The sequence below is a fragment of the Rattus rattus genome, chromosome 5 (genome assembly GCF_011064425.1).
Source record: "Rattus rattus isolate New Zealand chromosome 5, Rrattus_CSIRO_v1, whole genome shotgun sequence".
NCBI classification, from domain to species: domain Eukaryota; kingdom Metazoa; phylum Chordata; class Mammalia; order Rodentia; family Muridae; genus Rattus; species Rattus rattus.
Window position 1 is genome coordinate 9,116,349 of NC_046158.1, and position 53,566 is coordinate 9,169,914.

At 47.9% G+C, this 53,566-nt stretch overlaps 1 protein-coding gene and 1 non-coding gene across 2 annotated transcripts; one reads left to right on the plus strand and one right to left on the minus strand.

The window, feature by feature from the left end:
• Positions 1-10,797: 10,797 nt before the first annotated feature.
• LOC116902632 lies at positions 10,798-10,923 on the plus strand. Its single transcript, XR_004388209.1, has one exon. It is a non-coding gene; the product is annotated as a U6atac minor spliceosomal RNA (small nuclear RNA).
• A 3,125-nt stretch (positions 10,924-14,048) lies between these two features.
• Wdr5 (WD repeat domain 5) lies at positions 14,049-29,524 on the minus strand. The gene is made up of 13 exons (XM_032902982.1): positions 29,350-29,524; positions 28,458-28,566; positions 28,099-28,172; positions 27,488-27,577; positions 27,240-27,329; positions 26,986-27,069; positions 24,469-24,524; positions 21,553-21,599; positions 18,207-18,282; positions 17,504-17,537; positions 17,118-17,192; positions 16,714-16,801; positions 14,049-15,822 (listed from the first exon to the last, which is right to left on the minus strand). Exons 1-13 carry the CDS (start codon positions 29,428-29,430, stop codon positions 15,722-15,724), a joined length of 1,005 nt encoding a protein of 334 aa, XP_032758873.1. The 5' UTR covers positions 29,431-29,524; the 3' UTR covers positions 14,049-15,721.
• Between the last annotated feature and the right edge of the window lie 24,042 nt (positions 29,525-53,566).

A 53,566-nucleotide genomic window follows, 5' to 3' on the forward strand; every position in this document is an offset into this window, starting at 1 on the left:
TAGATCAGGAGTTCTTCTCAACCTGCGGGTTAGGACCCCTCTGAGGGTCAAACGACCATTTTACGGGATCTTAGAGTCACCCGAGATCATCAGAAAACACAGATATTTACATAATGATTTACAACAGTAGCAATATTACAGTTACAAAGTAGCAATGGACATAATTTTATGGTTGGGGTCCCCACAACATGAAGAACTGTTGTAAAGGGTCACAGCATTAAAAGGTTGAGAACCACTGCTCTAGATGGATGATAGAAATTTGGTCCCTGCCCTGGCTTTCAGTCGTCCACCTCTCCAGCACAGCTAGGCTTCCAGAGCCAGGAGAAAATTGTCTCCATGTCTATCCCAGCCAATAGCCACTGATTCCACAAAAACGACTGAATGAGAGAAACAGAGCAAGCGCCCTCATCCAGGCTGCCTCTGGGTTCTGCAAACAGCACAGCACCAGGGTAGTCCAAGAAGGTTCTGTAACAACCTGGAAAGCAGATGACTTTATCTGAGTCATGCCTGGTCTCAAGGGCCTGGGGCCCTGTCCCTCCCTCCTTTGGGCCCTTAGGACTCTCCCAGGGAGCTGGTAGTGGGTTATTTATATATTGGAGGAAGAGCAGCCCCAGCTTGGACCATGCAGAACTTCCGGTCCTTCAGCCAAGGGGCCAGAGCAGGATGGGAGCACTCCAGAGGCGGCTGGGTCAGGCACGAAAGGTCTTTGGACCAACGCCGACCCTGGGAATACTGTGTCCCCTCATTTGCCTGCACGTCCGGGGGTCAGTTGTTGTTTTATTAATAGAGGGCCCCAAGGAGAAGGCTCACCCCACTGGATAGTCATTCACCTCCCCACAAAAGCAGGAAACCATCCAAGGCCTGCTAAACTAGAAGCACAAGGGCATCCCCCAGAGGGAGTCAGCCTTGGTCACTTGTGGGGGCATCTCCCAGAGAGAGCTTGGCCTCAGTCATTCTCTGCCGTGAGAAATAAGGAGCTAATTGCCAGAACTCGGGCTCCAGCAGACGGCAGCTACTTTAAAACGGACACCAGTCTCATCGAGACACAGAAAAATCAACCCAGAGTCTGAGCAGTAGCCTGTCTGCGAAGTGCTGGTACAGCCAGAGGTGTCCACAGACACGGTCCTGTTAAGCCACCTGAGCCAGTCGTACACACCACAAACCTCTAGCCCAGCCCTTTGTCCCCTGTGGGGACTCGGCTGAGCCTTCAAAGCCACTGACCGGTTGGTTGTATCTTTCCCAGGCCATTCACAAAAACAGATGATCAGGTCTACAGAACTACAAACTATGTCCCTCAGAGAATCTGGTGACTGGCTTGGGCTCTTCACTCACGCTTCCATTTGTCTCCTGGGTGGTAGGAAAAAACCTACGGAGCATTTGTTATTTCCCTTGTTGCTATTTAACAAAACACCTGACAAAAGGAACTCAAAGAAGGGAGGGGGAGAGGGGGTTCACATCACCAGGGTGGGGAAGATGTGGCTGCAGGGGCCTGAGGAAACTAGTCATGTGGCATCCATGCTGAGGAAGCAGAGACAGATGAATGCTGGTACTCAGCCCACTTTCTTCTTATTCAGAATAGAACCCCAGCCCATGAAATGGTACTGGCCAGTTTCGGGGGTAGGGGTTTTCCTACCTGGAGAAGCACAATCTAGAAAATTCCTTGAGGACATGTCTAGAGGTTTGTCTCATAAGTGACACTGGATCCTGTCAACCTGACGGTCAACATTAATCATCACACATGGGAATTGCATGTATGCACAGTACATATGCAATGGGCAGTAACTGGCCCACCACAGCACTTACTGGAGACCCAAAACATAACTACACACCAAGCCACAAGCCCAGGGTATTCCCTAGCATCCCAAAGTCCTTTGGGGCTGTAGACCCCAGTTCCGTTTGTGCTTGTCAGCCAAGGTGCTAGAACAAGATCAGAACACCCCAAGAGTGGCCGGTGTCATCACCCCAGCACCCTGTGAGCATTCCAAGTTTTAGTTTCTCCATCTGGAAATAGGGCAGTCATAGCTGGGCCTCCCGAGCCTGCCCCAGAACCAAGTCCACATTATATACTTCTCTGATCAGTCCCTTTGGGAAGAGAGAAACAAACCCCAGTCTGAGTGGGCAACTTGTCCAAGCCAAAGAGAAGTGGAAGTTAACAAAAGCAGCCCTGCCCGAGGTCTGAGGCTTTTTTGGCTTTTCCAGAGCCCCTGCACCCTGAGTGGTGCAAGCCCGCCTCCTCGTGGACAATGGAGGAACTTCCTCCAGATCAAGAGCAGAAACTGCATCTGAGACCTGGGAAATCCAGACTCCCAAAAGTGCGTGCTGGAAGAGGCTGAAAGAGCTTCCTCACCTGAATGGCCTTGCCTCCAGTGCACCATTAAACATGTGGCATAACTGCAGAGGAATCAAACTGGATAGGCTGGATTTGTTGGCTGATAATGCTAAGCAGATTTTGGTAGAGCAGGGAGAGAAGCTCGGTTCAGCTGGTTGGCAAAGACATGGCCCACAGGGTGAGCGGCACAAAGTTGAAGCCTCGAACTGTGTGGGGTCACAGAGGAAAGTGTGGCCCCTCAAAGAGACTGGAATGTTACATAAATTTGTTCCAGCATTGTCTCGCATCTGTGCGGCATGGTCCGGAAGACACTGCTCTTAGCATGACTGTGGGAAATCATTCTTCCAGGGGTTCCCCAACATCAGTGAATGTCTCCCCACATATGTCAAGAGTTACAATGAGGGTAATCGGATGGGCATAAGGTCAATAACGATATAACATGGGACCGATCAGCAGAGGAATCTCCGTGTTCCAGGCCAGCCTGGTCCAGATGACCAGGGCTATACAAAGAAGCCCCATCTCAGAAAACAAAAGCGAAGAAACAAACAAACAAACACCACATACAGGGGTTTGGTGACCATAAGGACGCCAGACTCAAAGAGACGTTAAATGAGCTGACTCTGGGAGAATTTAGGGTGCTGACTAGCTGACAGGTGTCCTCAGAGACAGATGGGCAGTCTACATTGTTAATTGATTTTATGAATGAAAGCTTTGAACTTAATGAACAGAGTCTAACTTTAACTGTTAAAGCAGTTTCCCTTTCCAACTAGTTGAACCAATCTCTAAACCCATAGGTCTGGCCTTATCTAATGTCTTAAATACTATTTTTTTGTTTCTTTGAGACAGGGTTTCTCTGTGTAGCCCTGGTTGTCCTGAAACTCACGCTGTAGTCCAGGCTGGCCTTGAACTCAGAGATCTGCCTGCCTCTGCCTCCCAAGTGATGGGATTAAAGGTGTGCACCACCACTCACACCTTTTTTTTTTTTTTTAAATCTCCTTTTAAAATGTTTTTCACAAGCTGGAGAGACCGAGCACTGGTTGCTCTTCCAGGGGGGCTGTGTTCAATTCCTAGCAACCACATAGTAACTCATAACCATTTGTATGGAATCTGATTCCCTCTTCTAGTGTGCATGAAAGCAAAACATTCACATACATAAAATAAATTTTAAAATATTTAAAGACAAAAAAACATTTTTTTACAGCAGGCAATTGCGACACACACCTTTGATCCCAGCACTTGGGAGACAGAAGCAGGTAGAGCCTTGAGATCTCTGTAGACCAGCCTGGTCTGCAGAGCAAGTTCCAGGACAGCCAGAACTACCCAGAGAAACCCTGTCTCTAAGTAATAAATAAATATTACATTTATTTGTAGGGGGTGGGGCATACACTGTGACGTGCATTCATGTGGAAATCAGATGACAACCTATGAGAGTCAGTTCTCTCGTCACAAGATGCTGGGCCCGGGGATCCAGCTCAGGCCATTGAGTTCAGAGGTGACAATCTTTACCCACTGAGCCATCTTGTTGGATGTGATGGTTTGAATGAAATGACCCCCGTTGGCTCAAAGGTGAATGCAAAAGAAATAAAAAAGGAGAGGACACGACTGCTCCTAGGTACGGAGGAAGAGAAGGTTTGCCTTAGGCAAAAGGGAAGCAGGAACATCTGAGAGTCCAGAGTGGACTTTGACTGTACTGTCAATCCTGAGGTTGTGCTATTTACTGGGGGGACAGGGGGACTATTTCTAGTTGTGGTGTGGCTCAGCCCTAGCATACATCTCTAATTCCTCTAGCTAGAACACAGACATGCCCTTAGTACTCACCTTTAATCCTAAACTATGAAGGTATGGTTAGTTTGTAGAAGGAAGCAGCCATGTTTGAAAGTGATGTCTAATTGAGTGACAGACAAAGTGACAAACCAAAGAAAGATTTGACCGAATAGGATCCTGGCAGCTCTCATGAGAAGAGAGGAAAAAAAGGAAGCTACTTAAGGGGCAGTGAGAGAGGAGGGGGCAGTTTTACTGGGAGAGTTTTACAGACACAGGTGAAGAGAGAACAAGCCCGAGAATGAAGGGCCAGAGATTAGAACAGATTGCCAGAGTCAGTTTGAGGCCAAGCAGAGCAAAAAGTTGGAGGCTAAGAGTAAGAAGCCAGATTGATCCAGTCAGCTTGAAGAGGAGTTTGAGTCAGAACAGCTGAGTTGAACCAGCCAGCCAGAGTTCAGAGGAAACAAGAAAGGGTTAGGCTATTCTGCAGCAAGTCTCAGAGGCTAAAAACATTCTAGACTTCCATCAGATTATAAAGAAGCTAGAAGCTTCCAAGACCAGGCCAAGGTTAGCAGTAAGCCTCAGAGACAATTAAGTACAGGAAAACAAAAGATACTTTTACAGAATGTGACTAGTCTGAGCTGGGCCAAGGGGGCAGAGGAGGGGGGAGAAGGGAGAGCAGGGGAACCAGGCACAACCTCCAAGAGTGCAAAAGTACAAAAAGGGCAGGTAACCAAAATGGCTGGGTTATATAGGGAAAAACAGTCCAGTCCTTTGGGCTGGAGAGTTTGGAGTAGGGGGGTGGGGTATACCAGAAAGGAGGACCCTGCAACAGGTAGGGAGGGATACTGGAAAAACCTGATAGCCAGGTTAACTCTGATAGGTTAGAAAAGCATCTCGGCCATTTGTTCCAGGGTTTGAGACTTAACAATAGGAAGTGGCACGATTTGAAAAGATTAGAAGGTGTGGCTTCGTTGGAGGAACTGTGTCACTGGTTGTGGGAACTTTTAAGTTTCAAAAGCCCAAGCCAGACCCAGTAGCTTTCTGCTGTCTCCATATCCGGACACACAACTCTCAACTTCAGCACTGTGTCTGCCTGCTTCCATGCTCCCCACCATGGTAATAGTGGACTACACTTCTGAAACTGTAAGCCAGCCCCAGTTAAGAGCTTCTCTTTATAAGAGTTCTGCTGTAGCCAGTCGGGAGAGGCGCACACCTTTAATCCTAGCACCTGGGAGGCCGAGGCTGATAGATCTGCTAGTTCAAGGCCAACCTGGTCTACAGAGTGGGTTCCAGGACAGCCAGGGATACACAGTGGAAAAAAAAAAAAAAACTGTTGTGATCATGGCGTCTCTTTACAGCAATAGAACAGTGACTAAGATAGAAATTGGTACCATGGAATATTACTGTGACAGGCCTGACCATGCCTCCTGTTGGCAGAATGTGAATTTTAATAGACTATGGATTATGGAAGCAATTGAATGCTTTAAGTGGGGCTGGATGGGTCACATTACATATGATGATGGCCTGGCTTGAGAGAAGATTATTTAATGGCCTAGAGACAGTTCTTGGGATATTTTGACAAAGAGTGTGGCTGCTTTTTGCCCTTGTCCTAAAACTCTGGCTGAAGCTAAATTGAAGAGTTCTGGATCAATGTTGACAGGGGCGATTTCAAGGTATTGACCAGGTGGTGTGACTATCAGTAATCACCTATACAGATGTGTAATGGAAAGGAGCAAACTGAACAAAGAGAAATACAAATTGTCCCATGTCAGGAGAACAGGAACACAGGAAGGCATAATGGAGACAAGTCCAGTGTTCAAGGAGATAAAAAGTCTGATGCTAACTGGAATAAAGGGAGCGGTGACCTCAGGGCAAGACCCACACAGCTAAGCTTCCAATTTGCGGAAAGGAATTTAAGGACTGCTTAAGCAAAGGGGGAAACCCTTGAAAACAGAAAGTTGATACAGGTGTAACTGAACCAGGGGCCATATTGCAGCCCCAGGAAGCAGCAGAACTTGGCAGCTTCAGCCTCATGGTTCTGGCTTTAGAGTCAATAATACAAGAAAGGAGTTGTGGAATCTCCCTCCATTGCTAAGAAAAGCTGCTGAGGCAAGGTATGTGTAAGGGCTGTCCCTGCATGGAGGCCCAGAGAGGCCATTGCATGAAACTGTGAAGGTGAAGCCTGGATTTTGGTGGAGATCCTAAGATGTTGGAGATAACAAGACTTATGAGATGTCTGCCAAGGAGACTACAGACTGTGCCTGGAACCAAGTCAAGAGGAAGACGTGTATTGCAGTCAACGTAATGAAAGGAGTTGGAGATCTGAAGAAAACTTCAGCTTAACAGAAACCTTACTATATTTATTTTAAATAAATAATGTCATGTGTGGTGCATGTATGTTTGCCTGTGCATGTATGTGTGGAAGCCAGTGGCTGATGTTGGAGGCTTCCCTCAATCACTCTACACTTTTATCTCTTGAGACAGGATCTCTCAGTGGATCACAGGTATCTAGCCAATGAGCCACAGGGTCCAGCCTGTGTCCACTACCAGCCTGCCCCCACTGTCTCCAGCACGGGGTTACAGACACTGGCTACAAGGGCTATTCATTGTATATGAGTACACTGTAGCTATCTTCGGACACACCAGAAGAGGGAATCAGATCCCGTTGCAGATGGTTGTGAGCCACCGTGTGGTTGCTGGGAATTGAACTCAGGACCCTGGGAAAGCAGTCAGTCAGTGCTCCTAACCACTGAGCCATCTCTCCAGTCCTCATTTGCTCTCAATTGCTTTAACAGCTCAACTTGTACACTGACTACAGGCACTGAGGTCCACAAGAGCCTCTTCTACCTGGTAAAGACCATGGTCGTCAGGGCTCAGCGACAACCAAGGTTCCTGCTGAGTTCATTTCCTTTACACCATAGCACATACACCCACTTTCCTTACTGTTTCTGCCATCATGCTCTTTCCAAGAGCTCCAACTCAGGGTCCCAGGAGGGGCTCTTTAGCACAGATGTAATTTGCATTCTCTTTCCTTCATGCCCCTGCACAAGTGGAACTTAGGTGGTGTCCTAATTTCATGTCTGTTGCTGTGATAAAATGCCCTGACCAGAAGCAACTTAGGGAGGAAAAGTTTATTTCAGCTGGTAGTTACAGGGTACCGTCCATTGTCAAGGGCACGTCATGTCACATCTACATACAAATTCAACCGAATGAACACACCCATGCTAGTGTTCTTCATTCTATATTATATAAAGATATATAATGTGTGTGGATGTGTGTGGATGTGAGTGTGAATATGTGTGTGTGAATGTGTGTGTGTGTGTGTGGTGTGTATGTGTGTGTGTGGTTATGTGTGTGTGATGTGTGTGTGAATGTGTGTGTGAATGTGTGTGTGTGTGAATGTGTGTGTGTGAATATGTGTGTGTGAATGTGTATGAGTGTGTGCGTGTGTGTGTGTGTGAATTGTGTGAATGTGTGAGTGTATTGTGTGAATGTGTGTGTGAATGTGTGTGTGAATATATGTGTGTGTGGAGATGTGTGTGTGGATGTGGATGTGTGTGTGAATGTGTATGTGTGAATGTATGTGTGTGTGGATGTGTGTGTGGATGTGGATGTGTGTGTGTGTGAATGTGTGTGTGTGAATTGTGTGAATGTGTGAGTGAATTGTGTGAATGTGTGAGTGTGTGTGTATGTGAATGTGTGTGTATGTGAATGTGTATGTGTGTGTGAATGTGTGTGTATGTGTGTGTGAATTGTGTGAATGTGTGAGTGAATTGTGTGAATGTGTATGTGTGTGTGAATGTGTATGTGTGTGTGTGAATGTGTGTATGTGTGAATGTGTGTGTGTATATGTGTGTGTGGATGTGTGTGCGAATGTATTTGTGAATTGTGTGAATGTGTGTGAGTGTGTGTGTGTGAATGTATGTGTGTGTATGTGTGTGTGAATTGTGTGAATGTATGTGTGAATTGTGAATGTGTGTGAGGGTGTGTGTGTGTGAATGTGTGTGTGAATGTATGTGTGTGTGTATAGCTTAGCAATTAAGAAGACTTGCTGTTCAGAAAAGACCGGTTCAATAACCAGCATCCACACAGCAGCTCACAAGCACTGTAACTCCAGTTCCAAGGGCTCAGATACCCTCCTTCGTGTACATCACACACATACACACAAGCAGGCAAGTTCTCATTAACATCATTTTTAAAAAATAATAACATTAAAAAATAAAGGATATTCCATTAAATGTGACTCCCGGGTAAACAAGTTAGTTTTAGTGAAATATGTCTTGTGAAATGTTTGGGACACGCACTTAAAAAAAACATTGTTTTATCTGACATTCCAGTTTAGCTGCTTGTGTTCTATCTAGTAACCGATTTGGTGAAGTGACCTGAACATATTTGGCTTCTAGAACTTTCTCTGTATGCAGTTCATGATGTCCTTAGGAGCATTTAAGGACAGCCACCAGTCCAGAAGTGATTGTTCTATTTGTTTATCTTCGTGCTCCAGACTCTAGGCACACGGGAGAAAGCCGCTCTACCTGTAGCCCAGACGAGCCTGCTGGTCTCAGCAAGTTCTCACTGTTTCTTAATCCCTGGGGTATCAGTGAAGATTTGGCCTGGTACAGTTCATAGCAAGGACCTCAGTGAGGGAAGCCCTATGCTGACCAGACATATATTCAATGAGCACCTTGGGCCTTCCTGTGAGCAGGTGCTAGTGTGGAAGACAACAGAGGAGAAGGTGTTTATCACAGCTCAGGGCCCAGAGGCACCAGCAGAGCATCCTCTATTGGTGAACACGACAAAGAGCCCCCCTGTTTCCCACAGGCTCTGCAGGTTGTCCAAGAAAGAACTGTGGCCTAGCAGGCCCTTCCAGCAAGCTCCTGACCCTAAGATGCCCCTCTAGCTGCCTTTCCTTAGCGTGAGTCATTCCAGCTTGGTCTGTAAATGTGGTGATGATCTCCACCTGCACCAAATGCAAAGCCAGGCCTTGATGGTAGGAACCACAGAGGACTGGTGCGAAGACGCCATGGATAAAGGCATCCAGTGGCTGATGGAACAGCCTGAATTTGAGCCCAGGGACCCACATGATAGAAGTGACTCTGAAAAGTCGTCAGGGGACAACATGCCTTTGTTTTGTTTTTAAAGCTTAAGAGACCCGCTCTGGGGTTCCTATGGAACCGGCTGCCCGCTTCCTCCTACTATCTGCAGTGAACCTGTGAGCCCACAAGGAGGATGTAGCTGTGCTGGTGCCAAGTAAAAGCTACCAATTCATTCTCCCAGCTCCAGGCAACACAATGCCCTGCAGATTACCCAAGATCATCCAAAATGCTACTCCCAGCCTCAGGTCCAGCTCATACTTCCAAGGAGAAGACGCAGACCCTGGCCCATGCTCTCTCATATAGACAATCTGTTGGGTAACCTGCTGTCTTTCCATCTGTCAACAGTTTTCCACCTGCAGCCACCAAGCTTGTCCTAAAACTTCGCAGTACAAAAACCTGACTCAACGCTAGCCTCTGGGCCATGGTGCTGCAGACCTTTAACCCAGCACTGGGAAGGCAGAGGCAGCTATGTATCTGAGTTCAAGTTGCTATGGTCAGAACAATCGGGGTTATGCACAGTTCTACAGACCTTCTCTAAAATCATGCCAGCTTTCCAGATGTGATATGCACACCCACCTGGTCCACAATACCTCGCTGAACAACCCTGGCACCACTTCGATTCCTTCAGTGCCTGGCCATGAATCTGCCTTAACAAATTAAGTCCCGTTTGTTTTTAAGACACATCTCCTTCACCTAGACTAGGCTGACTTAGAACTCAATTTTCCTGCCTGCCTGCACTTACCAGGTGGCGAGAGTACAGGTATGTACCACACGCCCAGGAAACTATTGACTGCTGTAAAACACAAGCAGCCCGAAAATTACAAAGTAGACACAACCGATATATACAGCTCCTTCACTGTTTGTATGTATATGTGCACACGTGTGCACTTGGCCACGCGTTTGTAAAAATGTGCATGACACTTGTGCAAGTCTAAGTATGTCTGTCCTTGTTTAGACATGTGTGCACTCTTAACAGACCGTGGTTTTACGAAGGGGGCTGGTTCTGGCTCGATGGTTTCTTCAATAAAATGAACTTAACCGAAGATCACCGGACGTAGATACAGAAGCAGAAATAGCCATTGCCTTCCTCGAATCCAGAGCGCCGGCGGACGTGTAGCAGCCGTCGCTGCGCATGCGCGAATCATAGTGGCGCGAGCCGAGGAGCATGCGCAGACTCTGTACACAGTTTCCACCCCAACTTTAGCGCTTACAACCGTCGCCCGGAAATTCATGAAGGATTAACAGACGCTCATCCTCTGATTCGTCCCCGCCCACACCCACTTCCCGCCGTCCGCAAGCGTGTCCCGGTTGGATGTGCGCCCACCCTGTTTTGTTTCCGGGGAATCTGTTTTGCTCAAGAACGTTCACAACTTCCGGTGTTCCCTTCGGCCTGTGATTGGCTGGTTCTATGAATAAATTAAAGTTTGGTCGGGTTAAAAATGAATAAACCGTTTTTATTCTTAGATAACCACGGTTAAATTATTAAGCAACCGAAGAAATATATAATGCTTTTCAGTAACATGTTTTTGTAGCTAATAAATAAAATTCACCATTACCAAAAGAGGCTACAGTTTGAGGGCTTTAAATAGACTGCGGGAAGAAGACAGTGTCGTGTTGTATGAAAGGAGAGAAGGTTAGCACTCCCCTTGACAAGGATGGAAGAGGCCCTTGGGCCTAACAACACACATACGGTTAAGGCATTGCCACCTACTTCGTGGCATCTAACCACTGTTTTTTGAGTGTGCAAGTTTTGGAAGCTCAAAAAACGCAATCTTGTACAGATTCCTAGCTCGACATTTCTATTCTGATCACCATGCCCAGCTCTCTTAACCAGTGTATTTGGGACAGATGTAGACTACTTCAAATGGGCAATTTCGTTCTGAAGCTTGGAGGGCTGTCATGAACAGTAGCTCAACTTCCCACCCAGTAAGAGCTATTTGCTCATCGACTTCAGCTATTAGGGTGTTCCTGACAGAAATCTGGCACTTCATACTCAAACAGCAAATAGACCCTGAGCACTACTCCAGACGAACAGGTAGCTGTGTCTGGGAGCTCATATGGGCTCTCCTAGAGCAGGTTGTGCTGCCAGGAGGTGGTATCCACACGTTTCCTTAAATTGACAGTGGCACTTAATCTGTATCTTTAGTAACAGAAACCTATGCAGTGGGTATTGTGTGTGCTGTGATACGTGTTGAGGTGTATATCCACTTGTGTGCATGTGCGTGTACACAGACATGCTGTATATGGTTGGTGCTCATATAACAAAAATGCACATATAGTATGGGCACACAGCACAAAATCCTAAAGAGTATTAAGACAAAGAAAGACTAAGATCACATAATCTTCAAAACAGACTTGAGAAAGACCTGTGACATATTTGAAGCAGGTAACGGGGGTGGGGGTGGGGCATGCTGTGAAACACACTGCTCTCTCCACTCATGACAGTTGAAAGCTTCTAGAATAGTCATGTCCTATTTCTGCTAGGCAGGGAGGGTCACATCTAGTCCAGGCTGATCTTGAACTCCCCATCCTCCTGCCTTCTACTCCCAAATTCTGGGATTATGGGCGTGACACCACCATTGCTTTAGTTGGGAGTGGTGGGTTGGGGAAGGTGAAAACCAGTACTTATCAAGATAAACACTGCCACTGAACTACCGGCAGTCCTGTCTTTAAAGTCTTACTGGAGCTGGAGAGATGGCTCAGCCGTCTACTCTTCCAGAAAGTTCAATTCCCAGCAACCACATGGTGGCTTACAACCATCTGTAATGTGACTTGATGACCTCTTCTGGTGTGTCTGAAGATACTGGTGTACTCATATACATTTAAATTTAAAGAGAGAGACAGAGAGAAGAGGGGCTATTTTTCAGACAGGGTCTCAGTTGGTCTTCAACTCTCAACACCTATCATGTATCAAATAAGCCTTTGAAAAACCCTGCCTCAGTAACTGAAGCAGCTTAGAGCCCTGTACACACTGTGCCTTGTTTGTGTCTAACCACTAGACTTAAAAGCAAAACGCTAGCTGTGGAATGTCATTTCTGCATGCCTTACTTTGAAATTAACATAAATATGCAAACTCCCCCCAAACACTGATACACCTTGGGTATGAACTGGTCCACTCACAAACGTTACCAGGGCAGCAGCCCTCCTCACAGAGCAGCCCATAGTACCTGCTCAGAGTAGAACTGGCAGGCAAACAAGTAGAAAAGTCACTCAGGCCCACATGGCTGTAACCAAGGTCTTCACCATTGGACCATAGAGCAACACCACCTCTCTTGGAGGGAGGATAGCTCATGAACTCCAAAGGGAAACTTAGTCCCAATAATCAGAAAGCTAAGGGGTTCACAAAGTTCCACCCCAAAATTGCACAAGCAGCATGCAATTGTTAGGGAGAGGCTGGGAGAGAGGGCTCAAGGTTCAAGAGCACTAGTCGCTCTTCCAGAACCCATAAGGCCACTCACAACCATCCATAATTCCTGTGGCAAAGGATCAGACGCGTCTTCTGGCCTCCACAGCCACCAGACACACACATGGGACACAGACACAAAGCACTCGTATACAGAAAGCAAATACTCTTTGACTTGTCTAGCATTGGCTATCCTGGAACTAGCTCTGTAGACCCGGCTGGCCCTTAACTGACAGAGATCCATGGATCCCATACCTGGGATTAAATGTGTGCCCCCACTGTGGCATGTTTTTAGAATGCTAAGTAGACTCCCACTTGTGCCTCCCACTGCCTCCAGATTGCTTGGGGAGCTCTGGGGCTGTCACTCAGGCTGGTTTATGATACTCACTGATAAGTTGGACTTGATCAGAATTATTACTTTGATTGGACTTTAGTTCTCTACTCTTTAGGAAGCAGACTTTGGTTCATGTCTGCCCAGGAAAGGTACACCAAGAACACAGGGCACTGGGCAGAAACCCACATAAAGCCATTCAATTAGGGCAACAGCTGTTTGTGCCCAGTTCCAAAGCCACTTACTCCAAGGCCACTGACAGGATCCATGGCACTGCACTTCAGAGATTTACACTGAACCCTTCAAGTAAATTCAGCAGATTCGGGAGCACAGCAGGGAAGACAGCTGAGTAGATAATGCAGACATGAAAATCAATGTGGACCCCAAGCACTGGTGTAAATGCAGGGCAAACACAGCAGTCTGCCTGCCCTCCCAGCACTTAGAGACTAGCAAGGGTCCCAAAGTATGTTGCCTGGCTAGACTAGCCAAATTGAAAAGCTCTGGTTTCAAGAGAGCTGAGGTGGAGAGCTATCAAGGAAGATTTGGCATCAATCTAAAACACTCGTGAACCCCCACATATATGCACATTACCAAAAAAAAAGCCAATTTTTAGGGCTTCGGGGGCTGGACACATGGCTCTTGCAGAGGTCCTGAGTTCAATTCCCAGCAAGCAATGGGATCCAATACCCTCTTCTAACAGCTATAGTGTACTCATATACATCTGGGGGGGAAGGGCGGGGGGGACTGTTTTTCAGACTGGGTCTCATTACATAGCCCAGGCTGGTCTTGAACTCTCAAATATCCAGTGTTGAGATTATTGGCATGCATCACCTAAGAAAACTTAAAAAATGTCCTCCTTTGGTTATTTGAGACATAGTTTGTGTGATCCTGGCACTAGCTCCATGGACAGGGCTGGCCTTGAACTTAGACCCTGCATGCCTCTTGAGTACTGTAACTAACGGTGTGCTCTGCTAAATAAATTCTTAAGTGCCAGCCAAATGACCTAACTCTGGTGAACTGGGTCCTATTCCGGGACCCACATGGTAAAAGGGAATGACAGGTTGTCCTGACCTTCACACACACCTAATGTATGCACACAAAATTAATTCCTTTAAAAATGGAACAAAGTTACAAGACATGAAAATCTTTATTTTTAAAAAGAGAATGTATTTTTACATAAATCTACAACAGAGTTCAACTGTAGAAAAAATAAACTATACTTGGGGATACTGCGCTCAACATGGCAAGCAAGCTCCCTCCCTCAGGAGGGGCCGCACACCGGGCCACAGCTGGAAAGACCTCACCACCCCTCCAGAAACCCCAGCAACATGCCCACAACACTGACCAGAAACCAGGCACAACTACCCATAGATGCCAGGGGCCACAGAACCCACGTCAGTGTGACAAGCCACCCTTTAACAATGGCTTCTTCAATGTGACAGTCCATGTGCACATCACCTCCCTCAAGGAAGAGACAATGTACTGGTATGTATGTGTGTGGGGGTCCTTTTCCAACACCTTTGGATTCTTAATTGTGCCATGATGGAGCAGAGGAAGGGCCAAGAGGACCACAGCTGGGGACAGGTCTCAGCAAAGGCAGAGTAGAGCAGCTACTGACCAGGGCGACCTGGCTTCAATACGTATCAGTATTGACCTCGCAAGCTGCCACAACCAGAGCAAACCCAGAATCTCCTTTCCGCCTGTGCCTGTGCCCAGCAGCCTCACCCACCCACCTGGACTCAGACCCTCTGCAGTCTGCTTCGTGTCAGGCCACCTGGGTTTGGCCAGAAGCAGTTGTGAAAATGCTGTGCAGTTCTAGCTTGGCCATTATCTCTTTCTAGCCTGGTCACCTGAGGATCCATTTGGAGCAAGGGCTAAGAGAGGTTTGGTGGATTCAGAGGCCAAGGCAGGAGGCTGTATCTGCTGAGGCAAGCACCAAATTGAACTTCTCCCTCCTGCACAGGTGACCCTGAACCTCATACAGAGATAAAGAGGGTCCAGAACCTCACTACATGGTGCCTTTCCAAGACTTCCTTCCTTCCACTCTCTCAACTGAGGTTCTTCCTCTCGAAACACTTAGTGCCCACACAGTCACGGGGAAGAGGAGGCCCAGCAGGACCCACCTCCCAGAGACTTTTCCAATCCTGCCGGGAGGGGGTATGTTCTAAAGCCCAGATGTGAAGAGCTCTGTCAGAACTCAGGGCCACACCCAGTCCATACCCACCTTTTATTACAGTGTGTGGCTTTACTGAGTGATACCAGTGAGACAAGGGGACACTGCAACCACTGAGAGGTCAGTGTTGACCTATGAACTCCAAAAAAACAAAGGGACTTGACACGGATACAACTTACAACCTTTCTGTGTTTCCAGAAACTCATGGAAGCACATTGGGTACTATTACAGGTAGGGAACTTGAACAAGCAGGCCAGGGCTGGAGGCAGGGAATGGGAGTAGGGCTGTAGGTCCTGTTCCAGTGTGTGCACTGGGCAATACAATACCAAAAACAACAATTACAGAGAAAAACAACCCATGAGGAGTTGAACTCACTCTTGTAATAAAAAATTAAAAAATTTGTTGCCTCTGAGCACAGAACAGACCAGGAACTTCCCCAGGCAGAGACAGAATTGGCAAGAAATATCACAGTGGCTATCAAGACTCGGTGGTATGCACGCCCTTGGCCCGACATCTTCAGAGAGGAGGTGCACCAAGCCTGTCAGCCCAACCTGGCCCCACGCCTCTGCCCCACATGTGTTTCTTGCCAATCTGGGTGGCTTCCTGAAGTCTCCCTTGGAGCCAGGGCTTAGCAGTCACTCTTCCACAGTTTGATTGTTTTGTCATTCTCTAACGCTGCCGAGGCAATGATGTTCTCTGTTGGGTGACAGGCCGTGGAGATCACGACATCTGAAAGCAGAGCTAGTCAGTCACTCCAGGAGAAGCAGTAGCAGCACACGCCTCACCACCCACAGGAGCACAGGGAGCACCGCACGGCTTAGGGGATGCTCAGAACGCCAGGAATAGCACCAAGAACCTCAGCCTTGCTCTGCTTGGTAAGGATCCAAGGGTCCTCACTTCTGTCTACCTGGCCTCCTCACTGGTCTCAGGGCTGACTACGCCCACTTGCCCACTATTTATGAGGTTGTTCTACCTGAGCAAGAGGTGACCACACACCTGAGCAGGGAGACAGACATTAAAGGATGGCACGTGAGGTCCACTAACTCTGCCTATTCCCTCAGGTTCCACAGCAAATGTGGCCAATCCCAGCCAAAGACAACTGCTCTTTCAGAAAAAGAGCCCTCCACTCCTTAGCACTACAAAGGAGCATCTGATATCCCTGCCCTCTTTCAGAAAGTGGGCAGGCAAGAACTAAAATAAGCTCCATAGCTGTACTCACTCAAGGCTGAGCATTTGCCCAGCAGATGGAAAACCAACATCCCTGAAAGAGCCGGGAGCCTCCAGGAAACGTGGGTTAGACACTCTCCATATTCGCTGAGTCCTAGTACCAGCAGCTGCAGACCCCAGGTACCTATGCCTTGTTCCTCCAATGAGGAAAACAAGCTGTACTCCCAGGAGGCTTGAGTCCGACTTAAGACCCAAAGCCAACCAGGCCCAGGACTCTAGGTAAGAGCCCTTAATGCTGCTTTCAAGGCCTCTCAGGTCTGCAGGGCTGGGATGGCAGGGAGAACAGAGTAGCAACACTTGCTTGTGTGTCTCTAAACCCCAGAGACAACCAAGCACCTTGGGGAGCTGAGGGGCTCCCCCTACCCATGCGGCCCATCTGCAATGACTGCCCACCTGTATGACCCTGCAACTTCTGTACGATCTCCTTGGTCTGCAGATTCCAGATATATACCAGGTTATCTTCAGAGCCAGACACGATCCACTGCAGCAGCAAGCAGGCAGCCAACAAGGACAGGCAATAAAGACATCAGGTTATATGCTGGGTAGACAGCACAGGTAAGCTGGCTGGTGTCACTCTAAATGCCTCCCATGCCACCCTCAGTCAGTGGAGCTATCCAGTCACCACCTCATCTTAGATCTTCAAGCATATCCAAGTGTAAGACATCACAGCTCCATCCAAAAACAGCAAGTCTGGGTTTGTTCCATAGGCTGAGGGACGCTTCATAAAGACATGAAGCAACCTGGGGTGGGTGGCCTCTGAGAGCTGGCAGGGTAGGAGCAGCTCAGTGGGAACTCACCTTCCCACCTGTCACGGAGAAGTTGGCAAATATGCAGTACTTCTCATTCTTGTGGCCGGTGTATGTCTTCAGGCACTGAAAAGGTGAGCGTGCGCTGTTAGCACTTACGGTTAGCTTTCATTCCAGAGGATTCCAAATTCTGGGTATACACATCAACCACAGCATGAACATATTCTAAAAACATTCTAGACATACACAAGGCCCAGACTTGGACCTGCAGATTAGTCATTCAGAAAACATGTCTTTAAAGGGAGCTGTGCCATTCTCTCTCATCAAATAAGATGGCTGAGCCGCTCCTGCTACAACTCATGGGTCAGCTACACCACCCTCACCCTGGTACCTGGGGCTGGCATGCAGGCCATACAAGCCACATGCCCGAAGCTCACCTTCCCTTTGCTGTAGTCCCAGAGCTTCAGTGTGCTGAAAGACAAGAGAGTAAAAGTGAAGGACAGGTCATCTTTGGCATGCCCTGCTCCCCTAATGCCACCATATCTCAACAACCATGAGTATCAGGACAAAGGGTCCTTTAGTTCACCAAGTTCAGCCACTCTACGATACACAAGAGCAAACAAAAGGACCCTAATACTTGTAGCTCAGAGACAGACTGAAGAAACAGATCGCTGGCTGTCTTCCCAAAACTAGAAGCAGAATGTGGAAAACCATGTTGGCTCCAGAAACGCCAGTTTCTCTCCACAGGAAAAGGCTCATGTCGACCTTGGGGAAGGAGTGGGAGGCTAACCAGGATAATGCCAATCAGGCAACTCTCAAGAGCCAACTAGGCATGGTTCTTTGGAGACCTTGTACAGTGTACACCAGAGGGGGTCATCATGTATGGCAGTGAGATTCTGCTACGTGAACATGCTTGGAGGCTGGGAATCGGCAGAACAGCCTAGGCCTCAAACCCTTCTCATACTAAAACTAGAGTGGACAGTCCTTTCTTCAACCCCTCAGCCCACAACCCAGGAACAGGCTCTAATGCACAGATATAAAACAGCTCAACTGGACAACTTGGAGAAGAAACAACACAAGAGGAGAGGAACCCCACCAACAAAAGCTGTGAGATCGCTCTCAGGGAACCAAAGCACTCACTTGTCCAAAGTTGCAGCCAGGATGTACTTGCCATTTGGAGAGAACTTCACGAAGGACACCGGAGGATTGTCGTCATCTACACAGAAGACAGACAGGCTGACCCTTGGCAGAACTGAGATGCAGTCAGCTCCCAGTTACCCATGTCGACTGTGATGCCCCTGCCACCATCACTCTTGAAGGACACCAAAGAGCTCTGACATCCATCACCTTCCCTGGCTGTTCACATTCTTAAGTCTTCACCCAGTGCCCTGCCAATACAGGCCTCCACCACACATGAAAGGAGGCCCAAAGCTCTCCAGCAATGCTCAACTGATCCCCTGAAGAAAGCTGCCTGACCTAGGGTGGTCTTACAGATAGCCTCTCATTCTTCAGTCAAGCATGCTCTCCTCCTTTCTTGATGGCCGTGCCTCTGCCTCCTGAAGACCAGGCTGCTGACTTTAGCCTCAGCATTTGGCAAGTGGAGTTGCACTGCTGAGGAGCCAGGCCTCCAACAAAGTGCCCACATAAAAGCTTCTTCCCAGGGCACAGCGCTCGCTGCCATGTCCTTCTGCACAGTGGGCCTGGGGTCTGCCCCTCAACTGGGTAAGGAGTGTGTGTCCTGAGGTGGGCCTGCCTAGCCCAGGAAGCCAACCAGGCCTTAAAATGTGCATACAAAGACTGGTGTATCCTGACACATATTACCACAGGGGGGTTCAGAGGGGGGCTCCGCTTCTTGTGACTGGTCACAAACACTGAAAGGGACATGAGAGAGTAAGGCCAGCTAGGCCACGTAAGGCTATTAATTGAGCTGACATGGAGCAATACCTGTGTGCCTTCCCAGGCCACCTCTGAAACAGACACCTGCAGGAATCTCTGACGTGTGCCACACCTCTAATCCCACCCAGCATTCCGGGACCAGAAGAGAGGCGAATCTCAGAGTTTGAGGCCAGCATGGACTACAGAGTGAGTACCAAGACAGACAGGAATACAGAGAAAAACTGTCTGAACAACCCCTCACCCCCTGCAAAAGAATGTCTAAACCTCAATATATGAAAGAAGAGAAACAGACCTTGGGCCAAATAGGCCTACCTACCTCAAGCTAGGCCTTACTGCCCACTGTCTGCACAAATCTAATCCTGGCTATGTACCTGGTTGTCCATCACAGACCAGGGTTTAGCCAACAGCAGGTATAGAACAGGGCACCTACAAGTTTCAACGGCTGCTGAGATGGCTCTCGTGTTTGCTGCACAGACCCAAAAGATCCATAGTAGAAGAGTCTAACTCTTTAAAAGCTTTCTCTGACTTCCCCAAGGGTGCTGTGACACATGTACATGTATATATTGGGACATGGATGGACCAGACGGATGGACGGACACACACACACACACACACACACACACACACACACACACACACACACACACACACACACACAATTTAAAAAAAAAAAAAAAAAAAAAAAAAGATAGACTTTGCAGGGCACGGTATCACAATCTTTAATCCCAGAACTCCAGAAGCAGAGAAGCAGGTAGATCTCTGTTGAGTTCAAGACAAGCCTGGCCTACAACATGAGCTCCAGCCCAGCCAGGGCTTCACAGAGAAACCCTGTATGTTTAGAGGGGAAGGAGAAGGGGAGGAAGTGGAGGACACCAAAAGCCCGAAGAAACTGAATTTTACTGTTCCCTAGGACAGTTTTTTTTTTCTTTTCTTTTCTTTTTTTCGGAGCTGGGGACCAGGGCCTTGCGCTTGACTGAGCTAAATCCCCAACCCCCCTAGGACAGTTGTTTAACTGAAGCAAGTGTAACCAACTCTAGCATTCCCCACCCTGTGGTGACCAACCTGTTGGAGCGCCTGTGATGGCTGCGTCTAAACTGGATATGTACCTACACATCATTCCAACAGCAACCACTACCTCCTGGCCTCTGCTACAACTGTATACCCAGTGTTTTAAACCACAGTACAAAGTACACATGTCATGTGCAAACACTGCATCATCTCACAGAAGGGAGCCGAGCATCTGGGGACTTTGGGAGCAATGGAAAGTCTTACAATGCTCTCCCAGATACTGGGGGGTGACTAGACTTACTACACGGCTTTCTGAGTAGTGACCTTTGTAGCTAAGACACAGCCCTACGAATGGAGGATGACAAAAGGTAGCAGATGTTTACAAGTGTTGATAACACGAGTACTAGGTGTGGGTTGGAATAGCTGCTACCAGAGAGCACCAGAGGTCCCTGGAAGACAAGATTGAGGAGGGGGATGGTTAGGACAGGACATTACTACCTGACTGCTCTGAAAAACCAGTTAAGCCAAAGAGTAGACACACAACAAGAACTTAAAACTCAATATTCCAGGGTGAATAAGTTTGTGTCCCCAAACTTATTAAGTGAAGACTATTCACAGCTGCAGTAAGTGGCTGTTTTGGAGAGAACATCACACAAGTGATGGCTGAGGGGCCTAGGGGTGTTAAATGAGAGCATGTCACTAAGAGTTGGGCACAGGGGGCTGGAAAGATAGCTCAGTGGTTCTAGAGGTCCCGAGTTCAATTCCCAACACCCACATGGTGGCTCATAACCGTCCCTAATAGTATCCAATGCCTTCTTCTGGTGTGTCTGAAGACAGCAATGGTATACTCACATAAATAAAATAAATAAATCTAAGAAATAAAAAAAAAAAAAGGAGTTGGGCACAGGGAAACACAAGGTGTACACGCCATCTGCAGGCCAGAGTAATGTCAGAAGTTACCACACCCACACCACATTGCCTGGCCTAAATGAGCTCCTATCTTCTCTGCTAACTCAGACATTCTATCCTAGAACCTGGTAGGCCAGAATAGCTACACTAGTTTCCCTAGTAGTCTAGGGAGGTAGCCACTACCACAATGGCCAATCTACCCCCCAAAGCCAGAGTGGTAAAGAAGCAGGGCCTGCCAACCCTTTACCTGGCTCACCTCAGTTCTGAGCTCCAGACTAGCCAAGGAACACCCTTCCCAGCCCACTCACCTGTGAGCCCAGACCTGTCCTGCCAACACCCTGCCCACCTTGCAGTACATCCTAGTACTGAACATGTAATGTGTCCCCAACTCCAGGAGAGAAGGAACACAGGTAGAGGAGGCTGCAGGGCCCCAAAGAGCTACAGTCACGATCCAACGATGTAAACCATGCCAAGGACTAACCCCGCATGAGTATGAGAGGCAGTGGGGCAAGCTCCATGGGTGGCTTTAGTAGTCAGGAAGAGTAGGACCACAAGTCCTGCAGAGTAAGGACCCAGGACAGAAGGAAAAGATGACTTCCTGAAAACAAATACTCTAGGACCACCAGGACATGGCAGCCACCCATCTCCACAACCCACCAGAGAGAGCACTCACCAATGAGCGTCTTCAGACATTGGCCAGAGGCAGTGTCCCAGATTCGGCTGTCAAGCAAGAAGATAACGTATGAGAATTGCTGGTGAGCGCCGTCACCGATCGGTCCCACGCTCTCTGGAGGGCATTTCCCCCAATTCCCATAGTGCTGCACTTCGCCCTTCACCCACAGACTTAACAATCACTCTGTCTCTGGAGACTGAGCGAGAATAGAATGTGCACGCATAGGACTCAGGACTTCACCTGATGACACCTGTACTCTAGCTAGGATTATACAGACCCTGTCTCTAAAGAGAAAAGATAGGGCTAGAGAGATGGCTCAGCAGTTAAGAGCACTGACTGCTCTTCCAGAGGTCCTGAGTTCAATTCCCAGCAACCACATGGTGGCTCACAATCATCTGTAAAAGAATCTGATTCCCCCTTCTGGTGTGTCTGAAGACAACAGTGTACTCACACACATAAAGTAAATAAAACGAGAGAGAGAGAGAAAGAGAGAGAGCGAGCGAGAGAGCGCACGCTATATGGTAATGGTGCACCCCTTTAATCCCAGCACTTAGGAGACAGAAACAAATTCAAGGCCAGACTGGTCTACAGAGGAAGTTTGGGGGCAGCAAGGGGACAGCGACTCCCTGTGTGTGTGTTTGGTGATGGATGGGGGCAGCACAGCAAACAGCAACTGTACTTCTTCCCAAGCTGACCTCCCATGCCGTAACTCATCCTCAGCCTTCCCCAGGCTAGGCCCTATACCATTCCTCAGAGAGGTAATCAGGCTCTCCTCTCAACACTCAGCAGGACCCCAACAGCAGCCTCTCCACATCTCCCCCTTCCCCAGGGACTTCCACTCTTGGGACCAGCTGGTCTGCTCCCTCCTCGCTTCCCGCCCAGTCCCTCAGCACAGGCCCACTGACTCACCTCTGCAGGCTGTTTTACTTTTGAGCCTCACGCCTCAGCCTTAAAGAGGGCATAAGCTGCTATGACTGGAATCCTATAGGTGCTTTTTAAACTCACTTTTGTTCAATAAGCAAAATACTAAGGAACTGAAATCCAAGTGCATTCTCCACACAGGCGCATGCTGACATAACTCCATCCTGACCTCTGCAGGCTGTGTGCTCAGTCAGTCTTGCTCTCCACGGCTCCTCGCCTCTCCTATCATAGCCCTAGCTAGCACTTCCCCATCATCTACCTGGTTCATTCCAAGTGAAAAGAGCAGCCACCAGGAATCCTGGCAAATGTCTGACCCTTCCTGCTGGACAGCAGCAGGTCCTGAGGTTCCAGAGAGGCTGGGCTGTGCAGACTCGGAATCGATTCTGGCCTGTCACTTACTGCCTGTACTATGTTCACCTTTACTTTCCAAGTGACAAGTGAGGATGGCAAGAATTCAATGTGGCAAGGGAAAAAGGACCACATAGTTGACTTTTTAGTTTGTTTTTATGTGCCAGTGCCTGCATTTGAATTTCAGAACCACAAAATGTGACTATCACTGATTAATTATAAGATCCCAGGACCCCAAAAGTACTCTAGACTATTCATCACTTCCTGTCTTTCTCCAGGGTCCACTTAGGAAGAAGGGCCAAATGCAGTGGGCTGCTGGAGTCTTCCAGTCCTCTGTGAACTCAGGGTACCCTTCTCTCTATTGCTCATCTTTAGTCTTAACTTTTAGTTCTACCTTATCAAAACACGCATTACATATCTGTTTCCTGTTTCCACTCCATTTTTCTGTCTTCCTTTCCAGTGTACTTCTACCTGGGGTCTCTTGGGCTACTCTGCCTATGACAATGAAAGCACACTAACACACATTGGGCTAGCCCAACTGAAACAAGCTTTAATGGACTTATCTTTTCAAAGAACTGTCCCTTTGCTCAAGTTTGTGCCACCCCCAAACAGAGGAAATGTTTAGTTTGCATCACTCAACGCTCTATGTGGCCAGTAAACAAGTAAAGTTGCCAACCGGCTTAGCCAAGTCCCAGCCCAGCCCTGTGCAGTCAAAGGCAGAGCTCCAGCTGAGCAATGGCAGCAAGGCTCAGCTCCACCTGCTGCAGCAGCACAGGGCTGTGAGGCCCGACACCTCTCCCTGTTGTTCTAGGCTTTGCTTTCTGCCTTTTGGTGGCAGTGCTAGCTAGGGCACCCAACTTTCTAGTTCCTTTGGTTCACTCTAGGCCCCTCTTCCCTATCCTGCCCTTCAAATCAATTATGAGGATTTTGCTGCACAGATGTCACCCTGCTCGAACACTTCATTTTAGGTGTATTTTTATAGCATCCAAGCAAAGTCTTTGCAACCTCAAGCCAAGGCCCTGAGTGAAGATATTCAGCCAGCCCATCATCCCCGCCACACATAAAGCAGTGTGCCTCACTCACCTACCACACTACTTACCTTGCTCTCTTCTGTGGAACATCGACACATACTGTTATGAGGTCTCCAAGCTCAAAGTGCAAGTAGCACACTGTATTCCCAAGCCTGCCTGTGACCTGCACTCTCCCGTCTTCTGAAGAACCCTAGGCACTTCTATCTACAGTCATATCTACAATGCTGTCCACCACTAAAGCTCTGCACAGACCACATCTCTCCCACACAATGGGGTCTGCTGGTTCACCTGACCAGAGCTCATGGGATCTATGCACAGCACCACTGCACAAGAGCTCAGCCCGTTGACTCACTTTCTACAGCTTTGAAAGGGCACACTCAAGGGCATGCAAGGAGCTCACAGCTCCTACTCTGCTCTGGGTTGCCTCACCAATCATCCACATTTCCACCAGCTCCTTCATAGCGTCTCACCCCCTGAACTCTGTACCAGATCTGTCAATGACCTGCAACCAGTGGGGCCCAGGCTTCTGGAAGATAAGGCATGTTTCCTCTTTTTGCTGCAGCACAGAGCTGGAACAGCACACAGCAGGCCACTCACTCCATGAAGAGTCACTCACCAGAGGCCATCATAGCTACTGGAAACGATCAAGGATCCATCACGATTGAAATGAACCTGTAAGTCAGAGAGGAAGAGAAGCTGATTTCTAATTAGTATGTGTCTCTGGATCCAAAGGTATCCCGCCCACAGAGCTCAGTCACTGTGATTCCCTTTGAGCACCTGACAAACTGACAAGGCCAATACAACGTGTGTGTGTGTGTGTGTGTGTGTGTGTGTGTGTGTGTGTGTGTGTGAGAGAGAGAGAGAGAGAGAGAGAGAGAGAGAGAGAGAGAGTGAGAGTGAGAGAGAGTGTTTGTGTTAAGTGTAGAGACCTCCTTTCTCACCAGCAGGGAGCAAACGCTCAGTCAGGAACGGTCCATAGGTGCTCTGCGCTCCCTCATGCCACTCCAGATGCTGTGTCTACAGTCCCAGCAATGAGACCCAGGCCACCATAAACTGTGGCTCGTCCAGGCCAATATCCAAATTTCACTGTGAGCCCTGGTGCCCTTCGGGTAGCTCCAGGCCCTTATTACTTACTGTTTTCAGTGTTTGTCATCTTCTCTTTTTGAGACAGAATCATGTAGCTATGGCTGATTGAATCCACTATGCAGCTATGGCGTCTAACTCCTAATCCTCCTGCCTCTGCCAAAGTGCTAGGGTTACAAACGTGTAACCATGTTTATGCAACACTGGAGATGGAACCCAAGGACTGGTGCATGCTGGGCAAGCACTCTACCCAGGCACCAGATATTGGGTCACATTCCAGTCCTGCTTACATCTTAGTGCCAAGAACGGAGTCTATCTCCCAAATTTCTTTAACTTTCGCTTAGTCTTTGATAGGCGTAGCCCAAGGTAAACCTTTCTACAAATGAACTCTCAGTGCATGCATGGTGACTTGAGAAATGTCCAGCTTCAGCTCCTTGGGCTCACAGGCATGTAAAAACCTTACAGCAGCCGTCAGGTTCCAGGGCCTCTGCCGTCACACACCTGATGGGCCAGCACTGGAGCCCGAGGTCACTCTCTCCTGTTGACCAGTCACTCAACCACAACTCTAAGTCACATAGTGCTCCTTTCCTTAAGTTAAGGCAATGATCTATCCACACTTATCTCTATTTTCAATACACAAGCAAATTCTTACTAAGACATAATAGGGTAAGGGGTCAACGTGGGCACCTGACTTTTCCATGAAGCCGATGTGCAGGTAGCACCTTGGAGTAACAAGCAAGCAAGCCCACAGGGCACTCAGACCATCCTGGACCAGTTACTAGGACTCTCTGCTGGGGATGAGGCACAATGAACAGTTAAGGGGACACGGATACAATGACAACTCACAGGCCGAGGCTATAGCTTGCTGAGGCACAGCAAGCCCTGTGCCACTCTCTTCCTGCTGCCTGCTGATCTGGATGTAGAACTCTCAGCTAGTCCTCCAGCACCAGTCTGCCAGCATGCCACCATGTTTCCATCATGATGGTGATGGACTAAACCTCTGGACTGTCTGTCAGCCAGCCCCAATGAAATGTTGTCCTTTACATGTGTTCCTGTGGTCCTGGTGTCTGTTCATAGCATAAAACCTTAAGGCACAAAGGCAGCTAGATCCATCTCTGAGTTCAAGGCCAGACTGCTGTACATACTGAGTTCTACAATAGCCAGGGCTATCCTAGAGCAGGCTTTAAAAAAAAAGAATTTTTTTCTTCTTGTACTGGCTAGTTTTATGTCACCTTGACACAAGCTAGAGAAGAGGAAGGCTCAACTGAGAAAATGCCTTCCTGAGGCTGGGCTATAGGCAAGCCTTTCCTAATTAGTGACTGATGGGAGAGGGCCCAGCAGAATGAGCTGGTGGTCCTGGGTTCTATATGAAGCAGGCTGAGGGAGCCATGAAAAGCAAGCCAGTAAGCAGCACCCCTCCTTTTCCAAGACAAGGCTTCTCTGTGTAGACAGCCCAGGCCATCCTAGAACTCACTCACTCTGTAGTAAATTCTGCCCCTGCCTGAGGGCCAGCACCGCCCTGCTAGCAGCACTCACTCCTCCACAGCCTATCAGTCTTGCTTCCAGGCTTCAGCCCTGCTTGAGTTCCTGTCCTGACTTCTTTCAGTGATGAATTACGACATGGAAATACAAAGAAAATAAACTCTTCCCTAACCTGTTTTTTGATCATAGTGTTTCATCACAGCAATGATAACACAACTTAGAGCACTTCAGTCTGCTTTCGGTCACTGTTTTATCGGAAAAATAGAAACCCTAGAATCCTACCACACTCATTAAAGCTAATCTACTCAAAATTCTCATGGTTCCCTTATTCGCCAGTCACCCTCACTCTGAAAAAGTCCATTGAAGGACATCGCCCTTTAAAATCCCTGTCATCTACCTACCTCCCAGTCCACACAGTGCCCCATGGCTCCCCATTATCCCCATGTACCACAGCACACAGGGCCAAGAGGTATCTGGGCCTCTGGTCATTTGGATGCTGCTACATGTAAGCAAATCAAGTTAACCCATTCAGAGGGAATTCTGCTGAGAACATGTTAGGAGGACTCACGGCTGAGACTGGATCCGAATGGGCAGGCAAAGTCTTGAGGCACTTCCCTGTCTTCACATCCCATATCCTCACACTTTCATCAAACTAAAGGTGAGACAGGACATTAAAGTGACTCTACAGAAACAGAGCAGCAACAGTGTGATCCCTGAGACCCAGAACCTGCCCCCACCTAGAAGCCAAACTGCCTACCCCAACCAAGCACCAGAATATGACACTGTACACATCACCCTTGGAGGAGAAACCCACGCACTTACAGACCCTGAGACGATGAGGTTGGACTGGGGGTTGAAGTTGCAGCAGAAGACATAGTTACTGTGGCCCTTTAGGGTCTTCAGACACTTTCCCTAGAACACATAGCATACATATCAAGGCCTGTGACTTCCAGGGGCTATACACCCAGAGACAAACTTGTAGCACATCTGAAGGCCTACCCGAGACCAGCCATCCACACAGCCAACTCATCTCAACTATAGGCACTCCCTGGAAGATCAGTGTCACTTACGGAACTCACGTCCCAAATCTTCAAAGTTTTATCATCAGAGGCAGACACAAGGAGGTTAGAATCTGATGACCAGGCTACATCAGATATTCCCTTGGGAAGGAAAAAAAAAAAAAAAACATATGATTACCACCTTGTGGAACAAAATCCAAATGACCAGTAAAAGATCAGCTGGAACTAATTTATGCACCATGCTGTCAGGAAATCCAGCCAGTGTTAGCACAATACACCTGGCCCAGAGCCAGAGGCCACTACTCTCAGCTCTGCCAACTTCTTAGACTCACTCACCTGTGGAGGCTCAAAGTGCTTGTGCTTACACTAAAAATATAAGGAGGCCAGGTGTGCTAGTACAAGCCTGATTCTTAAGACAGGACTGCAGTTCCAGACCAACCTGGGACTACTCAGTAAGACCCAGAACCCACTAGACTTAACAGTCCCGATAAGCCAAGTGATGGTGCACACCTTTAAACGCCTGCACTAGAGAGTTAGAAGCAAAGGCAGCAAGCTATCCAAGTTTGGATCTCCAAGTTGAAGGCCAGCCTGAGAAAGTCACAGGACAGCCAGGGCACCCAGCCACCCTGCTCAACACCTAGTACACCTCGTAGGAAACCTACCAGTTTGTGACCAGATATAGTTTTCTCAAACTTTCCGTCATATGCTCCCCAAATTTTAATGAGTTTATCAGCAGCTGAAAGGAATGGAAGGGAGTTGGGTCAGAGAAGGTTGTGGCTATTAAGTCCCCTAAAGTAAGGCCTGGGCCACTCAATGAATTAAATGTGGGCACGGAGGTACCTCCCTTACTGCAAAGTGGCAGTAGCCTATGAACAGGCAATTACTTCAGTTCCATACAAACATGCTGAATGCGGAGAACCCAGAGACCAGGGACAAGTAACACAGTCCGGTCTCCTCATCCTCCCTCCTCCCACAAAGCTCAGACAGCCTCTCCACCAGCAAAGGACTGAAGGATACTCACAGGAACTTGCCAGCCACTCCCCGTTGGGGCTGAACTTCACAGAGGACACAGCTTTTGTGTGGCCAGCCAGGGTGAACTTCAGGGCATAGTTTGGCTTAACAGGTGTAGGCTGTGGGAAACAGTTTGGATTAGCCAGAGGCAACTAACACCAATCAACTCTCTCGATGCCCAAAGTGTAATCAAGCACGGCTGGTTCCAATCTCATACACAAGAACTTACTACAGGGGCTGGAGACGGCTCAGCGGTTAGGAGCACTGACTGCTCTTCCAGAGGTCCTGAGTTCAATTCCCAGCACCCACATGGTGGCTCACAACCACCTGTAATGGGATCTGATGTCCTTTTCTGGTGTGTCTGAATTTACAGTGTACTCATATACATAAAATAAATAAATGTATCTTTAAAAAATTTATAAAAAAAACCTTACTACAACCTTCTCTGATGTCACCCTTCAAACTGTCAGCGTGAACCTATCACTTCTCCTCAAAGCTCCCACTTTCCCTGGCATCCCTACCTTTAGCACACCAAGAATCTGTAATTTTTTTTGGCCAGATACGGTGGTGCATGTCTTTAATCCCAGTACATGGAAGGGAGAGGGAGGCAGAGGCAAGCAAATCTATGTAAGTTCCATACTAGTTTGGTCTACATGATGAGTTGCTCACCCGCCAGGACTATAGGGAGACTCCGCCTCAAAACAAACTGCACTTTTTGATAAAATCCCCCATCATCTTAGGTTTGGGACTCCCTGGTGTACACCTAGCTGCTCTATGTGACCACTGCTGTGTGCTCAGAAACTGACAGCATACCTCACTGGGCAGAGAAGTCTAGACTAATGAAATAAGGTCCCTGAGACTCTCTCCATCCTGTCTACCACAGTGGTCCCGGTGGGACATACCTTGCTCTGTGTGGCTGATGAGGAAGGAGTGGGCTGTGCTCTTGCAGCCTCTGTCTCTGGTTTCTTCTCCTCCGTGGCCATGGCTCTGAAGCCCACAGGGCAGGACACCGTGAAGAGGGAGTCACAATGGAAGAGGCCGTCAGCTAACCCGTACTCTATAGTATGGGACCTATAAACAAATCCTCTCTTTAATAAAGGTTGTTGGAGAAATGGCTCAGTTGTTAGGCTACCAAATGCTGTTCCAGAAGACCAAGTCTGATTCCCACTTGTGGGCTTACAACTATCTGTGCGTCCAGCTCAGAGAATCTGACACCCTCTTCTGGCCTCTGTAGACAGCATGCACAAGGTACACGGATTTACATAAAGAGGGGAAAACCAAAGTAAAATAAAATTTGCCCTGGTGTGGTGGTACACACCTTTAATTCCAGTACTCGGGAGGCAGAGGAAGGTGTATCTGTAAGTTTGAAGCCAGCCTGGTCTAAAGAGTGAACTCCAGAACAGTCAGGGCTACACCGAAGAAATCCTGTCTCAAAACAACAAAAAGGTTCTTGGGACTGAGCTGTTCATAGAAGAGTGTTCACCTAACATGCATAAGACCACCTCACCCCCCACAAAAAACAGTGACTCTAGGGCTGGAGGGATGGCTCAGTAGTTAAGAGCACTGACTGCTCTTCCAAAGGTCCTGAGTACAAGGCCCAGCAACCACATCTGTAATGAGATCTGATGCCCTCTTCTGTGTGTCTGAAGACAGCTACACTGTACTCAAACAAAATAAAAATAAAAATATTCCCAAGAAAACGGGTAAAAAAAAGAACATGACCGCTGCACTGAACCCTACAACAAATAAACTGCTCCAAGCTGGGGATAACTGTCCCGAGGCTGCAGCTTCAGGTGCTCTGTGTGATGGATGGTCTACTCTTGAACCTTCTGTGAGCCTAAGACTTAAGCTTCAAGAAGGCTTCCCACTGCAGTATACAGATGTGTACCGGAATGTGAGCTCTGCTTCAAAGATTCCTTGATACAGGTTTTTAAAAGGCTTTCTAACAGAAACAACAGGTCAAGTGACAAGAGTAAACCTTCTGTGCAGAAGTTTGGGAACTCAGGCAAATTCTAAAATATACCCAAAGAATTTGAGGAAACACAGGAGTCTTGTCTGTACCTGGTGGCCTCCACCTCGGCTCTTTGACCTCACAGGCTGCAAACTGCCTTCTACAATGCTAAGAGCATACAGAGCTCAAGGACTCTTGCACAGAGTACTATAAAAAAGAGCTACAAGAAAGAGTACAGCAAAGTAGACACCGCCCCCATATGAAACCTCCCAGGAGTAGCAGGAAGAACATCAGAGAAACTGCACCAGAAGAAGCTGCAGAGCTGAGGGAAAGCAGTTACTCCCTTCAGCAGTGCAACTGCAACAACTTCCTACAGTTTACAGGCCATCCCGTGACTGGGAAGTGAGTTAGTGCTCCTCCAATGGAGCGCTCCTAAGACATGCAAACATCACTGGCCATCATAATCCCTCAGCCATCAGTGTAAGGAGAAATCACGATGCACAGCCTGGCTTTGAGACTAAACCTGACACCTCACACAGACCCCACGGGAGACTAAGAGGAGACAACACCAAAAGAGACCAAAGCCTCAGTCTTCAATCCTAGGAAGGAACAGTAACACCCACCACACAGGGCACAGGTGTAGCCTGCTCCACCAAAGTCAAATTCTGCTGTAGCTCAAGCCCAGGTGCAAGGATCCAACTAGGGGTAGGTCCCCTGCCTGGGTCCCTCCACAAAGCAAAGCTCTTGTGCCCAGGAAATACCAGCTGCTTGGTGTTTTTAGCTTTTTGGAGACAGGGTCTTGCTATGCACCAGTATTCAAAATCCTGCCTCAATAGCCGCAGTATGGTTGGTGTAATAGGCATAAATTAACCACCAGGCCTGACCTGAAGCTGCTTAACGCAACTATAAGGCCATGAGTTCCCAGAGCCAACACGTTTGTGGACCATACAGGTAGCAAGAGGACCTGAGAAGATGTTAAGTAATGAGATAGAAAGTCCAACCACATCTCCCTGCTCCAGGGAAATGAAAGGGCAAGGGAGCAGGGCAGATCTCTTGGGTAGGAAGTCTCTAGGAACTAAGCAGTGTCTTTTAGCACATAAAGAGATTCACCTAGCCTCGCGTGAATGGCCTTGCAAAACAAGCACAAAGATACCCAACCCTGCCCAAACAATCCCACCCTTTATAAACTGATTCTTTCAGGAAGCCAAATATTAACATATGAAGGAAGACACTGGGTGTGCACCACACTTTAATCCCAGCTCTAATAAGTTCACAGCCCCAAACAAACAACCAAAAAAAGGAAAAAGAAAAGAAAGAACATTAGCATTAGCCAATCTACCTCACAGCATTCAGGAGGTTCGGGAATTCAAAGTAGTTAAATGTGAAGCCAGCACCAACCTGAAACCGTCTCAAAGGAAACCAATTTCCAATTCCACTGGGTAGAGTCCAAGACAGAGAGCACTCAGGTCTTCTGTTTTAAGGTCACCGGAAAGCAGGACTTGGAGAGGACAGCTCTGGGAGGGCGGTGTGTTAAGCAGGATCCTCAGCAGGTGGTTTGGAGCTTGCCTCCACGGCCCACAAAGGAGGCAGTTAACTGGCAACCGCAGCTTTACACTGCAGTGAACGTGATCATGGAAGGGCAGCAGCCATCAGTCTCCCTCCAATCAAATGCAGATTCCTGGTTTCCGCCTTAGACACTGAGTACACACAAGTATGGGAAGACAGAATGGTCCAGTCACTCAGGTGAGTGCAGTAGGTAACCCAACAAAGAGCTCCAACCCATCCTCTCTGGACTACTGGATACCCCTAGGTCCTAGTACCATTGGCTTCACACCACTGTACTCTCAACTGCCTGGCTGACCCAGACAGTGCTCAAAACCCACTTGACCACAGTCAGCCCTAGTCAGGTAGAGAAACTTGCACTAGGACACAGGTGAAGGTTGTGGTGGCAGCACGAAAGCGCCAAGTGGCCAAGGAAACCTGAGAGATGCTAGCTGGGTGTCCCCACTCCCAGGGATGCCAGCCTGAGGTGTGAGCCACGAGGAGCTCGCAGGGCTACGGGTCTAGGGGCGCAGCAGGGGCCGCAGTGGAAGTAGCGAGCCGTGGCGGCCACAAGGGGCGGCGGGGTCGGGGCGCGGCCACAAATGCGGCGCCGGGCCCGGCCCGAGGCCCACGGAACACGTGCGGCGCTGTGGATCCCGAAGCCCGTGGGCCCTCGTGGTCGCCGCCCCCCTCGCGCCCGCAGGACCGGGTCACTCCCTTACCTGCCGGGGCCGCGGCGGCGGGGCCGGGCGCTCTGGCGTCGCGTCGGCTGGCCCTGCGCGCGAGAGCAGACGATCTGGTGGACTAGTCGGCCGCGGCGCGGGAGGCGGGAGGGATTGCGCGTGCGCGAGGGGGCGGGGCAACGGGCGGCGACGAGGGTCAGAAAAATTAGAGGAGGCGGAGCGCCTTAAAGGGCCCACCTATGATTCTTGCTTCCTATTTGACCGCCACTAGTTTTCAGTGCCTGCAGACCGGAACTCTCTGCAGTTAAAGATGGGTAAAAATGTGCTTATGTGCCTTTCCTGTTAAATTCCAGGCTATGTCGCCAAGCTAATAGCAGCCTGCCTGTCCTGGCCTGTGCCTGCCCTGGACTCTCGGAAACCCTCTTAGTGCCACTGGTGGACGTCCACGAGGTCCGGAAGTCCGGAGCGCCTGCGGTCTCCCCTGCCTACCGCAGGGCGGGGGCTTCCTGCCACTGCAAGCCACAGCTCAAATTGAACATACTTGCCTCTCTTCTAAGCTGGGCCACAAAGAGACTCTGCTGTGCACCCCCACACTCAGAAAAAGGTCTTAGGAACTATCGCTGCAGGAAAAGCTCCCCTGCGTGTCCAGGGAAGGCAGGAAAGAAGGGAGCATGCATGCTAAAAAGAGAGGAGCTACCTGACTTAGAAGACAAACAAAACTGTGGACAGGAAAGGCAAGTGTCCCTAACACAGGGGCTCCGAGTCCTCCCCAGCTATGCATGCATCTGGAACCAGGCAGTTTGTTCTTTAGTGTAGGTGTCCATCGCTCACATTCCAGGCAGCCGCAGCATCCACTACAATTGAGCTCCCATATGGCTCTGAAGCTCCATTCCATTTTAAAGGCTCTATCTCATTTTCACAAGATAGCCCCTGGCAGGTTTTCTGGCCTGCAGTTAGCAAAGTATTCACAGCCCTCGCTCCTGTGGACCACCTCTACTCCTGTCACTAATGGGGGAAACACCCAGAGAGGAAGACACAGACACATAAGGAGAACCTGGAGCCAGGTCTGCTGCACTAACTCACATGGTCTCAGACTCTCTTGGAGGTGGCCACTGCCTGTGCAGCCTCATCTTCCAGTCTAGGAACATCAAATATAACGTGGGGAGCCTGTGCAAAGGGACTGAGCATTGGAGGCTTGAGAGTGTATAGTGTGTGGTTGCCATAGCTACAAGAGTGCGAGAAGCCTGGCAATTGGCCTGGAATCTCCTTCTAAAGAAACAAAAACAGCTCGCATGGGTCTGTGTGCCTAACAGGCCTATGCCAGGAGCCCTGGATGGAGCAGAGATTGGGATGGATGAGATGGTAAGAATAACATCTCCCTGTCTTCCCAGCTAATGGGACTGGAAACCAAATCTAATTCTGAACTGCCACCTCTCAGATGACATTCAAACCCATCCACCTCCATCCTCATCCTGGCTCTTCCTAAGGGCCAATTTTAGCAATTCCAACCAAAGGAATTGCTAAAAATCCAAGTAGAGTGTGTGCATAGAATGCCAAGAAGTCCTGGGTTCAGTCCCCAACACTCATTAACCAAGTACAGCAGCACAAGCATTAGGGAGTTAGAGACAGAAGTATCACAAGTCCAAGGGTCATCCTGAATTTAACACCAGCCTGGAGGGCTGGAGAGAGGGCTCAGAGGTTAAGAGCACTGACTGCTCTTCCAGAGGACCTGAGTTCAATTCCCAGCAACCACATGGTGGCTCACAACCATCTGTAATGAGATCTGATGCCCTCTTCTGGTGTGTCTGATACAGTGTACTTAAAGATAATAAATAAATCTTTTAAAAAAAGAGAAAGATCAGCCCTGGAAGGCTCAAAGGATGAGGGGTCCTGCCCCAGAGTCCCAAGATTTCCAACTTTTACTCATATTGAATCTGTAGTGAGAATTTAGATTTCTTTAAAAACCCAGTTATGTAAGTGAACATGTTTTTGTTTAATCTGGGTGTGGGGTATGGGGCTGCTTCAGTCTGCCCACAGCCTCTAACTATGTTTGTCTCGGCTTCAGAAATTTGATTCGGGAGACTCTGGAGAGGGTATAAATGCCAGAACCCCAAGAGGGTCGAGAGGCACTCAAGAAAAAGAAGGGAGGAGGGAGGGAGGGAGGGAGGGAAAAAGAAGCAGAAGATGGCGACATAGAAGGTGTGGCAGTTTGCTAAGAGTCCGTGAGCAAGGAGACTGAGAAGTTGGAGATAACCTGATGACAAAGATTGGCCCCAAGAAACTCAGCATCCCTCATGAGCAGGAAGTACTCTGAAGAGCCCTACAAATCCTTTCCCTTCTAACCCTTTTTTTCTCCTACCTACTGTTGGGACGTTGGAAACTATTAGGGTGAAACAAAGGTTAGAAGTGCGAGATACATAAAAACCCGATAAAATATCTAAACAAGCATGACACCGTGGTTCTGAGCCTCTTCTCACAGGCAACCCAGGAGGACAGAACCATTTAACAAAGCCATTCCTCTAGCCAGGCATCTCAGCACTGGGGAGCCAGAGGCAGGCAGGACTCTGTGAGTTTGAGGTCTGCCTAGTCTACATGGAGAATTTCATAGAGAGACCTTGTCTCAAAAAAAAAATCATTAAAAAATGAAAGAAAGTACCCATTGATAAGCTGGGGAGAGAACCCAGCTAGCAGAATGCTAGCCTAGCATCCACAAAACCCTGTGTTCTCAAGTCCCAGCATCACATAAAGTGGGAGTAGCATGCATACCTGTCTCCCAGCCCTTAGGGAGATGCAGACAGACAGGTTAAAAAGTTCAAGGTCATCCTTGACTACACAGAGAGTTCTGGACTGGGTGGTTTGAATAAAAATGACCCCTACAAGTCCACAGGGTACGGCACTGTTAGGTTTGGCTTTGTTGGAGAAAGTCACTTAGGAAGTGGGCCCTGAGCTTTCAAATGCTCCAGCCAGGCTCAGTAGCTCAGTCACAGGAAGACCGGTTGCCTAAGGAGCAAGATGCAGAACTCTTAGCTCCTTTGCCAGCATTAAGTCAGCCTGCATGCTGCCATGCTTCTGCCATGACGATAACGGACTAAACCTCTGAACCTAAGCCAGTCCCAGTTAAATATTTTCCTTTATAAAAGTTGCTGTGGTCATGGTGTCTCTTCATAGCAATAAAACCCAAACTAAGAATGAGGATCAATCTGGGCTACAAGAGATGGAGGATGCCTCCATCATCCTCACCACCATCATTATCATCTCTGCTTTGCTGAGTGAGAGTGGAAACCACAGAAGAGGGGAAACGTTAGAGAGTGGTGATTCACAACAACTAGGTTTTGACCAGGTTAATGAACTTGACCAGGTAATGAAATGGTTAACTGCTTCCAAGAGCAATTTTTTTCCAAGATTTATTTATTTACTATTTCTATGTGCCTGTGTATGTACCTCCAAGGGTTTATGTGCACCACATGTCTGCACGAGCCATGGGATCTGAAGAAGACGATGGATCCCCTGGAACTGGGGGTTGTACGCTATTTCCAACCTGAAATGTGGGTGCTGGGAATTGAACCAGTTCTCCTATAACAGCAGCATGTGTTCCTAACCGCTGATCCATCTCCTTCGCCCCCAAGCAATTCTAGAAAGTCCCTCTCCACTCCCTCAAAGTTCTCCTGTCAGCCAAGCATCTTCCTCATTTTCCTAGTTCCGTCCACCAGGCTGTTATCCTTTGAAAAACTTGCAACAGCCAACACCCACTTGGGTTTGCCATCTGGATCCCCAGACACAGGAGAGTTGCAGCTGTGGCTCCCAGCTGCCAGCTCCTGCTGCCCAGTAGGATCAACTTTTATTACAGTTACCAGTCAGTGTTTCCTGGGCATGCCGAAGTAGGTCAGGATCCTTGCACAGTGGCCTTGGCAGCAGGCAAGAAGAAACTGGATGGGTGACTTCTATTAAATACTGAGTAGAATTGAATTTATCAGTAGTTAATCCTTTCTAAGAATATTAATGTTCATTTATTTTGTTAGGAAAGGAGGACTCAAATGCCATGTGTGTTCGGGAGTCCGAGGACCTACCATGTGGGCCCCAGGAATGGAACTTGGGTCTTTAGGTTTGGCAGCAAGCTCCTTTAGCCACTGAGCCATCTATTTTTTTTTTTTTTTCCGGAGCTGGGGACCGAACCCAGGGCCTTCCGCTTCCTTGGCAAGCGCCCTACCTCTGTCCCCAATCCCCAACCCCTGAGCCATCTTTTTATGTTGTCTTGCTTTCCAAGTTTCTCTGTGTAGACCAGGCTGGCCTTGAATTCACTGAGATTCGCCAGCCTCTACCTCCAGAGTGCTGGGATTAAAGGCCTGTGCTGCCACCATGCCTGATATGACTGTTTATCTTGAGTGTTATATTGATTGCTATGCCTCCCAATGGGCCCAGAAACAAGACAGGTGACAAATCTCTCCCCCGTCTATTGTTTCAGGTCTTCATGGCAACCAGAAGTTCTGACTAGCACGGTCTGCTACATTATCTCTTTCATGTTCATAACAAGCCACAGGAGAAATGAGTGTCTTTATTAGTCCCTTTCTCGATGAGGAGAACAGGACTCCAAGAGAGTGAAACTCTCCTTCAAGCCCAACAGCTAGTGGGTGTAACCACTGAAGTCAGGGCTGGCTGAAGACAGCATGCACTCCTAACATCCTGAGCACATGGTAGCACCCAGCAGTGCTTGTCAGATGGACAGGTAGCAAGGAGATGAATGGGTATCTAGACAGAGAGATGGTGAGCACCCAGATAATATGTGGATTGGGTCATTGTCTAGATGAACAGGTGAGTGGATGGGTGGGTGGATGGATGGATGGATATTCCAGACAGATGATTGTGTGAATGGGTGTGTAGAAGGTGGCTGGATAGATGGGCGGATACAAGTCTAGATGAAAAGATAGGTGGATGAATGGGAACCCAGATGGGTAGATGGATAAGTCGTTATCTGGACAGAGGAATATATGGGTGTATATGTGGACGTAGGTGAGTGGATGGGTGCAGAGGGCACAAGGTCCTTGTACTCACAAAGAAGCAATAGGGAGACCAAGGGTGTTGAACATGCAGGGGTGCTTTATTGTGTACCTGGAATTGGAATGATCATTCCTGGAAACTTCTTTCCAGATTGTACTGTGTTTCAGTGTGCTTACAATAAACTGCCTGGCATCAGACTTCTGAAGTTTGATCCAGACAAAGTTGATCCGAACCAAGTTCATTCTCCCCTCAAGTTTATTTCCCTGCATGCCATCACACTTTCAAGGACCCCTGCCGGTGAGAGGGAAGGAAGCAGGTGGGTGGGGAGATGAATAAGTGACAAGAAACTGTTTGGTCCTTGCCACTGTCAGCAGGTGGGAGAGCAGGAAAGCTGGCCCTGCCCCTCACTCTGCAACACCCAGAAGAGCAGGCCCTGCCACTTGTCAGCTGTGTGGTAGTGCAAACAAAGGAGAGGGAGAGATGACTTCCTCCCCTTCCTCGACCCTCAACACCTCTGACAGGTGGGAGAGCTGGCCATGTTCCTCACCAGCTGCAAGACTCAGGAGAGCAGGCCCTGCAGCTCACCTGCAGCAGGTGGAGCTCCCAGGTCAGGGGTTACTGGTGAGCCAGCCTCAAGAGTATTAGAGTGGGAGAGCTGACCAGCTCAGAGACCCCTCAGGCCCAAATCCAGGACTCTGAGTTGCACCCCACCCCCAACATCTACCCCATCAGTGAACTGCTGGAGCACAGGAAGAGGCTGGTCCTACATGAGACAGGGCAGCACAGGATATCAAGAGGAGTTCCAGTGAGGATTCAGCATTGACACAGTAGCAGAAGCCAGAGGCCTCTTACCAGAGCAACGAGTCTCTGCGATGAGTATTTGGAAGCAAAGGAGTGTGGACGAAAGGGTGTACTGTGAAGCTTGGACAAGGAGGTTTTTTTCTCTGTTGGGGGTGGGTTTCAAGAGTGGGGAATAGGTAGGAGCAGGGGAGGGGGTGGTGAGTGGGATTGGGATGCACAATGTGAATGAAATTCACACAGAACCAATTAAAAGTAAAAAAAGAAAGTGTTTGCTCTTCGAGGACGAGAACATCCCAAGTGAACAGGCACAGAGCTAGGGAGTCTGGTTGTGGCACAGCTGAAATTAAAACCATCACCTGCTCCAAGACTTAAAACCTTCTTCTGTTGCCTAGTGAAGACTATTTCCTTAGCAACGGTAAACCATCCGACTCCAAGAGGATGTACTGTGCAGGGCTGAGTCGGAGCAGCTCTGGGGAGGGAGTGCTGTGGCCTGAAACAGTGGCAGAGGAACCTCTGGCCCTTTAACTGAGCCCAGAGCTTTGAGGCAGGGTACATTCCGAAGGATGGCAGTTAAAGAGGGCGGGTCTGGAAACTAAGGGACCCTAGGGCCCAGGGGTTCCAGGAGCTGCCCCTGCCCCCAGATTCCCTAACTGGACAGCAGGCTCCACTCATTCCAGGTGCTCCAGTCCTTGACAGAAGAACCTGATGCTGCATGCCAGCCCAGGTAGGCAAAGAGTGGGGGTTTTAATGTGTGTAAAGTCCTTTCCCGGGCAACTCTCTGAGGACGGCTATCATGTTTATAGGATTTGTCCCTCCGACCTCTTTCCTGTCCTTAGCACCTTCCTGCCGTCATCATGTCTTTGTGGTACCTGCATACTGTGTACCAGAGCCAGCAGCTCTGCCCTGCCTCAGGTTGGTTGAGGACTCAGGTGTCCAGAAAACAACGGTGACAGGGACAGAGAGAGAGACACAGCTCCATGCTGTCACTTACAGTTACCTGAGGATTTCCCTTAAGCGTTAAGAGGACCTCGATTAGAGATAAAGCTAGATTCTTAGCTTCAACATCGAAAATGATTTCAGAACGAGCCAGTGAGAAGTGGAGTCGGGATTCACTGGAGATATTTTAAAATGACATTTTAGGGGCCGGAGAGATGGCCCAGCGGTTAAGGGGTCTTCCAGAGGTCCTGAGTCCAATTCCCAGCAACCACATGGTGGCTCACAACCATCTGTAATGGGATCTGATGCTCTCTTCTGGTGTGTCTGAAGACAGCAACAGTGTGTACTCCCATACATAAATACATAAATCTTAAAAAATAAAAAGACGTTTTAAGCAGAAGGATTAAGAGAAAGACAGGGTCTTAGAAAGTAAGAAGGACACCTCAGAGCTTGTGTGGGCTTCCGTTAAAGTCAGACTTTATTGTCTTTGCAATGCTCATTTATAAAGAATTTAGAGGGGGTTGGGGTTTTAGCTCAGTGGTAGAGCGCTTGCCCAGGAAGCGCAAGGCCCTGGGTTCGAACCCCAGCTCCGGAAAAAAAAAAAAAAAAAAAAAAAAAGGAAGAATTTAGATAAGGGTCCAGGAAATTAATTACCTTCCAAGAGCAGCTGAGAACTAACTGATACTCCAGGGGGGTTCCTGGAGGGCACCTAACAGAATTCCAGTTGATAAATTAAAAAACAAACAAACAAAATTCCAGACCAGGGGCTAGAGAGATGGCTCAGTGGTTAAGAGCATTGACTGCTCTTCCAGAGGTACTGAGTTCAAATCCCAGCAACCACATGGTGGCTCACAGCCATCTGTAGTAAGATCTGATGCCCTCTTCTGGTGTATCTGAAGACAGCTACAGTGTACTCACATACATAAAATAAATAAATCTTTAAAAAAAAAAAAAAAAATTCCAGACCAGGAGCTAAGAGATGGCTGAGAAGTCAAAAGCGTTTACCATTTTTGTAGAGAACACATCCATGTCAGTAGTCTCATAACTGTACGTAAGTCCAGCTTCAGGGTATCCAGAGCTGCTAGCCTCAGCAAATACCTTCACTCAGAGACACACACATACACACAGAGACACTCATACACATGATTAAAATAATAATGCTCTATCTTTAGCCAGGGACAGCCATACACACTTTAATCCCAGCACTCTGGAATCATAAGAAAATGGATACCCATGCGTTTGAGACCATCTTGGTATACATAGTGAGACCTTGGCCAGCCAAAGCTATACAGTGAGCCCCGTCTCAAAAAAGAAAAGAAAAGAAAAAAGAAAAAAAGAAAAAGAAAAAATGGCCAAGTGTGTACTTAGGAGACAGAGGAAGGCAGATTGGATCTCTGAGTTTGAGGCCAGCCTGATTTACAGCATAAGTTCCAGAATAGCCAGAGCTACACAGAGAAACCCCATGTCAACACCCCCCACCAAAACAATAATTTAAAAATATATTTCTTGGAGCTGGAGAGATGGCTCAGCGGTTAAGAGCCCCCGACTGCGGGGTTAGGGATTTAGCTCAGTGGTAGAGCGCTTGCCTAGGAAGCGCAAGGCCCTGGGTTCGGTCCCCAGCTCAGGAAAAAAAAAAAAAAAAAAAAAAAAGAGCCCCGACTGCTCTTCCAGAGGTCCTGAGTTCAATTCCCAGCAACCACATGGTGGCTCGCAACCATCTGTAATGAGATCTGATGCCCTCTTCTGGTGTGTCTGAAGACAGCTACAGTGTACTTATATATAAAGATGAAAAAATCTTAAAAAAATATATATATAATATATATACATATATATATATGTATATATATATTGGGCTGGAGAGATATCTCAGTGGTTAAGAGCACCGACTGCTCTTCCAGAGGTCCTGAGTTCAAATCCCAGCAACCACATGGTGGCTCGCAACCATCTGTAATGAGATCTGATGCCCTCTTCTGGTGTGTCTGAAGACAGCTACAGTGTACTTATACATAATAATAAATAAAATCTTTAAAATATATATATTTTAAAATCTCACAGATAGATAGACAGACAGACAGACAGACATATCCCTGTAGGATACAGGGGATGCAGGATAATAGGGTATTTCCACTGCAAATAAAGTCAACACTCTCGCTTGAGAGTCCCAAAACCTGCTTAGGGAAAGGAATAGGGGCTCTACCCAATGTCATGCTGTTGTTAGTTGTGGATGTTGCTGATTTCCCTGTAGTATTTGGTTCTCTGCTGGCCACAGGCTTCAACTGGATTCCCAGGTGAGGGGTCCCCTCCCTTCCTACATCCCATAAGTTTCCATCTTTCTATCCTGCTTTCCTTAGCCCGTTCCACAGGCACAGGAGAGTGGCTGTGCATATGATTCCTTCTTTTTGGAAGCCAGTCCTTCCTTGTGCAGCCCGTCATTTTTCTAGACAAAGTTTCTCTGTGTAGCTCCCCTCCCCCGCCCGCCCCCGCCCCCGCCGTCGTTAAAGTCACTCTGTTGACCAAGCTGGCCTCGAACAGAGATCCGCCTGCCTCTGCCTCCCGAGTCCTAGGATTAAGGGCATGTGCTGCCGCCAGACAACACTTCTCTGTACTTCTAGGGTGGCCACAGTCCAGATGCTTAGCTTCAAAGAGTCCCTGTCTCAGAAAACAGACTGCCCCTCCTCATGGTACCACCATTCCGGAAGTATTAAGGTTCATTTGCTCATCACCCAGCTACCTGCTGAGGGAAGTTAATAGTGCTCAACAAACAACCGTGGAATGTCTGCTTGCACTTTGCGCCTGGTTGAAGCCCCGGACTGTCCTCTTTCCAGCAAACTGCAGGGCAAAGTTCCTGGGAAGGGACTCTGCTTTGCCTCCAGGTGGTGCTGGGAGCTCAGCCGCAGCACCGGATGTGTCTCAAGACCATCTGGCCCCAGACCAGGCGGGCCGAGTCCGGGAGGAGGAATCTCAGGAATGTGGCCCTGCTTCCAAAGTCAGGCCGCACCTAGCTGTCTCTCTCGGTGGCTCCTCCCACCTGGGTTCAGGTTGAGCTCCCTAGACAAGAAAGAGCCTGACAAAGAAAGGCAGATGTGACAGCTCTGAGGAGCTCAGAGGCCCCGACTCCCAGGGCATATTTGCTTATCTTTCTTCTTTTTTTTTTCTTTTTCGAGACAGGGTTTCTCTGTGCAACTTTTGCTGTTCTGGAACTTGCTCTGTAGACCAGGTTGGCCTCCAACTCAGAGATCCTCCTGCTTCCCAAAACTGTGCCGCCACCGCCACGGCCACTGCCACCGCCACCGCCACCGCCATCACCAGGCTATTTTTTACTATTATCTTTATTACTATTATTGTGTTTTGTTTGAGACAGGGTCTCACACATAACCCTAACTAGCCTAGAACTACATAGACTAGGCTGGCTTGAATTAACAGAGGTCTTCTGGCCTCTCTGCCTTCCTAGCGCTAGGATTAAAGGCATGGACCACGCCTGCCTCCACCTTATTTAGAGGTGTGGGATGGTGGTGGCAGGGTCTGTTCCTGAACCTCATGCTCGCAGAATTGGTTAGACTGGTAGTCAGCCAGCTCCTGGGATATCTGTCTCCTCCTGCCCAGGGCAGGGGGTTGCACATGGACGTCACAGTGCCTGGCTTTTATATGGACAGTGGGCATACCAGCTCAAGCCTGCAAATCAGGTACTTCACTCATTGAGCTGTTTCTCCCCAGCACACAAGACCATCTGTTGTGAACTATGAATTTGGCAGCCACTGTCCTGCCTCCGCTTACCCGTTCTGCCAATCATGTCAGGGTGTGTTCATCTACCCATGTGCCTCTCTGCACACCTACCGTTAGCTATCTGTTTTACTGAACACCTAACTTTCACTCATAGGAGAACTTTAATCTCATCCAACCTTTGCCATGTGCGGATGATAAAAATGGGGCTCTGAAACAGCGTCAGTAAGCAAACAATGAATCGCACTTCCGGGCTCCTTAGCCCTACTGTATCTTGTGGAAGCACAGCAGCTCTGGCAGGGCAGGGGTCAGATGTTGTTCCCCTACTACTGTTCCCCACAGCAGTGTCTCAGGCTGCCTGTCACACCGGAGCTTCTCCAGCCCCACTTCCTCTCCTCCTGCTGCCTCTTGAACACTCTTGGAAACTGCAGGGTTCCACTCTTTTCGGGATTAGGAGGCAATAGGTTTGCCCTGCCAATAACAGGCATATTCCAGGGGAGAGATGAACTATTTGGGATGTGCTGGGATCTACTGCGTCCCTCAAACCCCTTACATACACAGGAGGAACTAAAGGACTGAAGCCAGGAATATAGACCAGGCTGTGATACAGTGCTCGCCTTCCTGGGTTTCCCACAGGCTCCCAGAGAATCCCCAGGGAGGAGCAGGCAGCCTAAAATAGAAACACTGACACCGGAAATGCACAGGGCCAGAGGCACAGACCAGTGCTGGACTCTGGGACCGAATGCTGCAAACAAGCTCTCTGTACCTTTGTTGACCCCTACTTGTCATCCTCTGAGGTTACCACACACCCGACAAATGTGGGAATGTGAGTGGCTTAGCCTGTGTCTCACTGGTAGCTGAGGCCAGTCTGGCTTTGGGGGCAGCACCAGAAGTGTGACAGCCACCCTACCAACACCTGGACCAGCAGCCAGTGGAACACAACTGTTGTAGAAAGTTAATCTCAACCCGGGGCTTCTACCCAGCCTGTGACCATTCAGCTCCTGAATGTCACACAACCTTATATATATAATAAGACTAATTAGCACTAGAGCTGAATAGAGATATCCACCCTCTACGCTATTCTAATCCATTTCCCCATCCATAACCCCAAGCTATACTTTGTCATGTTTCATCTGGGCTGCTCGTAACTCCAACTGGCCAGGCCTCACAGCCATGTTTTCATGACTCATCTACCCCATGGTGGCTTCCTCCTCTCTCCGCTTTCTACTCCCTCCCTCATGGCTCTCGTCTGACTCCAATCCAAGCCCTGCCTATTTCAGTTCTGCCCAGATACAGGCTGTAGGCATTTTTATTCACCAATCAGAAATAACTTAGCGGGTAAGGTCACTGGGGTCTACAAGCAGATTCTCTGGTCCTTGGGAGCCAGTATTTAGCATGACAATGTATAGCAAAAGACCAACCCTCAACACACACACACAACTCCTAAGTGTAGGACCAGGCCAACCCAAAGTTGGGGCAATGGAGATGTCGTACCTTAGGTAGCAAGGTATTGGTTTGTACCTGAGTTTCTGGACCTGTGTTTAACTGTTAAGAAACAGAATGGGGTTGGGGATTTAGCTCAGTGGGAGAGCGCTTGCCTAGGAAGCGCAAGGCCCTGGGTTCGGTCCCCAGCTCCGAAAAAAAAAACCAAAAAAAAAAAAAAAAAAGAAACAGAATGTAAGGACAGTTTCATTGTTGAACTAATAGACACTGTGTTACCATGTGTTGTATGACAAGACTTTTTCTAGGGAGACACCACACACATGTCTATTGACCCCAGATAGAGAACTTAGGACAGATCAAAATATGGATACCACAAAGTCTAATGAATAAATGAATGAACCAGTGAGTTTTATTAGGGTGACTTAGGGGTTCTTTATTAGCAGAAAAGACTGAATAACAGCTGCATCACCAAGATCCCATGGTTGACAGCTCACAATATCACCCTGGAGCACACAGTCTCCAGGCATCTCAGCAGTGTGAAGACTTGTTGGTCTAAACTTCTTTCCAGCAGCAGGTTTCTGCATCTTCTAGGAAGCTGGTCTGGTGTCAGGGTCTTCTTTGCATCTTGGCCTGTCTGAAAGTCAGTCTTTATTGCTTACTCTAGAGAGAGCAGCCTAGTGAATCTTGTCCATTTCAGGGACTTCCTTTAGGTATTTTGAGTTTACCCTCCAGCTTGAGGTTTCCTGTAGGAAGGGAACTGCTACAGGACACCATGAATTGGGGACATGACTTAGTTGGAAGTACTTGCCTAGCTTGCACTCCATCCCCAGCACCATGTAAACCAGGACAATTGTCTCAAAAACAACTATAAAAACACTGATGGGGTTGGGGATTTAGCTCAGTGGTAGAGCGCTTGCCTAGCAAGCTTCAAGGCCCCGGGTTCGGTCCCCAGCTCTGGAAAAAAAAAAAAAAAAAGAATCTCCTTGGTGTGTATGTGTATGTGCACACACACACTCACAAACACACACACTCGCACACACACACACACACAAACACAAACTAAAACAATGATTATTTTCTTATAAATATTTATAAGAAATTATAAACAGCAGCATTAGCGGTATAGCATGGTTGTTCAAGGCACTTAACCTAACACATATAGGGACCTGAAAATTAAATTATAGAAAGTAAATTGAGGACTAGAGAGATGGTTCAGCATTTAAGAGCACTGGCTGCTCTTCCAGAGGTCCTGAGTTCAATTCCCAGCAACCACATGGTGGCTCACAACCACCTGTAATGGGTTCTGATGCTCTCTTCTGGTGTGTCTGAAGATAGCAACAGTGTACTCACATACATAAAATAAATAAAATCTTTAAAAACAAAAAGTAAATTGAGGTTGAATTTTGTGGTGGTTTGAAAGAAAATGTCTCCCATGGGATATTAGGAAGTGGCACTCTTAGGAGTGTACTCTTGTTAGAGTAGATATGGCTTTGTTGGAGGAAGTGCGTCACTGTGGGTGGGGTTTGAGGTGTCAACACTCAAGCCAGGCCTGGGCCTAGTGTGTCTTTTTCTTCCTGCTGCCTGCTCATCTGGATGTAGAACTCTCAGTTCTTTTCCTGTACCGTGTCTGCCTGTGGGCTGCCGTGCTTCCCCACCATGATAATGGACTAAACCTTTGAAATTGTAAGCCAGTCCCAATTAAATGGTTATAAGAGTGGCCATGGTTCGTATCTCTTCATGCAATAGAAACCCTAAGACAAAAGGGATTGGTTATTTCTGTGATAGCCCTGACCATGTTTATATTAGTGGAATGTGGACTTCGGGTTAGAAAGACAGTTGAACCCTTTGAGTGGGGCTTAATGGGCCATACTATTAGGAACGTGGAAGACAGTAGTGCTGAGGGTGACTTAAACTTTGAGGACCTAGCTCGAAAAGTTTCAGAGAAGAATAATATTAGTATGTTGCCTAGAGACTGTTCTTGTGATGTTTTGGTGAAGAATTTAGCTGCTTTCTGCCTGTGTCAAAAAAAAAAAAAAAAATCTGCCTGAGGCTAAATTGAAAAGTTTTGGATTAATTAGGTTTGCAGAGGAAATCTTGGTTTTTTTATATGCTTTTGTTTAACCTAGCCTCTTTTTTTTTTTTTTTCTTTTTTTCGGAGCTGGGGACCGAACCCAGGGCCTTGCGCTTGCTAGGCAAGCGCTCTACCACTAAGCTAAATCCCCAACCCATCTTTGTTTTTTTGAGACAGGGTTTCTCTGAGTAAACCAGGCTGGCCTTGGACTCACAGAGATCTGCCTGCCTCTGCTTCCTAAGTGTTGGGACTCAAACTGTGTGCTACCACCTCCTGGCAGAGTAAAATCTCAAAACAGCCTTGTTATCAACTGTCCTGTTATTAGTATTTACTCTTTATTTTTAAAGATTTATTTATTTATTATATATGAGTACACTGTCACTGTCTAAAGACACACTAGAAGAAGGCATCAGATCCCATTACAGATGGTTGTGAGCTACGATGTGGTTGCTGGGACTTGAACTCAGGACCTCTGGAAGAGCAGTCAGTGCTCTTAACCGCTGAGCCATCTCCCCAGCCCTAGCATTTACTCTTATGCAAATCTATGACGAAAAGGAGCAAGCTGAACAAGGAAATTACAAAATGTACAGACTGAAGAGAAAAGGGGGCACCAGGAAGCGAATTGAAGCTAAATCCTGAATTCAAATAGACGATTTTAAGCCGATGGAAGGGAGTGGTGACTCCCTGGAAAAACCCCACCCAGCTAAGCGTCCAATTTGTGAGAAGGAACTAAACTTGAGCTGAGTGTGCTCCACACGCCTTTAATCCCAGCACTCCAGAGGCACAGGCAGAGACAGGCAGATCTCTGGGTTTGAGACCAGCCTGGTCTACCAAGGGAATTCCAGGACTGCCAAGCTTCAGGCAGTGAACGAGACCATTGGAAACAGACAGTTAAAAAGCTGCGATTGAACGAGGGGGCCATGTTCCAGCCCCAGCAAGCAGCAGACCTTGGCAGCACCGGCCACTTGGTTGTGGCTTTATCAGCAAGGATAGAAGAAAGGGGTAATGAAATCTCTCTCCACAACTAAGGGAGCCACTAAAGGGGTGTGGCAGGAGTGTCCCCACAGGGCCTAGACAGGCAGGTTAATGTGCGGAGCCGTGAAGGTGAAGCCTGGATTGCCTTGGAGACCCCAAGATGTTGGAGATGCCGGAGTCATGGGATGCCTGCTGAGGAAAGCTGCTAACAGGGAGTGGAACCAGCCCAGAGGAAGAAGTGTGTGGCAGTCCACAAAGCTGAAAGCTGGAGATCTGAAGAGCGCTTTGACGTCAGGCATGGAGCTGCAGAGTTTGGAGTTTGCTGGTTTTCGTCCTGCTTTGGACCGGCTTTTCCTCACTGTGCTCCCCTCCCTACATGTTGGAATGGTAATGTATAGCCTGTGCCATTGTATGTTGGAAGTGTGTGATCTGCTTTTTCGTCTTAATTTTATAGGGGCTTACAGTTAAGGGTTGTCATGAATCTCAGAAGAGACTGTGGGCTTTCGATTTTAAACGAGTTTGAGACTGCTACAGACTATGAGGACTTTTGAAATTGGCCTAAATGCATCTCTGGATTATGATGTGACTACAAGCCTACGGGGGCTATGAGTCTTTAAAAAAAATGGCCCCTATAGAACTCATAGGGAATGGCACTGTTAGGAGGTTTGCCATTAATGGAGGAAGTGGGGCTTTGTTGGAAACGTGAGTCACTGTGGGTGGGCTTTGAGGTTTCATATTTGCAAGCCACGCCTAGTGTGACTTTCTCTTCCTGTTGCCTGCCAATCTAGATGTAGAGCTCTCAACTCCTTCAGCACCAAGTCTGCCTGCCCTCACCATGCTTCCAACCATGATGATAATGGACTAAAAGCTCTGAAACTATAAACCAGTTTCCCAACTAAAAAACTGTAACCCAACTAAATGCTGTCCTTTACAAGAGTTGCCGTGGCCATGGTGTCTCTGCCCAGCAACAGAAACCCAGAGACAAATTGAAGCCATACATTTCTGAGTCTTAGATACCAGTAGATGTGTGCCACTAACAAGTGGACTGTGAAGTCCCAAGGAGGGGAAGTGACAAGGTGGAAAGGGTGGGGCCACCCTCACCTGCCCCTCCTCTCCCTTAACCCTGGAAGTCACTGACAACATGGCTTCTCCAGCCCAACCCGTGACACATAAACACACAGTTGGGTACTGTTGCTCTGCCTGGTCAAGCCCTTCACTTTCACCCAGGCAGTTATGCGCTCCAAGCTTGTTTCTTGCTGGGGAGGATTCTGCCTGGTGGCCGTAACACGCTTGTTTAATTTCTCAATGAGGGACTTGCGGGTTTGACTATGATCGTTTGTGTGTGCCCCTGTCTAGTTTTCAGTTCCAACAGCTCACGCCTGGCTTGCAGGGCATTTATGCAGATTTAAACGTGATTGTTCTGGAGTCTGACCACGTGGCTGGGGGTTGCTGAGTCTTTTTTTTTTTTTAAAAGATTTTATTTATTGTTATATATAAGTACACTGTAGCTGTCTTCAGACACACCAGAGGAGGGCATCAGATCTCATTACAAATGGTTGTGAACCTGCTGGGATTTGAACTCAGGACCTCTGGAAGAGCAGTCGGTGCTCTTAACCACTGAGCCATCTCTCCAGGGTTGCTGAGTCTTAGGAAAGGGTTTAACTGTTTAAGAATCTGCAAAGCTGTTTTCCAGAGAAGGTGTGTCACTTCCTGAAACCAGCCACACATGGGCATTTTCCAGCACTTTGGAGGGGCAGGTTTATGGGCAATGGGATTTGCCATGACTTGTATCCCCCACCCCCATTTCTTTAACTTCTCATGTCATTGTATTTGATGTGTGTGCATGTATTTGGGGAAGGGGGGGGTGCAGAGGGGCACACATGTGGAGGCCCAGAGGTTAATGTCAGTAGTCTTTCTAGTCTTTCTGAACCACACTTCCTACCTTATTCAAGAGGCAGGGTCTCTCAATCAAACCCAGAGCTCACTGATATGGCTAGTCCTCAGCTTGTTCTCAGGATCTTCTGTCTCCACTTTTCAATGGCTGGAATTCCCACTTGGATTTTACATGGGTTTTGGGGATCTGAACTGTCATTTCTCTTACCTGTATGACAAGAGATCTAATTACTGAGCCATCTCCCTAACCCCAACTTTTTTGTTTTGTTTCGTTGTTTTGAACGTTTCTAGAACTTGTTACATAGACCAGTCTAGCATCAAATTCAGAGCTCTACCTGCCTCTGCCTCTCAAATGTTGGAAACAAATTTGGGACCAAAGGCTTGTCATCATCATACCCAGCCCAACATTTTCTTATTATGAACTTCACACAAAATCTATCACCATTTTAGACTTTTTTGTTTTGTCTTGTTTTTCATGACAGGGTTTCTCTGTGTAGTTCTGGCTACCTGGAACTTGATATGTAGACCTCAAACTCAGATCAGATTGCCTCTGTCTATCAAGTGGAATTAAAGGCATTTTAAAAAGACAAGCACTTACCCATTCCAACTAGCCTGAAACTCCTGTAGCTGAGAATGCCCCTGAATTTGTGGTTTCCACACAGTTTATATTATAAGGTGCTGGGATGGAGCCCAGGACTTTGTGCATAGCAAACTCTTTACCAACTAAGTTATACCCCCGCCTCCATTTTAGCCACCTTTAAGTCCTTAACATCAGCCCAGCTCATCTTCAGGTTTCCAAATGGAAGGTCTGACCTAGGAAGCAGGGATTCCTCCTCTCGCCTCCTCTAAGCATGGCCCTAAGGGAAAACCTGCCTTCTGTCTTTGTGAATTGGCCAAGACCAGGTACTTCATGTAAATGGCGCTCACAGGACGATCCTTTGTGTTTGGCTTATTTTGTGTAGTTTAATGTCTTTCAGTTCATCCCAGTATCAGAACCGTACTGCAATTCTGATCCTCTTTCCCCACCCCCCTTTAAAAAAAAAAGTTAGGTGCATGAGTACCCTGTAGCTGTCTTCAGACACACCAGAGGAGGGCATCGGATCCCATTACAGATGGTTGTGAGCCATCATGTGGTTGCTGGGATTTGAACTCAGGACCTCTGGAAGAGCAGCCAATGCTTTTAACCGCTGAGCCATCTCTCTACCCACCCACCACCCCCACTTTTTCCGTTTTTTTTTTTTTTTTTGGTTCTTTTTTTTTGAGCTTTTTCCGGTAAGCGCTTTTTCCCCAGCCCACTTTTTTCCGTTTTTAAGCGTCCCTGTATTAGAGTTCTGATTCATTAGAGGTCTGTGTGTGGCCAGCCGTTGCTGCTCTTTGGTGAATCATGGTGCTAACACAGGTTTCCAAGTACGTGCCTGAGCTGTACCACTCGTTCTTTGGGGGCGCCTCACCGTGGCTTCAGTTTTGTTTCTCTTCTAGCTGATGGTCTGCTTATTGCCAGCTGCATATTTCCTTTGCTTATTTTTTTTAGTGTAAATACAGTTAAAAACAAAACAGCATTTTGCTGTGCTGGGGGTCTCACACATGCTCGACAAAGCATGAGCTACATCACCAGTCCTTGCAGCTTTCCTTTCTGTTTGTTTGTTTGCTTGTTTGTTTGTGCAAGACCTGTAATATTGTCCAGGCCTTGTCCCCTGGACAAGCCTTGAGCTCAAATGAATCTGGTGCCTCCGTTTCCCAGATAGTGAAACTGCAAAATTACTCTGGGGTGGGGGTGGTAGGTTTGCACACCTTTAATCCCAGAATTTAGGAGGCAGAGGCAGATCTTTGAGTTCAAGACCAGCCTTGTCTATAAAGTTCCAGGATAGCCAGGCCTATATAGAAAAATCCTTTCTCAAAAAACCAATGTATGGGGACTGAAGAAATGGCGCAGTGCTTCAGAGCACTGTTGCAGAGGACTGGAGTTCAACTCCCGGCACTCACACAGTGGCTCACGATCATCTGTAACTCCAGGTTCTGGGGAGCAGACACCAGACACGAGATCCCCCTTCCCCAGACACTTTGAAGACACATACACGCAAAACACTCATACATAGGGTTGGGGATTTAGCTCAGTGGTAGAGCGCTTGCCTAGCAAATGCTAAGGCTCTGGGTTCGGTCCCCAGCTCCGAAAAAAAAAAACCAAAACACTCATACATATAACATTTTAAATAGATACGGTGAACCGGAAGAACAGTTCAGCAGGTAAACGTACTTGCTAACAAGCCTAATGGCCAGCATTTGAGTCCTTTCTTTTTTTAAATTAATTTATTTATTATATATGAGTACACTGTAGCTGTCTTCAGACACACCAGAAGAGGGCATCAGATCCCATTACAGATGGTTGTGAGCCACCATGTGGGTGCTGGGAATTGAACTCAGGACCTCTGGAAGAGCAGTCCTAAGATCCACATTCTATTATGGAAGGAGAAAAGTAATTGTTGCAAGTTGTCCTTTGACCTTCCCATGGTGCGCGCACACACACGCGCGCGCACATGATAAAATGTAAATATAAACATTGCTCAGCCTGCAGAGTGTGCCTGTAATCTAAAAAACTGAAGAAAGATGGCTCAATGGTTAAACCATTGCTCAGCCTGAGTTCAATTCCCAGCAACCACATGGTGGCTCCAAACCATCTGTAAAGAGATCCGATGCCTGACAGCTAATCTAAAAATAAAATGAATAAATCTTTAAAAAAAAAAAAAAACAGGGGTTGAAGCTCAGTGGTAGAGAAGCAGGAAGGTTACCAAAAAAAAACTGCTGAAGCAGGAAGGTTATCAAAAGCTTAAGGTCGGCCTGGGCTGCAGGTTGAGACCTGTCTCACAAACCAGATGTACCAGAGAGATAGCTTCGGTGGTAAGAAAGCTTTCTATTAGGCCCAACCACCCGAATTCAATCCCTGGGACCCATGCTTATAGTGTAAGGCGAGAATGGATTCCCACAGGTTGTCCTCTAGCCTCAAGTGTGATGTGGCACAAGAAATAAATGTAGCTTAAAAACTTTTTTTTTTTTTTGGAGTGGTAGGACCGAACCCAGGGCCTTGAAAAAAAAAAAAGAAAAGAAAAAAAAAAAAAAAAAAAAAACTTTTTTTTTTTTTTTTTTTTGAGCTGAGGACCGAACCCAGGGCTTGTTACCACTGAGAGCTAAATCCCAAACCCGGCTTAAAATTTTAAAAAACGGGCTGGAGAGATGGCTCAGCGGTTAAGAGCACTGACTGCTCTTCCAGAGGTCCTGAGTTCAAATCCCAGCAACCACATGGTGGTTCACAACCATCTGTAAAGAGATCCGATGCCCTCTTCTGGTGTATCTGAAGACAGCTACAGTGTACTTATATATAATAAATGAATAAATCTTAAAAAGAAAAAAAAAACTTTTAAAACAAAGAAGGCTAGGGCTTGGGGATTTAGCTCAGTTGTAGAGCACTTGCCTAGCAAGCGCAAGGCCCTGGGTTCGGTCTCAGCTCCGGGGGGAAAATAATAATAATAAAAAACTCCAATAATTTTTAAAAAAACAAAAACAAAGAAGGCTGCGTGTGACAGTATGCACCAGTATTTTAGCAACTGGGAGGTGGAGACAGGAAGACCGGAGTTTAAACCAGCTTCAGCTGCATATCCAGTTCAAGACCAGTCTAGGGCCACACAAGGCCGGGTCTGGGGGGGGCGGGGATATGGCAGGTGTGTGTGCACGCACGCGGGTGCGCACGCCCCATACATGCTCGTGACTAGTGAGTGGAGTGGATTAATCTTGAGTGCCAATGTGATTAGGTTGAGAAGAGTCTTAAGAGGAACGACAAGATGGCCCAGTGGATAAAACACTTGTGCCAGAGTAAAGACCAGAGTTCATATCTCAAGCCCCCATATAAATGCTGAGCCGATAATCTTGGCTCAGAGGACAGAGTCTGTGGGGCAAATTGGCTAGCCAGACTGTGGAATAACCAGTTTCTGGTGCAGTGAGATACTCTGCTCTGAAAATTAGCTGGGCAGTGCTGGCGAGTGTCTTTAAAGTGCAATGAACTTTTGGGGGGGGGGAATGCAAGAACTTTATTCAAAGTGCAATGGATTTTTTTGGCG

Coding starts and splice junctions, on each gene's coding strand:
- Wdr5 (XM_032902982.1), bottom strand. CDS start 29,430: ATGGCCACGGAGGAGAAGAAACCAGAGACAGAGGCTGCAAGAGCACAG. Junction 18,283..21,552: donor ATGTCTGAAGACGCTCATTG/GTGAGTGCTCTC, acceptor TCTTCTGTGTAG/ATGACGACAATCCTCCGGTG. Junction 17,193..17,503: donor GGGACTACAGCAAAGGGAAG/GTGAGCTTCGGG, acceptor TCACCTTTTCAG/TGCCTGAAGACATACACCGG.